Below are 72,089 nucleotides of genomic sequence, written 5' to 3'. Positions count from 1 at the left end.
AGAGGTTGGGTCATCTGAAGATCTTAGGATGGCTGAATACCACACCATCATTTCTAATGAAGAGATGTTCTGGAGACAAAGATCCAGAGCCTTGTTCCTGAAGGAAGGCAATAAAAACACTCGGTTCTTTCACTTAACTGCTCTTAAGCATAGGGAAGCTAATAGAATATCTAGATTATCCTACAATAAAGGCATCCTAATAGATGATAGTGATATTAGGAAGGAAGGTCTTGAGCATTTCAGCACCCTGCTGGGAGATGTGGATAACCTGGATTTCAGCAATCAAAACACCCTTTTACAAGATATTGCTTCTATCCTAATTGAAGCTGATAACAACCTTTTATCATGTATTCCCTCTAATCTAGAAATCAAAAAGGTGGTGTTCTCCTTTCAGGGTGATAAATCCCCTGGACCGAACAGTTTCCCAAGGTTTTTCTTCCAAAATTTTTGGCACATAGTGGAGGCTGACATCTGCAATGGTGTTAAAGAATTCTTTGGCTCTAGAAAATTCCTTAAGGAACTGAATGCCACCTTCATTGTCCTTATCCCAAAGATCTCTGAAGCTGATTCTCTCAACAAGTTTAGACTTATTAGCTTGTGTAACTCTATTTACAAGATTTTATCCAAGGTTCTGACTTCCAAGTTATTGGAAATTCTTCCAAGGATTATCTCTATCCAGTAGAATGGCTTTGTCCTTGGAAGACAGATTTTGGATTCCATTATTTCTGTTTATGAAAATATCCACCCCCTGAAAGTGGCAAATAACTAGGGCTTCTTCCTAAAGTTAGACATGGCTAAAGCTTTTGATAGAGTGAATTGGCAGTTTCTCCTTATGATCATGAAAGCATTTGGTTTTGGTAACAAAGTTATTCACCTCTGTTCTCAACTCATGAAAACTTCCTCCTCTGCTGTTATAGTCAATGGTTCCCCATCCAGTTTCTTCAAAAGCTCTAGAGGTCTTAGACAGGGGGACCCCATATCCCCTATCCTGTTCACTATTCTAGTTGAATGCCTAGGCAGATTTATTCTTAAAAATGTGGAAGATGGCAATGTTAGGGGTCTGAAACCTTCTTCTTCCAATGTTGTTTGTTCTCATGAACAATTCATTGACGACTCTATTACCATGGGGGAAGCCACCATTTCGGAAGCTTAAAATATGAAGAATATTCTGAATACTTATGAATCTGCCTCTGGCCAAAAATCAACTAGGATAAAAGTTCTCTGTTCTTCATCAATACCCGGTCCAAAGGAAACTAAGGATTGGAAGAATTCTGGCTGCAATATTTTTGAGCTTCCCTCTACTTATTTGGGGCTTCCTCTATGTCTCAAGCCCGAGGATTCCTTTTGGAATAAGCTGATAGATGGACTTAACTTGAAACTTATTGGTTGGAAAGGGGTTGTCCTTAGTGAAGTGGGCAAAATTACTCTACTCAAAGCCACCCTCCAAAATCTTCCTGTTTATGCTCTCAGCTTGTTCAAAATCCCCACAAAGTTTGTGAAAGCCATTGAAAGAATCCAAAAAAATTTCCTTTGGTCAGGGGTGGAAGTCAAAAATAGAATACCCCTTATTGCCTAGAATAAAATTTGTTCCCCTGAGGCCTCAGGTGGGTTGGGCTTAAAGAACATTGTTTCTATGAATAAAGCTTTATTAGCCAAACAAATATGGAGATTGAAAGGGGAGGAAAGAGAATGGAACTCAATCTAGAAAAACAAATATCTCTATATGCAACCTTCAAAGGAAGAATTCCTTGATAATTCTTTCATTGTTGAAGGATCGGCTATATGGAATGTTGTTCAATCTACTAAAAGTTGGGCTACTGCTGGCAGAACTTGGAACCTTGGGGATGGGAGGAGAATAAGATTTTGGGAATATAGATGGATTCTGGATAAACCTCTAGAGGAAATTCCAATCCTTAAAGAATGGAAAGACTGGTTCAAAAGCAGGTTTTGTGAGTTGGTCAGAAGAGATTACTGGAGAAATGGGAACTCGATTGATTTTAGTCAGCAGTGTCTGGGGCTCAAGTTCCTTTAGATTGCTCTCTCTGCTAAAATCCTTAGAGACAACAAAGATGATAGATTGATATGGAGGGAAACCCTGGATGGAAAATATTATGTTTCCTCAGTTGTGGCTATTCATAATGATCCGGTGGAAGAAATTCCCATCTAGGATAAAGTCTAGAACAAGAAGTTAGTTCCAAAGGTTAATATCTTCTTTCGAATTTTCATCCAAAATAAGGTTTTAACCCTGGACAACCTTCATAAAAGAGGTTTTATTTTTCCTAATAGGTGTTCTCTTTGTTGCAGGGAAGAAGAGATAGCTTGCCATATTATCAATCAATGCACTTTTAGTCAGCATATCTAGAAAATCATCTTAAGCAGGTGGAACCTGAGCTAGGTTTTCCTGAACTCCCTTGGGGATTCCTGGCAGCAATGGTAATGCCCTAATTCTAATCCTAAAATTGTGGAAACTTGGAGACTTACTCTACCGATTGTTATCTAGAATATCTGGAAAGAGAGTAACAATAGGATTTTTAGGGATAAAAGAGCTATTCTTGAAGTGGTGGCAAATAAAATTTTTACGAGTATTTTTGAATGCCTCTATGGCACTGATCATGGACCTGCTGCTAAAGATGACTTCAAAGATAGGTGGAACCTCTCTACCACTACTACTAGCAAGGAGACAGGAAGAGAAGGTCTCATTTGGTGCTTTCCTCCTTAGGGGTGGATTAAGGCTAACTTTGATGGGGCATCTAAAGGGAATCTGGGTAAAGCTGGATATGGGGCATTGTTAGGAATTTTGCTAGAAGTTGTTTAAAGGCGGTGGCTAGTCCTCTGGGGAATCAAACTAGCCATTTTGCCAAAGCCTCAACTGTCCTGAACACCTTAATTATAGCCAAAAATCTTAATTATGATAAATTATGGCTCAAGGGAGATTCACTTAATATTATTAAGTGTTTAAAGGGGGAGTCGGAGCCTTCTTCGTCAATTGAAAATATCATCATGAAAGCTAGAGAGATCATTGCAAGTTTTAAAGAAATTATTATTCAACATGCCTTCAGAGAGAAAAATAGTGTAGCAAATTGTTTAGTGAATATAGGGGTTAACTCTGACTCCCAATGGATCTGGCATGAGGATGATCTCAATTTAAACATTAAAGAGTTCCTTAGAAAGGACCATTATATGGGGAGAGAAGGACAGCATAATCATGATAGGTAAAAAGAATAATTTATGAATTGATGGAAAGTTCATCATTACTTGGTAAAGTGGTAGATCTCCAACAATCTTTAATAATTTACCGCATGCTTTGTGGGTAACTTGGTTCAAAATCTTGAGCAACATTGGGAAAGAAGGACTTAGTTTGTAGAGAAATAGAGCAGATAGCCTGAATCCGAAGATGGGAGGAGACCTAAGGCAGGAGGAACTAGACAATACATCAACTTGGAAAGTGATGTCAAAAGTCTGGGCAAAACTAGAAAAGGGTTCTCTCACCAACTTCATGGAGAAGCTTGTGGACTATGACAAAGATAGGGTAAACCTTGCCATTTCCAAGATTTCTAAAAACTGGTCCAATGGCTCCTTTAAAATCTATGGAGTTAAGTTTAAGCTGGACACTAGGCTCATATCTACTACGACTGGCATGCCCCAAACTAGGCTTAATTTCTTTTGAGACCTTAAAGTCTCCAACAACGTGATCAATCTGTTCCCATGGAAAGAGAAAGAGAGGGTTAAAATCGACAAAGCCACTGGGGGCTACTACGAAGCTGCAAATATCAAGAAACTGTGGGGCTGGGTTTTGAATGCAATTATGGAATACATCATGGTTGAAGGCCATTTCTCCAGGGCCCACACCTACCACTTTGATCTCTTAAACCATTTCAGACATGACAATAAGGTATCCCTGCCCTACTACCTTTTTAGGTCCCTCTCAAGGTCCCTCAATAAACATAGGAATAACCCTTCCAGCCTAATTCTCCATTGCGGGCTTTTGCTGCTCATCTATGAGCATTGCAAAACCCTCACCCTTCTAGAAAATACGAGGATTTCTGCCTCTCCAGGTAAGAGAAAGATGGAAGGAGGAGACTCCAACAAGGAGAAGGTGTCCTCTAGCAAAAAAAGGAAAAGTGCCCCTGGGTTGGAAATAGAGGAAATTGAAAAGGAAAGAAATAAAATAGAGATGAATGACTCCAACGGTGAAGACAACTGGAATGATGAGGAGCTGGGTAATGAGGAAGAAAGTGGTGATAATGAGCCTGGTCATGAAAGCCCTATCCTCAGTGATTACCCTGGTAAGGACAATAGCCATCCAATGGAGGAAGTGGATTTCAAGGATAATGAGGAAACTAATGTGAATTCTGAGAGGGAAATGAACAAAGATTCTGAGAAGGACCTGACTAAGGATGGGGTTAGTGAGGATAAGGAAAGTGCGGGTAAAGGGTTAATCCTGGATAACCTCAAGAAACTCTCTAAGGTGAGAATGGATTATGATAGATGGACCTATGAGCTCCTAAAGATCCTGGAAAAAAAGGGGAAAAATATGGATGAGAAGAGGGAGGATGAAAACAAAGAGCAGATAAACTGGAAGCAGAATATGGAGGATAAGGTTAAATCACTGGAAAATGGGAGGGAGGGGATAAAAAATCTAATGGGTGTTATCCTGACTATCCTTTCTGTTGTCACTAAAAACTTGGAGGATATCGCTAAGGTCTTTGATCATACCTACTCTCCAAAACCAGTTGTGGAACTTGACTTGGATGAAGAGACTATCTAGATTGGTAATGGTGATGCTACTCTGGTGGGTGGCACTACGAAGAGGACCAAGGCTAGTGTCAACAAAGTTGTGGCTACTTCTGCAAAGGATCTCCCTAATCTTAGGGATAACATCAAAGAGCTATGTGAAATTAGCAACACCCTGGCAAATGCCCTAGAAAAAATCAACTAGTATCTCTTCTGGATTCTGGATGGCCTGCTGGCTTTGTGGGGCTTTTTCTGGTTTTCTTTAGTTTTCTTCTAGCTTTTCATTAGATTATTCCTTTTTGTATCTCATTGCTTTTGATGTTTAAGCTCTACTTGTAAAGGGTTTCAGAGCCCCTTCAAAACCTGCTTTTACCTTAATCAAAAACACCACTTATGCATAAAATCAAAGATCTTCAATAAAGCTCTGTCGGTGAAACCCTCACCAGATCAACAAACCAAGCTTACCAACATATAGGATAACATTTGATCACCAAATCAAAACCAACTAATTGAACATGAATCGGAGTAGAATGAATAGAAGATCTAAGATAATTTCATAGGCCAAAACATACTAGAGCATACAAGATCATCTTGATCTAATCCAACAAGAAACCAAATAGCCTACAGGGACCAGAAAGATACTCATAAAGAGTAAAAAATAGCCAGTATTGACATCAATGGAAAAAAATCAATACAACAGAATCAATTCCTCCAAATGATCAATAATCTCCCCCTTTGGCATTAAGGGCAACACTAGATATGAAAAACATCCAAGTGCCAAGAAATGTCAAACCAATCTCCCACAAAAGAATATAGCAATGAAGTTCTTATCCATACTCTCCTTGTAGATGATATCACAATTAATTTTTATAAGTTTCTCCCCCTAATGTATATATCCCTTAAGTTTTTCACATCAATGTCTCTCCCCTTTTAAATCAATGTCAAAGATCTAGCATAAATATCAAAGCAAAAAAAAAACATTGAATGACAAGGCTAACTACTCCCCCTAAGTAGTAGCATCACCACATAAATATGGAATGAATAATAACTCTAATAATGCATACTTGACTAATGTCAAATAGTATCAATCAGTTTCTAATGGAGGGCTAAAAAACCCTAATCTATCTCTAAGGTACTCAAATGATTCTTTAGGCAAACGTTTAGTGAAAATATCTGCAATCTGCTCTTTAGTGTTCACATAAACCAATATAACTTCATATTCTTTCACCTTTTCCTTCAAAAAGTTATACTTGATAGATATGTGCTTTGACTTAGAGTGAAATATTGAATTATTTGATATGTCTATAGCAGTAGAGTTATCACAGTGAATAACTACTAGTCCACTGAAATGTACTTTTATGTCCTTCAACATTTGCTTCATCCATAGAGCTTGTGTATAGAGTAGCAACAAGAACATACTCAGCTTTAGTAGTAGAAAAAGAAGTACATGACCATTTCTTTCTGATCCATGAAATAATCTTCTTTCAAAGAAAGAAAGCTCTAGTGGAAGTAATTTTTCAGTTAACAACATGGCCTGCCCAATCTACATCTATATATGCACATAAAGTAAAGTCATCATCCTTAGGGTACCACAAACCATTTTCAAATGTACATTGCAAGAATCTAAAAATTATTTTCACTACACTCTCATGATTTTCTCTAGGATCACTTTTATATCTTGATGCAATGCAAACAACATTCATTATATCAAGCCTAGTCTAATTTAAATATAGAAGACCTTCAATCATAGACTTGTATCTTGTAGGATTTACCAGTGCAGATTCATCTTTCCTTATCAATTTCTCATTGTTAACCATAGGAGTATTATCCTATTTAGAGTCTTCCATACCAAATTTCCTCAACAACTCCCTAGCATACTTAGTTTGATAGATGAAAGCACCTTTATCAGTCTGAGTAATCTGCAAGCCTAAGAAAAAAATTCATTTCTCCAATCATAGACATTTAAAATCCATTCTCCATATTTTTAGAAAATTCCATGCACATCTTATCATCACCTCCAAAAATGATGTCATTAACAAAGGCCTTAATAATCAATATATCATTATCAGTTACTTTATAATATAGATTAATGTCAGCATTACCTTTAGTGAAACCAAGATTCAAAAGATATTTATCTAACCTTGCATAGAAAGCTCTAGGTGCCTGTTTCAATCCATATTAGGCTTTCTTTAACTTGAAAACCATGTTTTTATCATCTAAAAGTGAAAAATCATTAGGTTTCTTAATATAAACTTCCTCATCAAGATCCCCATTTAGAAATGCATACTTAACATCCATCTAATAAACATTGTAGTTTTTATGTGCAACATAGGCAAGAAATAATCTTACAGCTTCATTCCTTGCTACAAGTGCAAAAGTTTCACCATAATTAATTCCTTCCTTTTGAGAATATCCTTTACAGACCAATCTATCTTTATTGCTCACAACTTTTCCATCTTCATTTAATTTATTCCTAAAAACCCATTTAGTTCCAATAACATTCTTTTGTTTAGGTTGGGGAACTAAAGTTCATGTGTTATTCTTCTCTATTTGATCTCATTCTTCTTCCATAGCTTTCATCCAACATTCATATTTGCATGCTTCAAGTACTAATACTGGTTCAACTTGAGAAATTAAACATACCTCATTAGCTAGCAATCTTCTTCTTGTCATCACTCCATTATTCTTATCCCCAATGATCTGATGCTCCGAATGATTCAACCTTGCATACCCAGGAGTCTTTTGATTCTCTGTTCCTCTTTCATGTTCTTCAGTTATTGTTGAATTTTTTGATACTGTCGGAGTAACTAGTTCAACATTTTGTTCTGGTAAAGGTGTTACAAGTTCAGTTATGATCATTTCCACTATTGGTTCTTGCTCATAAACTTTGATTTGACTTTTTTTCAGCTCATCCACTTTGACATTAGCACTCTCCACAATTCTCTCTAATCTCTTCTTATAACATCTATATGCTTTGCTTCCATTACAATAACCAATAAATATTCCTTCATCACATCTAGGATCAAATTTTCCAATGAAAACATATCTCCTAATATAATATTTACTACCAAAGATTCTGAAATACTTAACTATAGGTATATTGCCAAACGATAATTCATAAGGTGTCTTACTTGTTTCTCCTTTGATATGTACTTTGTTGAATGTATAGTCTTTTGTGATCACTACTTCTCTCTAGTAGATATGAGGTAGATTAGCTTCCATCATGATGGTTCTGGCAGCATGAAGATAGTTCTATTCTTTCTTTCCACAAATCCATTTTACTAAGGTGTCCGAGGAGAAAAAAATTATCTCCTTATGGCATGCTTCTTACAAAAGTTATTAGATTCACCAGATGTGAATTCTCCACCATGATCTAACCTTAAACACTTAATATTCAATCTTGTCTTAGTTTCAACTTTAGATTAAAGATTTTAAACTTTTCAAAAGCCTCAAATTTCTCCTTTAAAAAAGTAACCCATATCATTCTAGAATAATCATCAATGATTAACATAAAATATCTCACCTTGAAAAAATTTAATTCTAGCAGGGCCACATAAATCAATATGAATAAGATCAAGAACATCATTAGATTTGTCTTGTATACTCTTAAAAGAGCTTCTAACATGTTTTCCCATTTGACATTGTTTACATACCAGATTATAGGGCTTCACAATCTCAGGTATATCTCTAACTGCCTTAGTTGAACTGATCTTTACCATGCAATCAAATTTCATATTACATAGTCTTTTATTCCATAGCCAACTCTAATCAATTTTTGCAATCAAACATGTCTTCTTATTGGAATTTAAATGAAATATATTACTTTTTGTTTGAGTACCCGTTGCAATCTCCAATCTAGATTTATTAATGATTTTTCGTTTTCCATTCTTGAATTGTAATTGAAATCCCTTATCCACCAATTGTCCTACACTTAAAAGATTATGCCTTAAACCTTCAACATAATAAACATTATCAGTATTGTGCTTACCATCTAATGATATAGTTCCTTTTCCTTTGATCATACATGCTTTGTCATCTCAAAATATAAGCAGTCTGCCATCAAATTATTTTAAAGATAGAAACTTCCTTTTATCTCCAGTCATATGATGTGAACATCCACTGTCAATTACCCATTCATCCTTATCTTAAATTTTAGCAGCAAGAGCTTTCTCTTCAGGTACATTCTCTTTTAGTGTCATAACATCTTCCTTGATAGCCAAAAACAACCATTCCTTTCCATTGTCGAAACCACTGGCAGAGTCATCTGTTGGTTCATCATTAGAATCACTCACACCAACCTCATCCAAAATGTAGCATGATTTATCTTTTTTTTTCCTATACTTCTACTTATTTTTTTATCTAGGGTTAGGCTTAAAAGATCTTCTAGCACTCTCTCCAAATCTTGAATTCCTTTCAAGACATCTAGATGCAAACTGACTTACTCTCTCCAAATCTTGAATTCGTTTCAAGACATCTAGATGCAAACTGACCTATCTTATTATATGCAAAACAATTAAAGGGTGATTTTCATTCATACTTACTTTCTATCGGTCCTTTAGGCACTCTTCTAGAAAATAGGGCTTCAAGTTTCTCAATTTATTTATCTTCTCTCTTCATATCATCCAATTCCTTTTCATACAAATGTTTCCAATCTTTCTTGTTGGATGATGATGTAGATGCATGAAAAGAAGGTTCATATTTCACAATTCCAGAAGGTCCAAATTCTTCAAGCTCAAAAGCAGATAAATTCCCAACCAAGGTATCTCTATTCACAAAATTATTAACCATTGTTCTCAATTTATTAATTGCAGTAGCCTTCATCTTATAAGCTGGTGGCAAAGCTCTTAGAACTTTAGAAACTATTTCATCTTCACTCAGAGATCCACCACAACATTGAGTTCCCATAACAATTTCATTTACCCTTTCCATGAATGAAGTAATCCTTTCACCTTCTTCCTTGTTCAATTTTTCATATCTCACTCAGTAACCATCAAGTTTAGGAATCTTAATAGTGGGGTCACCTTCATTAAGAGTCTGTAACTTGTCCCATATAGCCTTTGTTGTTTATTTCTTAGTTAATCCCATTATTTGCTGATCAGAAAGTGCACACAAGAGGTCTTCTCTAGGTCTACAATAATTCTCAATCTCTTTATCCAATTTTTCTGGAGGAGGATTTCTAGATGCCAGATAAAAAGGAGTAACACCATTCTCTGTGATTTCCCAAATTTCCTTACCGAGACATCTCAAATGATTCTCCATTTGAATCTTCCATACTCTGTAATTTTTTCCATCAAGCCTAGGAATTTCTCTTTGAAAGATAGCAGTAGATGAATTAGATGAACTTAAACTATTAGTTGCCATAATTTCTTCCTCAAGTGGTTAAGCTTTTATAGATGGGACCAGAGCTCTGATACCAATTGTTAGACAATTCAAATAATTAGAAGACAACTTAGAGGGGGGGATGAATCAGTTGTAATTAGATTACTGGAACCTTACGAATTTAAAACTTTAATATAGGAATGCATAAACCATGTATTGAAATAGAAGATATACCAATTAAGAACAAGCAATAATTAGAGAATAAATAATATCCACATGACACCGAGTTTTGTATTTGGAAAACCTGGTAAAGAGAAAAACCATGGTGAGAAGCCTACCCATAGTCAGATAATACTTTTGTAGTAAGTATGTGATTACAAATTGAGGGGCATGCACTTGCAGCAAGGACAACAGTGTAGAGCACACTTCTCATTACAAAAGGTGTCTCACTGACTACATAAAAATCCATACTACAATCCAAAATGAAGAATGAATGGGAATGATAGCATCTCCTATGCCTTAGTACAATTTTGGTTAATCTTATTACCGAAGGACTTAATACTCTTAAATAAACCTAGCTCGATCACAAATGATCGACTAAATCCTCTACATGAATTATTATTACATTATTCGCTTGCATACCATTCCCATATCCTTACATATGATCTACAATGAGATCTTAAATCATATATATACAAACCCTCGACCACAAACAATAAGGTTGGCCAACAAATGATAAAGAAATTACATAATTATAACATATTGTAGACACCCAAAAATGGTCAACGCTTGCAAGGTCATATTTTAACATTTGCGCATTGCCTCATTTTAGGTTTTTGCATCGCATTAACATTTCTCCTATGATTCGCACTTGGTCTTTATCATTTGCGAACATCGAGTCATTCTTCTACATTCTTCATTCATCTCGCATTCAAATTTGGTCTTGTCGACAACACTATCCAGTCATGATTTTGGATCGATCTTATCCTATTGTGTCAATATGTGTGCTAATTTGTCATCATTTTGGACATCGTCAATCCTGATCAAGGTTTTGTCCTCTTATAAAAACTTATCATCAATCTTATCATTTTGGACATCGTCAATCCTAATTAGGGTTTTGTCCTCTTTTCAATCTTGTCATCATGCGATTGATTTGTCATCGATCGTAGTCATTGTTCAAATCTTGTCATTTTGCGATTGATTTGTCATCGATCGTGGTCGTTTTCAATCTTGTCATTTTGCAATCTATTTTGTCATCGATTCTTGTCCTTTTGTCAATCTTGTCATTTTGCGACCGATTTGTCATCGATCGTTGTCTGTCTTAATTATGTCAATTTGGATCAATTTGTCATTGTTCCTCGTCAATTGGCACATTTCTCAATCAAATTGTTTATCGCATTGGTCATTTATCAATTTAAAATCATGATCGACATTAATTATCTTCAATCAGGACCTAATTGTCATCCTCGCATTGCTAATTCACCTTCTAGGGTTTCATGATTTAATCATTTAACCTTGTGTGTCATTTCTTCCTTTAGGATTAATAAATTACTTATTTATCCTAAGTTTTCTCATTACAATTAAATATTCATTTAATTGGCTAATTATTCCTCTTTGTGAGTGAATTAATTAATAAATGAAAAATTATTGATTAATTCACTAATTTCTAATTTCCTAATTTCTTAATTCTTAATTTCAATTTCCACCTATTTCTTTCCTAAATTTATGGCAATGACATAGAATTTGTCATAGAATTTGTCATAAATTGTCATAAATTCTTGACATAGAAATTTTTCATAGAATTTGTCATAAAATGTCATAAATTCTTGACATAGAAATTTGTCATGAATTGTCATAATCCTTGTATAGCAATTTGTCATAGATATGTCATAATTTTGCTATTATTGATTTGAATTTCTATTTGAATCACTATCATGCTAATTTGTTCATTTCTCCAATTTCTCTATAAATTGGATGAATTTCTTCAATCAAAGGCCAGATCCCTAATCAAACTATCGAACTTATGCTTCTAGTACTCTTGACCAATAACCAACATCAATCTTGCTTTCAATTGTATGTGCACTTGTAGGTGAGATCCACAAATCCATTGAAGAGGAAAGAAGGACAATGGAGCCGCATGGAAGGAGAATTCAATTCTGCATTTGGTTTGCATAATGTTTCATTTTGAATGCTTTGTTTTCATATCTCTATTGAGTGTGCTTAGGATTAGGTTCATTTCCAATGAGTGCTCTCATGATTGAGTTATCATGTCTAGTGTTTTGATCTACTTGTTTTGATGATTTCCTATTTCCGATGCTACATTAATTGGTGAACCCGACGTGAATACTAACCTTCTAACTCCTTTACTGTGTTTTGGAGTGCTTCTAAGTTGATTTTGCAGGTCAAAAAAACCAAAAACAGGGCCGTGCAGGGTATTCTGGACACTTCCGCGCTTGTGTCAGACATCTTGCGCTTGTGTCATGCATCTTGCGCTTGTGTAGGTGACATTCCACGCTTGTGTCATACATCTTGCACCTGTGTCATGCATCTTGCGCTTGTGTAAAGTCCAGAACAGAGGTGAAAAATGCAGTTTTTACTTGAAATTTTTCGTGTTTTTGCTTTCTGTTTTCTGTGCTTTGGATTTTGGTACTAATTATTGGTGCAGGATCTTGGCATACACATGACAAAGACTACAAATCAAACTACTAACGTGTGTTATGCAGAATCGATGGTCAAAGACAACAAATCAAACCTCTAACTTGGGTTTTGCAGGTTGCCTTAGAGAAACAACCAAATTGTGTGTTTGAGATTTTTAAATAGGCACTTAGTGATTTATAAATAGGTGGGAATTGAACATTTGCTTGCTTTGATTGTTAAGTATGGCATTGGAGTAGGAGAGTATGCTCTCATCCTTCATAGGGTGATCAGAAATCCAGATCTTCGATACCATGCTTGTGTTGTTGATTGTGTGTCTCCTTTAGAGGGCCTGCCTTCCTGACCACTTTGCTTTTGCAAGCAAGTGATAATCGTGAGAAGGGAATGACCCAAAGTGAGTATAGCTAGAATTCCTTGGCATTCTAACTCACTATAAAAAAATACCTGATGGGCGAAAGCTTTGAAGGAAGCGTTACGTGGGAATTGTAGTTACTTGGGAAGTGATGACCCTTGGACTCTTTCTCATATCAACATCTAAGTAGGGCCTCTTGGTCTAAATCGTGCTTGCATGACTACATTTGTTTGGTATCTTGATGGGCTTAATGTCTCAATCATGCTTGCATGACATCAAGGAGTAACGCTTAATAGAAATCCTTACTAAACACCTTGTTTTTAGAGGCCAAAACCCTTCTAGTTTCTTGAGAAGGACAAATTCGGATACTTGGAAGAGATACTAAGTTCACCATGGAGAGATTCCATGGGGACTGATGCTTGGCTGCCCTGAGAAGTGAGTGCCGTGGAGGGGAGCCCATGGGGTCAAGCATCTATGTATTCTCCTTGAATCTCATAATGAGTCTACCTCTCAAGTACCTAATGTCTTTGCCTACCGTAAGAAATGTGGGAATGAGCATGATTGTCTTGAGTCTAAGTTGCAATATCTTGTATTCTTTGCTTGTCAAAAGTTGAATTGCATCCCATTTCAAAAAGAAAAACAAATTGATCCAACATAAGGTTAAACATAAGAGACATTCATCCAACAAAAGTTCAACAAAATTCAAAACATATCTTCAAACATGGTTGTCAAATATTGTTCAAAATCTTGTCTCAACATTCATGTCACTTACATTTAGGTTCATCCTAGGTTTGCATTTTGTAAGATCATTGTCAAGGTTAAGTTTCATCTAAGTCATACTCCTTTGCATATCAATAAGGGTCATTTACTTGCATATGTCCTCTTGCATTAAGGTCATACCATTGTCATACATTGCATACCCTAAGTCTCTTCATTAAGCTTAAGTCATTATCATATCATATTAAGATCATTTGCATATTAATTGTCCTTTTGCATATAGTGTCAAACCTAGGTCTTGTCATACTTGAGTAATCCAAATCTTTGATAAACCCTAAGTCATTGTTAGGAGGTCTAGACCTTATCAAATCTTTTGTCCTTTTGTCATCAATATCATTTCGTCAAACCTAGCTTAGTATCCAAGCATATAGGGGAGACATTGTCATCTTGTCCTTTGTCAATTAAGTCCTTTTGTCCTTTGAGGTCTAGACATCATTCTAATTTCCCAAGGGTCCCTCTCTTAGATTTGCATTCATAAGTTTGTCAAAATCTTCAAAAACAACCAAAAACATAGATTGCATGCTCATCTATTTAGTTTGCATTTAGTTGCATATCATACATTATCCTTGAAAAATTCCAAAAATATTGCATTTGCATAGTGACATGTCTATTGAAACAAGGTTCCAAGTACCAATGATGCAACAAAGTTTGACATATCAACCGACAATGTAATCACAATTCTATCCAACCCAACAACAAGGCAATATCGATCAAACTTTTTATGATGAAACAAGTCTCCAAATACAAAAGTTAGAGGAGAAGCTAGCTCAAGAAAATGAGATTTTGGAACAAAGAGTGAAAAACATTCAGAAAAATAGATCACAAATGTCCAAAATGCTTCGAAAATTTCCAGGTCAAAATCCAAAGATTGAGCCAATTGATGTAAGATCTCTTCTTGAACAATCAGACATACCAGCTCTTCTCTCCCAAATAGAGATGATGAAACAATTTCAAGAAAGGAGACAACATCAATTTCAACATTATGTGCCTCCACAACAAGAACAAGAAGGTGTTTACTATCAATCAGACTTTCAACCATCACAACCAATGGTCCAACATATGCAACCAACACAATCAATGGTACAATTTCAACAATATGTCCAACCAATTATACAATGTCCAGTCCAACCAATGGTGGAATATCAACAAGTTCAAGTTCAACCAACATATCAATGTCAACAACTCCAACCAAACATTCAAAAACTAAACTTGCAACATGCACCAAGCTGAATTTTGAACATGTCAAACCAAAATGATCAACATCTAGTTCAATATCAAAACATGATATTAAACCAAGACCAAATTCTTTCCAAACAAGTTCAAATCCTAGATACAACTATGTCAAAACCTCGAAAGAAAGGTGGCTTTATTGCAATGCTCTTAAGGAAACAACCAAGTGAGTTCTTTGAAGAAGATCAAGATAATACAATTATGTCTAGCAATGCCTCATCCCCCGATAAACAAATTGACTCTCTAGTGGCATCTATCCCTACACCTCTAGAAGTTTCACAGGAATCTTCTATATTATCCTCATTAAACAATACACCCAAGGATGTAATTATCCAAGGACTATCCATAATTGATTGCCACGATAATCCAATTCATGATGCACATCCTTGTCATGTTTCAGAAATACAAGACCCAATGCCACCATGCACTTTATTGCCATTACCTATTTTAGAGGACCCCATTCGAAGTCCCTCTTCCTCATGTTCAAGCATTGATTCCTTGCCAGAATCCATCACAAATGTTCAAAGTGCATTTCCTTCATGCCAAAACATTGATTCCTTGTCAAAATCCCCCATGCATATCCAAAGTCCAACCCCATGTCAAGAGGATAATTTAGAGCATGAAGAAATGAGTCCTAAAGAAAATCAAGATCAAGATCCTGAAAACTTATCATCCCATCCAATTGTTGACCAGGATTTCATCTTCCTAGAAACTCACGATGATTCCCCTATTCTTGTCCATCCTATCCAAAGTCCTATTGACACTCCATTCCTTGAGCAAGATCAAGATATCCCAGTTCATCCAATCCCAAACGATCCCATTCCATTTCATGAACACAATGTCCTTTCAAATCCCATTGACATTCCACTTCCTGAGAAAGATCAAGATATCCTTTCCATCCTTTCTAATGATCCCATTAAAAGTCAAGAGCAAAGCACCTTTAAAGAGGATTCCAATGATCTTCCTCCTTGTCAAGATCAAATTATTCCTTTAATTCCTCCACAAGATCCTTGTCTTAATGCTCCATATACACTCCAAGATTGTATTTCTTTTGATGATCCCATTATTTCTCCCATTCCATCTCTTGAAGAGCTTGTCATTGAACCATGTCCACTACACAATCCTAGTCCCCCTCATGATCCTAATCCCCCTCATGATTCTAACGTGTTAGTGCAAGATGTTCATGAACCCTTGACATGCATAATGGGTTCTTCCACTTTGGTGCAATCTGATCCACTTCAAGATCTAATTATTTCTCTCATATCACATCCACCTCATAATGGACTCGCGTCTTCTTCCCAAAGAAAAGAGTATCCTACAAGTCAAGATATTCATAAAGGCAAAGGAGTAGATATTCATGAGAAAGAATCTCTCCATATCAAAGAAGATCTTAAGGGTCATGTCTACACAACTCACTCTCAAGGCGTTGGTATCCCTTCAAAGTCAAAATCCAAATGTCCACCTTCCCCATCATCGCTTCCATCCATTCTAGGTCCCTATATCCCTCCATCTCCTATGCAACATCAGCAAAGGTACACATCTTGGAGAACCTTCCATCCATCCCACATGCCTCCATATCATTCCCATCCACACCAACATTCATTTCCTCTTCCAAGAAATTTGAATGCCAAGTATAAGCATCATAAGTCTAGAAATCCACATGTATTCAAGGATCAACATGTCCAATCTAATCGACATGTCAAAACAAAGAGCAATATGATCTATAAAGAAAAGGAAATATCCAAAAGGCCACAAAGGCCCACTGAGCAAAATAAAGCAAAGTCAAAATATATATGGGTTCCTAAATCCCTTGTGCAAGCAATGCACTCCAAGGAACCACAAAAGCATGAAAAATCAAAAACCATGTGGATCCCTAAGCAGCTCCTTGAAGCACAAAAGCCTAAAGAAACATCCAACTTGGCATCCAAAGTTGTTGTTCCTCCATCCAAACCTTCCAAGTCTATTTCTCCATCACCTCCTTCATCCATTTTGGGCCCTTATATCCCAAAATCCATAGCCTTTCCTTCGTCAAAATCTCAATATCCAAAATCCATCTTTCCTCCATCAATCCACCACCCATCAAGGTGTGTGCCAATGTCGATCTTGCCAACATTTCCATTTAGTGAAGCCCAATTCTTCCAATACCCTATCCATTATCCAATGCATATTTTCCATCCTTCCATCCAATCCTTTGCATAAATCCTTGCCTTAGTGTCATGTCATTTTCCATGTCCTTATCCGACCAACGTCTTTGAGCATACTTTTAAAGGTCATGGTCCATCTTTTTCAAGGCTACTATCCAAACCAAAAAAGATGCTTGAGTCCTTCTTCCATCCCCTATCATATGTCCATCTTCTATTGAAAAAGTCAAAATACAAAAAAAAAGTCAAAAAAAAAGACAAAAGTAAAATGAAAAAAGTGAAAAAAATAAAGAAAAATAATTCGTCCACTGGTGAAAACCTGGCAAACAGGCACCTTGGGCAAGTACCATGATGAAAACCTGGTAAACAGGCGTCATGCGTAATCTATGAACTTCTTGCACACCACACTTGGGGGCAGGTTTCCTCCTTCATATCCTATTGCCCTTCATTATCTTATCGAACCCCTATCATTACCCTTCATATCCTATTGTCCCTCATGTCCAATTTCCCTTTCCACCTTTGATCTTGACAAGGCTGAGGATCATCATGAGCATCATGCATCTTGTTTGTAGCTTTTAGTCCATCATAGCTTTTGGTCTTTATCCATTTTCTTATTACAACCTTTCATCCATATTCCCTATCTTATTGCAACTTTCTGCCACTCCCGACCTTCAGTCCAGGTCCCTTATCCATTCTTGGTCTTGCTTATCCTATCCATATCTTATCACTATCCATACACTCTTTCTATTCCTTGATCTTGTTCTGACATAAGGACGTAAAATTTAAACATGGTTTCAAAAACCTCTTGACATGTCCCTCATGCCATGTCACTACTATACATTGTCATATCCAGTCTCTTATCCCATCATGCAATAGCTCTTGGAAATTGCATCTGCGTTGTCTCCATAATAAAAGGCCTTTGTCTTCCCTCTATCCACCATCATTTCAGCAAGCCTATTTATTCACCTGTCATATTCCTTGCCTTGCTAGACACTGGGGGCAAAATCATGAAAATAATCATAAAAATTGAAAAATGTCCTAAAAAAAAAATTCCAAAAAAATCAAAAAATGTCCTGAAAAAAAGTCTAAAAATTGAAAAATGTCCTGAAATAAAACCAAAAAAATTGAAAAATGTCCTGAAATAATCCAAAAAAAAATCTTAAAAATTGAAAATGTCCTGAAAAAAGTCTTAAAAATCAAATAATGTCCTGAAAAAATTCATAAAAATCAAATAATGTCCTGAAAAAAGTCATAAAAATTGAAAAATGTCCTGAAATAATCCAAAAAAATCAAATAAAGTCCTGAAAAAAAAACGAACACAAAAAAAATTGTAAAACTCCAAAAACAAAACACGCATTCTGCAATAAAGTATCCCCTTTATGCATCGACAGATCACTAAGCATTCATCCAACGACTCACAATCAAACACTGTGCTTTAATGAAATCATGCTTTAACAGATGAACTTTTTCAATCAAAATCAAACATTCAAACTGATCCAAACTGTCATATCAATCGCATATCGGCATCAAAATCATTTGTCCTTGTCACTACTATCATGGGTCTTATACAGGGTGTGGTATACTCGAAACCAGACTGTTTCCTGTCTTAGACGGGGTACCGCATGTCCTGAAACCAGACAGCATGATCGTCCGATCAGCACTTTCAACTTTTGACAATGAAGATCAAGATGTTTGTCTGATTTGCTTGACTTTGTGTGTCTTATCTTTTTATTGGTTTATCTTTGGCTTTGATCATGTTCCTATGTTGCTCGATGATGTCACTGAGTGATTTAGAGTGACCAGGATGGCTCATGGTCTCTTTCTTTTTTGATTGTGATTGTCGTTTGTCTGATGCTGTGTCTGTCTTTTGCAAAAAGGGTTGCATTTCAGCTCTGACCTTCAATGCCATGACGCTATGCATCCATTTTGCTAAATAAAAATAAAGGTTCTCACCTACAAAGTGCATTACTGAAAGCAAATTTTTCTTCATCTCTAATTTCCCTCTATCTCATTTCTTCTTACTAACACTTCTTCCATTCAGTTGGATAGTCAGTTTGATCTAGTGCTCTGATATCCAAACACATATGCTGCATCCTGCATTCATTGGTTAGTACATTTGCATTCCATCACGCATTACATCAAGCATTTTATCCATTTCATATTATAAATACACCAAAAATACATAAAAATACATCCATACATGTTCATACACAATGCATAAGTCATCCATACATGAAAAATAACATCAGTCATAACATATTGCATCTCATCATATCGATGCATGTCATATCACATATCATAATAATATCGGAGTACAAAATTGGACTGTCTGTCCTAAGTATGGCCCGCAGGCTGACTACATAATATCAAGCTACATAATGTCCACTGTCTGTCATAAAGGAGTACGTGCCTCTGTCACTGGGTGCTCCCTCTGTCCTCCTCATCCCTGCCATGTCTTGCAGATGATGTCCCTCCTAGTCCTGGCTGTGGTGGTCTCGTCGGTCCACTCACTCCCATGCTGCTCACTGACCTCTAAGAGCATGACCTGCTCTTTATCCTTGATCGTGCCCGATATGAAGGTGCTCTCTATTCCGATGGAACTGCACCCTCATATAGTGTCCTCCAATAAAGTCTCTCCTCTCCGGTCTCTACCAGCATCTGTGCCATCTCCCGTGCACTGGCATCCCTAATCGACCCAATGAACTCAGTGACTCTTTGTCCCTCTCGCTGTGCCTGAGCTATGGCTATATCTCGAGCCTCTGTGAGTTTGGCTATCTCCTCTCTGAACTACTCATGCTATCTCTCCAATGTCGCAATATGGTCCTGCTGACTCGCTATGGTAGCTCTGCACATGTCCATCTCCTCTGTCCTAGCTGTCTCCGGCTCTATAGGAATATCCTGCAATGTCTCCTGATCAGCTGAGTCTGGCTCATCATCATCATCCTCCCCACCATCATCTCCCTCCTCATCCTCCTCATCACCCTCGTCATCTCCCTCATCCTCCTCATCACCTCCGTCAGCTCCATCCTCATCCTTGTCACCCTCGTCATCCTCCTCATCCTCATCATCTCCCTCCTCTCCTGTGAGTGGGAAGTCCTCCTGTCTCCTCGGTACTGGAATGTTCAGATCAGTCAAAGACACTGGTCATCATCATGTAAACCATGTCTCATATTCTTATGTCGTCCCAACATCTACCACATCTGACATCCAATCCCACTATCTCTGCTGTAACTGTACAAAGTTACTATATGCTATGTGTGGCTGAATCATACTACCCCACTGACTCGTCTCTCTATGAGATCGGGCAAAGCATGCAGTCCTCCAAGGTACATCCTGTGTCTCTCCAAACTGTCATCTGACCCTCTCTGGCAGGTACATCTCAATCACTCTCTGGTGATTCACTAGTCACCCAATCAAGTACCTCTCCTGTCTGCAATATGGTAACTCATCATGATCATCTGACCATCTGGGGCAATCTCGATATGGCCTCCATATGAACTCCCTCAGTCTGTCTAGCTCATGTCGCTACTATAATATGTATCCAAAAGGACCCTGTCTCAGTGCTCCACCATAGCTATACACATATGGTCGGTGTGCTATAACCTGTCTATCTGTAATCAGTCGACATATGGCAATATGCTCAAATGCCCATACCTGAAGCAATGTGACTCCACAGCTCAGAGTCTGAACTCCCTGATATGCTATCTGATGCAACTGAAAATAGAGCATCGCCAGTACACATGGTCCCCATGCATACACTGTCCCCTCTGTCGCCATCCACTCTAGCACTCTTCCCCATCCAATAGGGAATCCATGCCCTCGTCTGTCCCCGGCTAGAAGACATGCTATCGCAACTGCTATCACCACATATCATCGTTCATACTCGGAAGCCATGCTCTCCCAACCGATCTCCCTCTCAACAATGTCCAGATCATTTGCGTCACACTCAAATAGCCTGCACAATGCATCTCTACCTATCATTGGTTCATACTCTACCATCTCCCCATGTATCGGAATGCGGAGGATGCACCATACGTCCTCTAGAGTCATTGTCGCCTCGCCAGTCGCCAAATGGAATGAGGAAGTCTCTGAATGCCATCGCTCTGGTAATGCGGAAAGCAATCCTGTGTTTGCCCTAATCTCGGGCATGTATGTGATATAATATATCCCCAGTCCTGCTAATGTGTCTCTCTATGTGCTCCTGAGTCTATGTCGTAGCATGAAACAGTCAAGTCGATTCTCCCGCGTGATCAATGGATATTGTCGACTCTGCATCACAATCGGGGCATCTTTTTGTCAGTTTTAGGGTTTGCTCCTACAAGTTGCATTTCCTTATTTTCATGTCCAAATCAGGGTGTTTTTCATCTACATTGACTTATCCCACCCTTGTTCCCCCTTTTTAGGTCATTTACATGCAGTATTGAGTTAAAATTGAGTCATTCATGCACTCTTGCGCCTGTGTCTTCTAACCTGCGCCTGTGTCAGGTGACCTATGCTTGTGTCTTCCTACACAAGCGCAGAACTCCCTACACAAGCACAGAACTAGATGACACAAGCGCAGGAGTCCATTTTTGTATCCCCTGTGGGCCCCGCAATGTCCCGCAAACGTGTTAAATTCATGAAATTGAAAACATGGGTTTTAGAGATACATACCACTGCTCCTGCATCCTCCGATCATTTGAATGTGCGTACATGTTCTCCAAGGTGATCCGCCATTGGAATGTTTTCCATCTGTCTCCACGTGTCCTTGTCCAGAGAAACAAATCCTCCTTTTAGCTAGTGCAAATGAGCAATTTTCACCCTCTTGGTCTCATTTATAGCTCTTTGTCATTGCATAGATGGACGTGCATCCTCTCCATCTTATGTTGGTCACGGTCTTGTGCACCTTAAATTGCTTGTCCTTCACGCATCCGATCTCCGATTGTCAGTCCGTTCGATCCTATCATTTTTATCAATCGATTGGCCTCTTTTCCACATGTTTCCGGCTAATTCCTCCAGGGGGCATGCATATGTCATTATCATTTTATGGGGCATTTTCATTATTGTTCTTTGAAACAATGCTTAAAATCGCATTGTCTCAAAGAGGGGCAAAATGTAGACACCCAAAAATGGTCAACGCTTGCAAGGTCATATTTTAACATTTGCGTATTGCCTCATTTTAGGTTTTTGTGTCGCATTAACATTTCTCCTATGATTCACACTTGGTCTTTATCATTTGCGAACATCGAGTCATTCTTCTACATTCTTCATTCATCTCGCATTCGAATTTGGTCTTGTCGACAACACTATCCAGTCATGATTTTGGATCGATCTTATCCTATTGTGTCAATATGCGTGCTAATTTGTCATCATTTTGGACATCGTCAATCCTGATCAGGGTTTTGTCCTCTTATAAAAACTTATCATCAATCTTATCATTTTGGACATCGTCAATCCTAATTAGGGTTTTGTCCTCTTTTCAATCTTGTCATCATGCGATCGATTTGTCATCGATCATAGTCATTGTTCAAATCTTGTCATTTTGCGATCGATTTGTCATCGATCGTGGTCATTTTCAATATTGTCGTTTTGCAATCTATTTTGTCATCGATTCTTGTCCTTTTGTCAATCTTGTCATTTTGCGACCGATTTGTCATCGATCGTTGTTTGTCTTAATTATGTCAATTTGGATCAATTTGTCATTGTTCCTCGTCAATTGGTGCATTTCTCAATCAAATTGTTTATCGCATTGGTCATTTATCAATTTAAAATCATGATTGACATTAATTATCTTCAATCAGGACCTAATTGTCATCCTCACATTGCTAATTCACCTTCTAGGGTTTCATGATTTAATCATTTAACCTTGTGCGTCATTTCTTCCTTTAGGATTAATAAATTACTTATTTATCCTAAGTTTTCTCATTACAATTAAATATTCATTTAATTGGCTAATTATTCCTCTTTGTGAGTGAATTAATTAATAAATGAAAAATTATTGATTAATTCACTAATTTCTAATTTCCTAATTTCTTAATTCTTAATTTCAATTTCCACCTATTTCTTTCCTAAATTTATGGCAATGACATAGAAATTTGTCATAGAATTTGTCATAAATTGTCATAAATTCTTGACATAGAAATTTGTCATAGAATTTGTCATAAAATGTCATAAATTCTTGACATATAAATTTGTCATGAATTGTCATAATCCTTGCATAGCAATTTGTCATATATATGTCATAATTTTGCTATTATTGATTTGAATTTCTATTCGAATCACTATCATGCTAATTTGTTCATTTCTCGAATTTCTCTATAAATTGGAAGAATTTCTTCAATCAAAGGCCGGATCCCTAATCAAACTATCGAACTTATGCTTCTAGTACTCTTGACCAATAACCAACATCAATCTTGCTTTCAATTGTATGTGCACTTGTAGGTGAGATCCACAAATCCATTGAAGAGAAAAGAAGGACAATGGAGCCGCATGGAAGGAGCATTCAATTCTACATTTGGTTTGCATAATCTTTCATTTTGAATGCTTTGTTTTCATATCTCTATTAAGTGTGCTTAGGATTAGGTTCATTTGCAATGAGTGCTCTCATGATTGAGTTATCATGTCTAGTGTTTTGATCTACTTGTTTTGATGATTTCCTATTTCCGATGCTACACATATGTTGGCTTGAGACCAAACAAATAATATCCAACCCATAAGACATCCCGAAAACACATCAAGAATATCAAACAACATGTCACATTAAGCTAGTTTATTACCTAGATAATACAAAATGGTTCCGATACCAATTCAATGATCCCAATCATCTAAGTCTTGAACAAGATCAACATCAACATCTTGAATCTCTACTAGAAGATGTACCAAAACCCCTTATGCATAACATCAAAGATCTTCAATAAATCTTTGTAGGTGAAACCCTCACTGGATCAACAAACCAAGCTTACCAGCATACAAGATAGCATCTAATCACCAAATCAAAACCAACTGAGTAAACATGAATTTGAGTAGCATGAATAGTAGATCTAAGCCAATTCCATATGCTAAAACATACTGAAGCATACCAGATCATCATGATCTGATATAACCAAAAGCCAAATAACCTACCAAGACCAGAAGGGTGCCGGTAAAGCAGCTAAAATACCTAGTGTTGACATCAATAATAAAACATCAATGCAATACATAATCAATTCCTCTAAATGGCTAACATCAATTAACACTAGATTATTGGAACCTTAAGCATTTAAAACTTTATTACCTGAACACAAAATATCAATACCAGAATACATAAACCAAATACTGGAATAGCAGATATACCAATTCAACACAAGCAACAATTATAGAATAGTTACCATCCACATGACACCAAGATTTGTACATAGAACACCTGGTAAAGAGAAAAAACATGGCAAGAAGACTACCCACAGTCAAATAATACTTTTTTAGTAAGTATGTGTTTACAAATTGAGGAGCGTGCACTTGCAAGAAGGCCAACAGCTTATAGCATACTACTCATTACAAAAGCAATCTTACTAACTAAATAATAAATCTAGACTATAATCTAGAACGAAGAATGAACTGCAATAATATCTCTTATGCATGAGTACAATTTCAGTTAATCTCAATATTGGAGGTCTAAAATCTCTTACATAAACCCAACTTGATCACCTATGATCAACCAAATCCTTAGCATGAATCATTATTACATTATTCCCTTGCATCCCATGATCTACAAAGAGATCATATATATATATATATATACAAACCCTAGACCTTAAACAATTAGGTCGGCCACCTAGTAAATAAAACATATTACATAATTATAAAAAATGTTGTCTTGAGGCCAAAAACATATAATCCAACCCATAAATCATCCCAGAAACACATTGAGGAGTTCCAACAACTTGTTACATTAAGTCAGTCCATAACCTAGATAGTACCAAACCCAATTTAGGTCCACACATGCTAAATCAATGATTCCAATTAGTTAAGGCTCGAACATGATCACCATCCAAATCCTGAATCCCTTCTAGAAGCCACACCAACACCACTTAAGTATAATTTCAAAATATCTTCAACAAAGCTCTATCGGTGAACACTCACGAGATCAATAAGCCATGCTTACCAACATATAAGATAGCATCCAATCACCAAATCAATACCAACTAACTAAACATATATCTAAATAGCATGAAAACAATATCTAAGCCAATTCCATAAAACAAATTGTACCGAAGTATACTAGATCAACATGATCTTACTAACTTGGAACCAATCATCCTACCAGGACCTATCGGATATCAAGAAATAGCCAAAGTAGCTAGTGTTGACATAAATGACAAAACATCATAGTCGATTCCATCAAATTGTCAATAAGCAATGCATACATTATTTCAAGAATTCAAATAACATGTTTAAGATAAAACATGAGCAAAAATAAATATATATATCAATGAGTGTCATAACATGTACATAACTATACATCAAAAAAGTGTCCCATAATACAACATAGTCATCTCCTATCCTTAGGACTAGTAGCTAGAGGGTGGTGACTTTTTGTCTGCTCTTGATTTGGTCATGGGGGTGGACCCATGGGTGTATCATGATGAGGAACATGAGTGACTCCTTGTTGACATCCTACACTCCCTATCCATCATGATCCTGTGATACGTGGTTGCCTCTGTGTGAGCTGCTACTAGATCATGCTCTATCCACTATAGACTCTCTAACAAAGTGCTTTCCCTCTCTTGGGAGACCTCTAACTCCACCTAATAGGGGGTGAAGAGGTTCTCATGCCATGCAACACTCCTCTGAGGTCTATTTACTATCTGTGAGTAGCTAGGAATATGTGAGATAGTGATGATGTCTGTCACTGCATTTTGGATAAGGGAGCACCACTCCTGAATGCCAATTGCAGGGATAGAAAGAGGTTTTCATCAGTAACATTCCATATCATCAAATATAAAAAATTAAAATGCATAAATTGAACAATCATATAACACCTTACCTGGATCTCCCTCCCACCAATAGGGGTTATGAAAAGAGACCTCCTATGACTGGGAACCACTAGGCGCTTCGTGCTTGTAATGTCTTTGTACAAAGGGCATGAGACAATGGGGACTATAATCAAAACCCCTTATAGGGTTCTTCTCTCTTCAAGAAGGAATGCTTGGTGGATCTAGGGCTATGGTGTCATTTCTGAAGTGATGTGGAACTATGTTTGACTCATCCTTCTCATCCTCCTCATCATGGCCATCATCATAATCCTCCTCCTCCTCTCCATCCTCCTCTCCATCCCCCTCATCATCACCTTCTTGAACTCCCTCTCCTGCATTAGGATCATCTTAATCACCATAGCCTCCTTCTCTCCTACATCATCCTCTTGATCATATGTTTCCTCCTCACCAAGGTCCTCGGATGTATCAGGGTCATCATTGCCACCTACATGTCTCCATGGTCCAGGGTTCCTTCTAGGGAAGTCTATGGGAAATATATCTCTAGTGTATATCCTACCCCACCATGTGTTGTACCACTAGTGTGCACCCACATCATCTCTATAGTCAATGGAGACATCTTGATCCTACCCATTTAAATCTATGATATCAATCTCATCACTGGTAGGCCTTAGAATGGCTCCTGGCCTAAGGGTTACATGTGAGTGCTAGATTTAGATAGGCACACCTATAGGGACACATTTCTCAAATGCAAATTATCATCAAACTTGGTCAAAGTAGAATGGGACTACAATGTAGCTATATCCTCCTTGCAGAAGACGGTTTCTTTGCATACATAACAATTGCCTATGTATACTTTCCCACATGTACATCCTGAGGTAGAGACTCCATTTGATCATATCTGTTATAAATATTTCAAAACTCACCCTCCAATGAAGCAAGTCTCTTAACCACCACTTATCTATAAGAGGATATGCAAACACCCTAGGCTTCTCTAGAACCAAATCAATAGGAACCACAACTATTGTAGTGCATGTGATATACTCAAGTATCCAAATTTGTAGTAGTGTGCAAGTCATCAGGTTGTATCCCTCTCCAAAAACATACTCTCCTAGGTCATGGTAGAGGTGGGCTAACATAATCTACCCCTAGGAGAATACACTCCTATGTCTCCATATCTCTCATAGCATAAGTGAGACCTTTGTGCATGTGTGTGCCATGTCTATTAGGGCATACGACTAACGCAAAGGTAGTTATCATCAATCATCTCACTAATGGTACCTCAATAGTAGGGTGCAAAAGCCAACTGACCATAATATGGCCTTTCATCTCACTGAGCATCTCTCTCCTAATACTATATATATGCTCCCTCATGTAGTCGCTAGCAGTGAGATCAAATTGATACCTCACTATCTCTCCTCTGATAGGAAGATAAAGTATGCAGTACACATCCTCTAGAGTGACCATCATCTCTCCCATAGGTAGGAGAAAGGTGGAAGTATCTACATCCCATATCTCCATCAAATCCATCATTAAAGGGTGGAACTTGATGGTGGGCATGGTCATCACATACCATAGACCTACTCTATGTAGAAGCTCTTTATCCTCTAGCATAAGCCTCAGGATCTGACTTCGAAGGCTCCAAAAGGTATGGCCGACAATGTGCTCTCACATGTAGGGAAGAATCTGCAAAATGAAACAATCCAATCATTAGTAATTGATCATTTATCATCATCATATAATTGAAAACATCATTACATTTATTTTAAACATTAAACATTTGATCCCATGTAACCCTTGGTCACCCCAAACAGGGATTAAGGTGTCATGGGAGGACTAGGGAGCCCTTATGCGACTAGAGCACCTTGGGAGGACTAGGGTAGCGAAAAGGGACCAGGGTACCTAGGGAGTACCAAGGTGTCCCTAAGGGACCAGGGTTCCCAGGAAGGACTATGGCACCCTAGGGGACAATGGTGCCGGGAGAGGGGGCATGTGCATGATCATTGATGCTAAAATCATCAACACAAAAGTCAAAGTCAACTATGAAAAGTTAACAAAGAGTCAATCGAAGGTCAACTCACCTCATCGAACGGTCTGTCGATCAGGATGGCCTAGTAGAGGATCTCCATCCATGTGGGAAGCTTAGTTCAATGTAAAGGCATGATGGTTGACGTGTCAGCTCCTCTGCAATGAATAGTTCAAAAAGTTTAAAAGTGACAAATGAAAGTGTTGATTTCATACTAATGAGGTATGCACTTTTTCATTTTTATAATTTTAAGTCAAAAACCCTAATTTCACTCTTTTCACTTAATCTATCATAAGTTAAGCTAGGGAGCTTTAATTTGACCAACTTCGGTGGCATTAGGATCATCAATTCTTTCTCTTGCTCCACATTTGTTCCATAAAATGCTTTGATGTACAATCAAGCCTTGTTGTGAACATATTTCATCAAAATCTTTATCACAATTCATTGTGGTAAACATGATACCCTATTTCACCTTACTAAAAAGAAAGACAAAATAGAGGGGTGTTGGCATTGTGTTGTTATTGATGTCAATGGGTATGGAATGTCTACTGATATGAGAAATGATTTGCAACACTATCAAGAAGGAATACATGGTAGGATGAGATGTCCTTAACATCTCGGTGTGTTGTAGGACACCAGTAAGGTAAGACAGAGGTTATCGGTACATAATTTAGTGTCTAACTTGTGTGGATGAGGTGATAAGGTTACCTATGCAGTGTATCACTAGTAAGGAAATGATGTCAACCAGTAAGTAGTAAGTTGACATAGAATTGTTGGATAAACCAAGTGAGTGGTTGTCAACCAATAAAATGATGACCAGTGCACAAGCAAGATGGGCAAGGTGCTTGAGCGGGTGTTTATGATGGAGAGGCAGAATGCTATCATAATCACATCAACATAGGGCTCCCATCCGATGAAGATGTAGTCACCATATGAAGAAATGATTGATAGTGAATGTGCCCATATTAGATCATATGTGCTTGTTTGAAGATGTGTTGCACAAACAAGGAGCCACATGAGTGGATTGTAAGATGCAAATAACATAGGTGTCACTCCACTAGTAAGGGGAACTTTATCTTCTAGTATGCATAGTATGCATCATAAGTTACATTGAGATGCTAGTACAGATGATGGGTGATGAGTTTGTCATTTTGACAAACCGGTTAAGGCATGGCTAGAGCTAATCAGGGAGAAGGCAAGGATGAACTGATACAGTTAGAAGAGAATGGGCCCACTTACGAAGGAGTTAGTTGAAGTTTGATGACATGGTGTTATCAAGAGGATTTTAATGGTGTGAATGTTCATTGGTAACATGGACAAGGTGCATATGCAAATGACTCCCCATATGATGATATTGTACATAAGGCATGTTAGAAAGTGTGTTGACTGATTGAGTATTCCACCAAAGGAGAAGCTGAGTGCAAAGTGGATGAAAGACTAGCTTGAGGGTTAGTAAATTAGTAGAGAAGAGGAACCAGTAAAGTGTTTGGTTGGTGACCCTATCTAAACCGACATGATGATCCAAGTTGGCAGATGGCCGACATGGGTGCCACATGGAGTCAAGACGGTGAACCTACATGCAACAATAGAAGGAATGTACACTGACGGGGTAGCTGCTGAGTTGGTCGACATTGATGACAATTCCCAAAAGTCATGGGAATTGTTGCAGAGTTGTTGTAGGAGTTTGTGGCTTGAGGTATGGAGGACAACTACGAGACAACTAAGAGTGATTTAGGAGATTGAGGCAAATGAAGGAAACAATTGGTCAGATCTTGGTGTTTGACTAAGAGACCTGTCGATAGGGTAAAAAGCAGATTGTGATGCTACAAAGAACAAATCAGTCAAGTCCATAAAGAATAACTAAGAAGAGACTAAGAGAGAGGGAGAAGTAGGTTGAAGTGTTCAACTGATAGCATAAAATAAATGGTAGTGTCCATACCAGAAGAGAAAAAGTGAAGGAAGTTGCATAGAAGGCATACATAGAACCGACAGAGTGTAGTACCTGTGAAGAGCAGAGAAGTGAGGAAGAGATCCCACAGAGAAGAAGGAGAGGATAGGTGTACCAGTAGTGTTTACCAATAGGAAGGCTACAATTGAGAGTAGCAAAGGAGTGATTTGGTGTAGCAGAGAAGGTATCTCACCGATAGAGTAAGGTATATGATATGGTTGCAAGATTCACTTGTAACAAGACAACTACTTTTATAATTGATGTTATTCATTGTGAACACTGAGTTGTAACTTATTGTAGGGGTTAGTACTCTTTGGATTGGTGCCCTAAAATCAAGGGTTGGTGCCCTAAACATTGTAATTGTTTTCATTGTGAGGTTGGATTGGAGCAGTAGACTCTAGTAGCATTGCTCATATATATTGGTGTTAGGTGATGTCCCTTGTGAAATTGCTATTGTGTAGGTCCCCCCACTAACTGGTAAGTCAACATAGAGTTAGATCTATTAACCGGTATGCTCACATAGGATAGGTAGAGAGAAAAGTTTGAGAACCACTAATTCACACCCCTCTTAGTGGTGCACTATCTCTAACAATTGGTATCAGAGAAAAGGTTCCTAGTTAGGTGAGCTTTCTCCAACTTGGGTAGATTCTGGCCTAAGAACACAATGGTTTGTCTAGTGTGAATCCCTTCTCCTATATTTGATGGTTCAAAATTTTTTGTTTGGATTTGTAGAATGGAAGTCTTCCTATCCTCTTTAGGGTTTGATGTATGGATGTCATTAGTTTATGGTCTCCCTATAAATGTTAGTCTTCCTACCGGATCTGTAGAATAAAGAAGAAACCAGTGCAATGAAGAATTCATGAAGGATATATTTAGTGGACTCATGAGTGATGTCTCCTCGCAGGTGGACAAATGCAAATCAGCAAAGAGCTTATGGGAAATATTGGAGAGGCTCTATGGAAATAAGCCCACCACTACAAAACCAGCATGTGAAGGAAAAGTGATAAATACATCTCATGTTTGTGAGGATGATGAAGATAGATCTGCTAGAAGTAGCAATAGTGATGAAGAAGGAACCAACCTCTTCATGGCTCAAGAATCTAAAGAAGAGGAGCACACATCTGAAAGTGATGGGGCAAATAGTTCCCACCGTCAAGATGTGTTTGGCAGTGTTGAGGAAGGGGAAGAAGAGGATGAAGTAGAAGTTGATCTTGAAGGAGAGCTTATAAATGCACTTGAAGAGCTCAATAGAGTTAGAAGGGAATACAATCTATTCAAGCATGCTGCTATAGAAGAGTAGAACCAGTTGACCAAGTGCCTTGAAGAAACTGAGAAATGATTCTCAAAGTTGAAGTCTCAGGCAGAGAACACCAAGGAGTGTTAGTGTGAAGTTATAGCCTCTCAGCTATAGATAAAAGATAAAGAACATCAGATGTTTCTCAGAGAAATGAAGGTCCTCCAAAATGACCTTGAGAATTGTATGGATGAGCTCAAGGTGAAAATCAAGGTTGATGTAAACATTGATGCCTTGGAAAAGATGATAAAGAAGAAAATGCATGCCAAGGACACTAGAGGAATAGGAAGGGGTTCTAGTGAATGCTCTAGCAGCAAAAACATCTCCCATAATGACATTCTATTTATCTCCTCAAATGGATAACACAAAGGCCAAACCTTCCCAATTAGAAATTCTCCTCAAAAGAAGGTTGACCTGACCACAACTAGTAAGGACTTGTAGACAAGAGTGAAGACCAGTGCTACAAGAAGGAAGAATCATGCAGATCCCAAAAGTAAGGGGAAGATGGGAGAAGACAGCCTCATCAGAAGTAGGAAGATGAGGAAGCAAAAAAGAAAACACTCCACTAGCAAAGGACAAAGAAATTCTACCACCCACAGCGAAAAGAAAGTGTGGGAGAAGAAGAGACCAGATGGAAGAGCTGCACAAAATGGACAACCATGGATCCATTCTCAAAGAAGAAGAAATGAAGATACAAAATTGGTAAGATCTTCCCATGCATGGCAAAATAAATTTGTAAGTCATATGCCATCCTTTACCAGTTACTGCTTTGCATGTAATTCTTATGGCCATAGGGAAGGGGATATATAGAAAGAGATATAGAAAAGATAATGTAGGATCTCATAGAAATTACGCATATGAGCAGAATGTATCCAGGAGAAGGTACGTGCTTGTCCCCTCTCCTGGTATACAAATGTTGTTTGTCATAACTGCAATGTTTTTAGCCATAGAGAACTTGAGTGTAGGAAAAGGAACTTGCAGTCACCTAGAGGCCAGTACAATGGCTATGCTCTATAGAAAGGTGAATACAAAGAATATGGAAGTCAAAGAATTGCATGGAACCAAAGGAGAAATGTCCCTATAAGAGGAAGAGGCCCACCAGTTTTGGTTGCTAGTTACAGCAACAAGACCTCAACAATATGGTCAACCTAGTATGTCAAGAGATTCCCCAAACATGAAGTTGGGATGGATGTTGTGTGCTACTATAGAACTACTTTTGGCTGTGATGGAATAATAGGAAATGGAAGGACCCATCAACAAAAGAAGTAAATACCTTCTCCCAAGCTTGAAAAAATGGGATGATGAATGAGACCGAGCAGGTATAAAGGAAGAAGACCATGGAATGGCACTGTGCATTCAATGCACATGTGATATCTCCTAAGGCCTAAAGGAGATGCATGTGTTGGTATTTTGATAATGTTTAGTTGTGATTGTCATTGATGGACACACACTTATTTTATGTATGAGTTATTCTCAACCAGTAGTTGTTCCAACCAGTATTGTATGTCATTATATGTATAGTCTTTGTTTGTTGAAGACTATCGATGTTTTTCAGAAGATGCTTATTGGTCAAAGAATGTCCAAATATCTCAAGCAGCATGAAGACATCAAGCGGTATGAGGACCCCTAGTGGTAGTTAATTTCTGATTGGAACACTATGTTCCAATTTACTAGTCTTTGTTTATTAGTAATCAGTATAACTGTGTTAAACCAATATAATTGTAAAGTGTGATGAGTTATCATTCACTAACACTTCGGTGGTGTTTCTGTGTTGCGTTACCAAATGTGTCTAGATGCACTATACATAGGAAATTATAGTCTAATCTTATTGGACCAACATACAATCAGGTTCCTATATGAGGACATCATGTCTAGGGTTTTAATTTGTTGATATGTGTGAGCGTTGGAGAGAAGATTAGGTCTGTGCAAGAAAAGGTATCTCATGATAGAAATTGAGTGTGCAAAATAAAGAAGATTGAAGTAATGATGGTATGCATTAACAAGGAGCTATCAAGGATCTAATCAAGCATTTTGTGCTACTGTCTAGATCATTCACTTATTGATAACTAATATCTTCAACAAGTCTGAAACCCGTATCTATAAATCCTCTACCAAGGTGGTTCATAGTTGTGGATCTGAAATCCTCTAATAGAGTAGTATTTAATAGGACTTATCTCCTTACAAAGATCTAGATTCCTAATAGGATTCATTCTGGTGAAGAATATTGTAAGGCCTTAACCGGTTTGTTTACTATTCTACAGATAGTAGACTTATGAGTTTTACTCACCGTGGTTTTTCCCATTTGAGTTTCCACATCAAAACATCTAGTGTTATTGTGATTTTGCTTCTATGGGTGAATACTTAATTTGAAATTTAGCTTTTTTATGTTGTAACCAGTTTATTGTTTAAACTACTACACCGGTCTATAGTTAAACTACTTGAGAATTTGGTTAAGTTTTTGGATAAACTAATTCACCCCCCACTCTTAGTATTCATCAATTAGTATCAGGGCCTACCTTTTTATAAGTCTAACCACTTGGAAGGAGATATGGGGGAATACAACATGAGGGAACTCACTCACCATTTGGCTAAATCTGAGAGAGCATATGATGAACTCAAGATCAAGTTTAAAGCCTCTCTAGCCAAGAGAAGAGAGCTTGCTGAGCAGTTGACGGAATTCACTAAAAATAGCTCATCTGATGAAGTAGACATGGATGCCCTAGTTGGAGAAGTGGAGAAACTAAAGGAATCCAACACTAACCTTAGGAGGGAGTTAGAAGGACTGACTATCAGGATGAGTCGGGAGCTAGAAAAAAGAAGAAAAGCTAAAGAATTGGTAAAGGACAAGGAGCATGAGATCTCTAAGTTGAAACAAGAAATAGACACCATTACCACCTATCTGTAGGAGGATAAAGAAGAGAAAGAAGAAATACAAGATGAACTGAATGTAGCTATTTCTCAGAGTGAAACCATGATGGAGACCAATGATGCTCTTTCCAAGGAACATGTTGAGACAAAGGAGATACTTGCTAAGTTCAACCGGAGTGCTGCTATGTTGGAACAAAAGATGGAATTGGTGATGCCATCAAAAGATACCAATAGACTTGGTTTATTTGGATATGAGGAAGGTGAAACCTCTGGAACCAAGAGTGATGCACCAAAGGAGAAATCAACACCTAAGAACAACAACAAGAGTAAAGGTAAGAAAAAGTTTAAACCTATTTGCTTTAACTGTGTTAAGGAAGGACATACTGCTAATGTATGTAGGAGAAAGGCTTACAATACCTTTCCTTACATACAAAACAATGTGGCCAGAACTGGTAGATTTAATGGTCACTATTATGCATGCAACAATTTTGGACATAGAGCTTTTAAGTGTAGGTCGGTTATGAACAACTCTAGAAGTTATGCACCAAGATCTAAAGGATTTGTTCCGAAACCTCCTATGAACCGAAACCAAAACCGGTATAAAACCTATGACCACAGGTCAAATGGTTGTGGAATGGAAAATAGTTGGAGAGTAACCTATTTGATCTTTCGTGGTAGTGGTCACACTATTACAACATGTAGGAGGAAGAATGGAAAGGTGAACAATGGACCATGGAGAGCACCTAGTATGGTATGCTATCATTGCAACAAACTGGGACATAGTGCTAGAGCATGTAGACTGGGAAAGAATCCATCGAGAGACATACCATTTGACCTAGAAGGAAAGGTTGATGTTGAAACCGTTCAGGCAGATATGGAGAAAACATGGAAAAAGAAATCGAAAGAGAAGCCACATGATGAGCCAGTTTCCTCACCTAGTGTGGAGACCCCTAAACCAAACTGAGCGGTAACATTGTTTTGAACCCTCAGAGTATATCAATAAAGTGCCTTTATCGGTATTTGTTACCTGTCAACCGATAGAAGAAATGAAGTGGTAAAAGGTAAAATTATGGTTTGAGCCCTAATGGTGATGCATTTATTATGGTAGGTGGGAGTATGTTTAAAAGTGACTTTTGTCATCATTTTTACTTACCTATTTTTAGAGAAGAATTTTTTTTTCTAGCTTGAGTAGTGCAACCAAAGTGATTCATCTTGCATTCAAAAGAATTCAGAAAGGAATCTTGCACAAGATTTTGTAGCTATTTCAAGATATCAGTGTGGAAGATAGATTGGTAAATTAATCTCTTGAAGAAGTGTGTTGTGCCCAACATCGACAAACCCTAGTTCAGAGTGTGAAGGTATTTCTCAATGAAATAGTCTTGTCATTTGAAATTATCTAGATATGGCTTCTACATCTAAAATCTCTTCTAGTTCCACCGAACCTAAGGAATCATCTAAATTTCTTAAGAAGAAGGTGAAATATAATGCCCTATCTCAAATTCCTATCGGAGCCATTATTGAAGGAGATGTTTCAGGATACATTGATTACAAATTAGAAGACCTTGGGTCTCTAGCTATTCACTCCCAGTTAAGTCTATTCTATGGAGATGATAAGATGATTAAACCTTAGTATAGTGTGATCGAGAAGAAGAAACTTCATTATGTAGTATATTTTCTCAAGGGGTTTATAGAAGACCAAGTCAGGATTATTCTAAGTAGGGTTCATGGTGACAAGATGTACCTTGAGAGAACCCATGATATTACATTGGAGGTATTCCATGCCATGACCAATTTCTACAATTTTGGAGAGATCCCTATTCTTTGCAAGATCACCAAGACCAAAGTGACAGAGCTCACCAGTTCTGTGAGTGACCAATAGGAAATGACTATTAATACCATAAAAGATGACTTGGTGAAATATACATGCATGATAATCGAGTATAGAGTATTCTATGCTAGCAAAATGAATTTTGTTCCTATAGCTGCGATGTATGTCACTTATAGGATGATCAAGGAGAATGTAGAATGTGACTTATGTACCTACATGCAAAAACAACTCATGGAGAACCTCAAGTCAATAAAAGCGGACAAAACACTGAGTTTTAAGTTCAGTCAACTACTTGTTGGTTTATTTGTTCTATTTTCAAGGATACTTTCAAGGAGTTGGTGATGTTCAATGGTCAAGTGACCTATTGGTTTCTAGACAAATAAAGTAGGGTCTACAAGTAGTGGGATCTATGTATCCAGAAACTCTGAACAAGTATTTTGATGAGTTCAGACTAAAGATGAACTAGAGAATGAGAATATCTAGTGATCTAGTTAAAAAATATGAAGATGGTATCTATTTCACAATCAAAATAGATCATTACATAATGGAAGTGGTTGAACCTAGAGATGATGAAGTTGAACCTATGGGATATGAAGTGGTAAATGATATACTTATAGGGTATGCCTCTACCCTACTTGCTTCACCACTAGATCCCAAGAAGAAGAGGATCGATACTTACTTCAAGAGGATAAGACCTATTGAGATACCAAAGCAGAAAATGAGTAAAGTAGTGCCATCGACATCAACATAGGTTACATCTCCAGCCAAAAAGAAACTGGAGGCTATTCTGCCAAAGGTATTCGAAAGGAAAAGAAAACCCAAGAATAACTCACCGGATTCAAAAGGCACTAAACCGAAGATAGAAATGAAGAAGACAAGGCAACAAGCAAGAAGATGAAGTCAATCGGTAATGTAGCAGCAACCTTTGCACTGGTAAATAGAGATATTTCCTCTTACAAGCCTATGACGCATTGTCAAAGGACCATAAAGAATATTAGAAGAAAAGTTCTTGATGATTTAAAAGAATATTTTGATGATTTCAATGATAGTAAAAAGGAGGATGTTGAACAAGAAATTATTAAATATTTATGTAATAATGACTGGTCACCTACCGATATTAAATCAGTTACTTCTAAATCTTTGTATGATTCTTTGGACAATAAATGGCGCATTGCCATTGAAAAGGAACAAGAAATCAAGGAGAAAATTTTCACTCAATATTTTCAAGATGCCTTAAAATTAGAATTATTTGAGATTATTGATAAGTACAAAGGCATCTTCTTCATGTGAAGAAGAAGACTTCAGCTACTCGAAGGTAAAATCTCTAAAGTGGAAAAAGACACCCATCTACAGGTTAATGCAACTGTCAAAATGCAAAAAGTATCTGAAGCTAGTCAACAAGCTGTGCAAGCCCCTGACCTATCCACAACCAACCCAGATGAAATATTTGACAGTCTAGATGAAAGAATAGTAGAACAAAATGACCCCATTGATGTTGATGCACTAGATATTGAGGATACCACTCCAGATAAGGAGAAAGTTGAAAAGGAGAAAGCAGAGAAAGAAATACAAGAGAAAGAGCAAGTAGAGGAAGAAATACAAGAGAAGGAGAATAAGAAGGAAGAAGAGAAGAAGAAGAAGAAGAAGGAAGAAGAGAAGAAGAAGGAGAAAGTAGAGAAGAAAAAGGAAGAGGAGAAAAAGAGAGAAGAAGAGCAGAAGAAAGAAGAAGAGAAGAGGAGAGTGGAAGAGGAGAAAGAGAAGGCTGCCAAGATAGCCCAAGAAAAAGAAGAAGAGGAGAGGAAAAGACAAGAGGAGATCAAGACAAAGGAAGGAGGACAAACTCCTAAGGAAAATGGAGATCAAGCCAAGCAAGTTGATCTCATCAGTCCCACCGATCTGACTTTTTCCTATCTAACATAATTGGTTGATGAGACTGAGCTATTGTGGAGCATTCAACTAGCTCAAGAGAGATTGGAAGAATTGAGGAAAAAGAAAGAACAAGATGTTATTTAGTTTGTTGTTGAAACTCTTTCCAATCTAATCACTAGTACTAACCTCACTAGTACTGATTCCTCACTGGCCAAGTTAAAACTTCTTTGCACAGTAGTGGATGATCAAGTAAAATGTTTAGAAGATGTTTCCCAAGCCACTACAAAGAAAAACCATGAAAAGACACTCAAAGTTGCCTTAGTAAAGCAAATGGATGAAGACAAAGAAAAATTTCTTAAGCAAAAGGATGATATAAGTTTATCTATGGGTGAAGGTAACCTACTCTTGAGCAAAATCAGCCAACCTCACCTATTTTGTGAAGATGTTCTGAAATGGAAGAGTCAACTCCAATCGGAGTTATAGAAGTATATCAGCAACTTCAAATTATCATATGATCTATTCACAATATATGGATAGACTGTTCATACTCACTAGCATCAGATTGCAAATCTTGAGTCAAAGATCTGCAATCAGACTCGAGATATGCAGGAGCTCTAGTTGCTTCTATTACCTAAACTACAAGTTCTTCAAAAGTGATTCCTAAACTTGGAGGCTATTACTATCACATAGGAGATGAGCATAATTGATGCCATGGAGGAGTTAGCTCTGGATGAAGACCGAGAGTGAAATTGCTGTCTCATTTCTTGATTCATGGTCTTCAGACATGAAGAGTTTTATGCAAAAGTTTAAATCTCTTTTTGAGAAGTTTTACTCTTTATTGTAATGAACATATACTCCATTTTTATGTTATGCAACAGGGAATATTTTACATTACTTTGTCATTGCTGGCAAAGGGGAGTAGTATAAAATTTTATGGGGAGTAGTATTGAAAATTTCATGCATGAAGGAAGTAGTGTATATGCTTAGGGGGAGTAATTTTGATTATGACATTTTTTTAAGCACATAGATGTCAAAATTTTCCTAAGGGCTGCCATCATTTAATGTCCCCACTTTGAAATAAAATTTAATAATAAATGATAATAATAAAATTAAAATATTTAAAATTAAATTAAAATATAAAATAATATAATTAAATATGATTAATGAAAAGTCAAAAGACATGAAATGAAAAGTTGTGACTCCCTCAACAACTAGATATAAAAGGGAGAAGAGAACCTCATTTGAGAGGGGGAATAATTTAAAAATGAGAAGTGCAGAACTGATCTAATTAATAAGTGTAGATCTGATTATGAGAGGTTGTGTCCCTTTCAAAGGGCAGAAATAATGAAGATATGCACTCTTTCAAAGGGTGCTAATGGTGAAAGGGCATGTCTCTTGCCAAAGGGTATACATGATGAAGAGGTGTGACCTCTCCCTCACATTGAGAGATCTAAAGGAAAGGAATCAAAGCATCCAATAACATCACCATGGATTGATAAGATCAGAACTGTTATTAAGTTACAAGCAGTAACATCTTTGTTCTTGGTGGAATGCATGGGGATGAGCTGAGTTGTTCATTCACATTTTGGCATAAATTGGTATCATTGCCCAGTTGGGTGGTTCTACATGTATAGAGTCAGTAAACCATATCGCATGAATATGTGGACTAGTGTCAGGGATGATAGTATATACATAGCATAGTGACAAACAACTATTACACAAACCATGACAGTACAGTTGCCATTACAAAATCAGTCATAGACACAAATTGCATACTCATATCAATGAATGACACCTTTAGGACTACTAGTATCATTGACTCTATCAGTCATAACATATCCTCAATTGTCAAAATTCAGAAAGTTGATCAAGATAAGTTCCATTATTTGAATTAATCTCAGAATTTTATAGTAGAATATATCAAATTCTAATAAAATTATATTTATTAATATATTACTATTCTAATTTGAGGTTAGAATGGATGTCTCAGGTTTAAATTAAGGGAAATCCCAAATGGGGACATTACACATCAATGCCAAAAGGGGATATTCTTGGTATTTTGATGATGTTTAGTTGTGATTGTCATTGATGGACACACACTTGTTTTATATGTGAGTTATTCTCAACCGGTAGTTGTTCCAACTAGTATTGTATGTCATTATATGTATAGTCTTTGTTTGTTGAAGACTGTTGGTGTTTTGCAGAAGATGCTTACCAGTCAAAGTATGACCAAAGATCTCAAGTGGTATGAAGACATCAAGCAGTACGAGGACCCCTAATGGTAGTTAATTTCTAATCAAAATACTATGTTCCAATTTACCAGTCTTTGTTTATCGGTAATTGGTATAACTATGTTAAACTGGTATAGTTTTAAAGTGTGATGAGTTATCATCTACAGACACTTTGGTGGTGTTTCTGTGTCGCGTTACCAAATGTGTCTAGATGCACTATACCTAGGAAATTGTAGTCTAATCTTATTGGACCGACATGAAATCAGGTTCTTATATGAGGACATCATGTCTAGGGTGTTAAGTTGTTGATATGTGTGAGCATTGGAGATAAGATTAGGTCTTTGCAAGAAAAAGTATCTCACGACAGAGATTGAGTGTGCAAAATAAAGAAGACTGAAGTAATGTTGGGATGCATTAAAAAGGAGTTGTCAAGGATGTAATCAAGCATTTTGTGCTACTGTCTAGGTCTTTCACTTGTTGATAACTAATCTCTTCAACAAGTCTAAAACCCTTGTCTGGGTAGGCTGAGCCAAGCCTATTGTAAATCCTCTAACAAGGTGGTTCATAGTTGTGGATCTGAAATCCTCTAACAGGGTAGTCTTCAATAGGACTTATCTCCTAACAGAGATCTGGATTCCTAATAGGATTCGTTTTGGTGAAGAACATTGTAAGGCCTTAAGTAGTTTGACGTTAACCGGTCTGTTTACTATTCTGCAGATAGTGGACTTGTGAGTTTTACTCACCGTGGTTTTTCCCATTTGGGTTTCCATGTCAAAACATGTTGTGTTATGGTGATTTTTCTTCTGTGGGTGAATTCTTTATTTGCAGTTTGGTTTGTTTGTGTTGTAACCAATTTATTGTTTAAATTGCTACACCAGTTTGTAGTTAAATTTCTTGAGAATTTGGTTAAGTTTTTGGATATACTAATTCACCCCTCCTCTTAGTATTCATCAACATGATCTTAGGGGGTGTAGCACACTGAACTTATCATTCACCCCATTAGTAAAGATGGTAACATGGAAGAACATGTTGTTGTCAGTGTGAAGAGATTAGATGTTAGGATAAGTGCGTGTTTAAGCTACCTTGACTACTCACCTACAGATCAGTGTTGGATCATTACTACATGTATCAATAAATGGGGGTTAAAATTTGGTATTAGATGTTAACCGGTATGTGCAGGTTGTTACCAGCATTGGCACTATCAAGTACTTGCAGGTTGTGTAAGACAATAAAGTTGGAAATCATTGCAAGAGCCCCAATAGAAAGAAATGTGAAGTTATGTCATAGGTGGTATTAGAAAATACCTGAATGACATATGTTGGCCTGGTTGTTGTTCATGTAGACATGCACATCTATGGGCTAACCTGTTTAATTTGACGCATGATGATGTCATTGTATGGCATTGTGTGGCTTCAGGATCATGTCATAGCCTATGGTGGATACAATGGATTTGAAGGACCATCAGATAATCACAAAAGAATAGCTAAACCAGTATATGGAGGAGATTGGAGTCCTAGTATTGTACCTGACTGGAGATAAGAACCTAAGATGTATGACTCAAGGGGGGTTCAAGTGCTCATAATGTAGAGCTGGAATTCTTGAACTTGAAAGGTGAGTAATATTCACTGACACATCAACAATTGGTATGTCTTTCTGCAAATTGAGTGTTTTATCAAATAGTATCAGATTTGCATGCTCAATTGGTGTTAGTTCATGGTTAAAATCCCCATTTCAAGTGTTGTGACTTGATAAGATGTAACAATTGGTAACAAGATAACAAGTGGTATCAAAGGAGGAGTTGCATCCAATAAAGATAAAGTGGGAGAAAGAATTATGTTAGTGCCTGGCAAATCCAAGGAGGAATGGTACCCTGATAGTGCCCTTTGTCATTGTTGTCAAAGAGGGAGAAGGATTCAATAGTATACAACATACTACATGTGTTAAGAATTTGAGGATTAGAGAAAGGGGGAGAAAGACTATGTAGTATGTCGAATACTACATGAGTTGACATCAATGCCAAAGGGGGAGATTGTTGGCATTGTGGTGTCATTGATGCCAACCAACATGGAATGTCTATCAGTATGAGAGATTATGTGAAAAACTATCAAGAAGGAGTATAGGGTAGGATGAGATGTCCTTGATATCTTGGTGTGTTGTAGAACACTGCTAAGGTAAGACAAAGGTTACCGATACACTAGTTCATGTCTAACTTGTGTGGATGAGGTGAGAAGGTTACCTATACAGTGTATCACTAGTAAGGAAATGATGTCAACCGATAATTGGTAGGTTGACATATAATTGTTAGATCAACCAAGTGAGTGGCTATCAATTTGTAAGATGATGACCAATACACAAGAAGGATGGGAAAGGTGCTTTAGTGAGTGTTTATGATGAAGAGGTGGAATGCTATCATAATCACATTAACACAAGAGGAGAAGGATGAACAAGTCATTAGTGTGTTATAAGATTGTATAATGGGAGGACTCCCACCTGATGAAGATGTAGTCACCATATGAATAAATGACTGACAGTGAATGTGCCCACACTGGATCACATGTGCCTATTTAAAGATGTTCTACACAAACAGGGAGTGACATGAGTGGATTGCAAGATGCAAATAACATAGGTGTCACTCCATCGGTAAGTGGAATTCATCTTCTAGTATGCATAGTATGCATTATAAGTTATGTTGAGATGTTAGTACAGATGATGGGTGATGAGTTTGTCATTTTGGCAAACTAGTTGAGACATGGTTAGAGCTGATTAGGAAGAAGGCAAGGTTGAACTGATACAATCCAAAGATAATGGGTTGATTGAAGATAGAGTTAGTTGAAGGTTGATGACATTGTGTAATCAAGAGGGTTTTATCAGTATGAATGTTTACTGATAACATGGACAAGGTGCAAATGTAGATGACTCCCCATCTTATGATGTTGTACATAAGGTAGGCTACCAAGTGTGCTAACTGATTGAGTAGTCCATCGAAAGAGAAGTTGAGTGCAAAGTGGATGACAAACTGGCTTGAGGGTTAGTAAACCAACATGGAAGAGGAACTGGTAAAGTGTTTGGTCGGTGACCCTATCTGAACTAACATGATGATCCAAGATGGCACATAGTCGACATGGATACCACATAGAGTCAAGGCCGTGAACCTACATGTAGCAATAGAAGAAATGTACACTGACGGGGTAGTTGCTGAGTTGGTAGACAATGATGACAATTCCCAAAAGTAACGGGATAGGTTACAAAGTTGTTGCAGGGGTTTGCGGCTCAAGGTCTAGCAGACAATTATGAGCTAGCTAAGAGTGATTGAGGACATCAAGATGGATGAGGGAAACAACTAGTCTGATCTTGGTGTTTGACCAAGAGACCTATTGATAAGGTAAAAAATAGATTACCAGAGATGGAAGGCTTGTTCAAGAAGGAACATTAATGGTGGAGTTGTAGATTTGGCCGTCTGGAAGATTAGATATTGTAGGATTTGATTGGATTTGTTTTCTCTCAAGGATAATGAGGAAACCCTAACTGCCTAACTTTTGAATTGTCTTTTGGTGGGAAACTCAGGGTATAAATATGAAAGCAAAAGACATTGTTAAAGGTCACCAAAGAGAAGATATTATGATGTTGTGAAGACAAAATAAGTGAAATGCATAAAGCATAATTGAGAAGAGACTGAGAGAGAGGGAGAACCAGGTTGAACTATTCAACCGGTAGTAGAGAAGAACTAGTACTTTACATACCAACAAAGAAAAAGTGAAGGAAGCTGCATAGAAGGCAGACATAGAATTGGTGGAGTGTAGTACTTGTCAAGAGAAGATAAGTGAGGAGGAGATTCAACAAAGAAGAAGGAGAGGAGAGGTGTACTAGCAGTGTTTACTGGTAGCAAGGCTGCAATTGAGAGAAGTAGAGGAGTGAGTTAGTGTATCAAAGAAGGTATCTCACTAACAGAGTAAGCTATATGATATGGTTGCAAGATTCACTTGTAACAAGACAAATACTTCTGTAATTGATGTTATTCATTGTGAAACTAATTTGTAGCTCAGTGCAGGGGTTGGTACTCCTTTGGTTGGTGCCCAAAAATCAGGGGTTGGCACTCCTTGGGTTAGTACCCTAAATCCAGGGGTTGGTGCTCCTTGGGTTGGTGCCCTAAACATTGTAATTTTTTTCATTATGAGGTTGGATTGGAGAAATGCACTCTAGTCGCATTGCTCATCGAGGTTTCTTCCCATCTTGGGTTTTCCTCATATATATTGGTGTTATGTGATGTCCCTTATGTGATTTCTCTTGTGTAGGTCCCCCCACTAACCAATAAGTTTGCATAGAGTTAGATCTATTAACTAGTATGCTCACATAGGACAGCTAGAGAGAAAAGTTTGAGAACCACTGATTCACCCCCCTCTTGGTGGTGCATAACAAGGGGGGCATGTAACTACCAACAAATTTCATCACCTTTATTAGTAAGCATTAGGTGATTTTGTGATCTAACATGTGGTTTTTTAGGGTTTGGTTTCTAACTGTGTACTACAGATACCATTGGGGCTTCATCTGACAACTTATGGATATATCCTTTTTCAAATAATGTTTACTTTTCTATACTTTATCTTGCATATGCACATAGTGTCATATGACCACTAAAGTGGGGGATAAATATAGCATCATAAATTGCACACCCTTACTAGGCTAGTACAATTCCATGCTTGGTTTAGCACCCACCTTAGTGTATTTTGCATCTTCAATTTCTAATTCCCTTTAAGCATTTAATTAGTTAATTTAATTAAATATAAAGTCATATATTATCACTTCACACATTATAAAGTTGGGCCCTTTACCCTAAATGTCCCCTTTTTCATTTTATTCCTCCAATAAATAATTAAGCTATAAACCCTAATTATATCCTATTTGGACCTTTAAGGTCCAATTTCATATATCAAAATATCTCAAAAGCAGATGTGACTTTGGGATTCTCTCTAATGTCATTATATCGAACAAACCTAAAAATTTGTTGAAAAGTTGGTCAGACTAGCTGCAATTTGTACCTGGTCCTCAATATTTTTCCTAAAATTTTAGGAGCAGAATTCTATGATATTATAATTATTAAACCCAATAAATTTGCAAGAAATTCAAATCCTGGTCAGCCTAAAGATGAAATTAAGATCTAGGGTTTCATACATAAGAACTCTCTTTCTTCATTTGAATGCCTATGAGCTAGTGATCACAAGGATCCTTCTATGTAGTGAAAGAGAAGATCTTTTGAAGTCTTCAAAACTATTCAACAAAAAATTTTAAGCATTCTTTCATTAATTGGGGGCTTTTGAAGATGTAGGAAAGCGAGAGGAGATCACTGATTGAAGATTGGCTTGTACCTCTCCCTTAGGGTTAGGTATGACTTCATGATGTTTCTATGTCTTTGTATGAGATTTATTACATCAATTTGATTTACATTCATGCTTTAGATAACTTTCCTTCATTTATTAAGAGCATTTACTTTGTCAATTACAAGCATTTAGGGTTTATTGTTTAGGGGTTTTCTCTAGATTGTTTGCATTCATCTTAGAATCTTGCATACTATTCTAATATATAAATTGACTATTTGTTGAGGTTGAAATCACCAAAATAGGGGTTTGACTAAGGAAAAACCCCATATAGCCACCCAAAACCCTATTTTCAGCTGTAGGTGCAGGTTCGGGATCCAAGCATCATTGCAAATTTGAAGACTAACAAAGCACACAAACATAGTTTTGAGGACCAAACTTGAGTAGAAACTACTATGATAGGATCATGGCACCTTGGTCCTTCCCAAGATAGGGGTATGGTGCCCTGCTCCTCCCATATTTTGGCTAAACAACAACTCATAGTCTTTAGATCTCAGCATGTTAGTTACAACTTCTAGTCTACAGAATTAGGACAAGGGCATAGCACCCCTGTCTGAGATATTTTGACTCAGATTTATGGCATAGGGAACCTCTTAATTTATCTCTTATTCTATACTTTTCAGCAACATATCAGTTATTTTCATTCCCATATTTTCAGATTAGTGTTGTTTGTGTATACTTGCATTCTAGGTTAATCATTCAAATTTGAACTTTGCATTGCCTCTTCCCCTGATTGAAAACAAAGGAATAGAAACCCTATCCTTCACTTTCTCTTCCTCATAACAAGTAGTCAAAGTGCATTACCTCCCTAGGCTCTTTCATATTTCATGAGTGTGTACACAAGAGTGGGATTAGAGTTTGTTTACTTAGTCTCATTTTTCCCCCTACATAGTATGTAATGTGTATATAACATCAACCAAAAAAATAATTATTTGAAAGGTAAAAAGGATATTTACCATGTTAGCACTCATTCTGACTAATATTGAAATCTTTTTACACCAAACTACTTGAACAAAAACACATAAACCAGTGCAAAAACTTGTTCTAGACAATGCACTGCTTATTCTAGACAAAAAATAAATAGAGTGGTTCATCCAAGTGAACCATGACATTTGTCTCATTAAAATAGAAACTTATAATCTCCTCAAACATATCTACTACAAATATTAATTTGTTCCATGCTATGTTTCTTCAAAGGAATCAATAAAATTACTTCAAAACCAAGTGAGACCTCTGAAAACATAGTGATACATCATTTCATATCTTCTCATCACCATAGTGTGAACCTATAGATAATTATGTACCATAATATCAAGAGAAAAAACATTCGGACCCCTATCCACAATCAATTGATCCTATCTAAAATATGGATGACCAATAACAACTAGGGCAATATGAGAATGACAAAGGCTTGACATCAATGACAACAATAACATCCATATGTGTAACAATCTCCCCCTTTGTCATTGATGGAAAAAATATATATTCTCTCTCTCTCTCTCCCTCTAACACCATTTCTCCATTTCTCCCCATTTGAAAGCAATGACAAAGGGTAAACACCTTTAAAAAGAAAAAACATACAAAACCAAAATTGCAACTTTATTCAATAGAACAACTTAGGAAAACAAAATAACAAAGAAGAAATGTCAATCAAACATTTATAGGCCAAATGTGCCTGAATTGATTCTCCAAACCAATAACTAATGATTTCCAAGTATGAATATTAGCAGATAGAGTCATGCCCTAAGTTTCATAGTAAACACACAAATTTATTAAAACATCAAAGATATTAAAATTAAACACACTTTGTTCAACTTTTTTTTGCATCACCTAGCACTATGAAAAATAGGGATATTGCAATTCCATAGCATCTTTAAGTCCACAAAATAACTTTACATAGTCTTCACTTTGCTTCTACCTTGTGACCAATCAACAATTGATATGTAGTGCCCCTCCCTGATTTATCTTTCCTATACGTGCATTGATAGAGTATATTAACATATCCTACACTATTTTATGATGCTTTTGAAAGATGTTTATGGATTTATCTATGACTACGATGCTTCATAGTTGATTATACATATATCCTGTTGACAGTTGATAGTATGGTTCTTATGGATGATGATATTCATAGATGATTATGATGATGGACTTATATTTTCTAATATATATGCACTTATTTTATATGCGAAATTCATATTTTCTTATGGTGATTTGGTGATATTGTACTATGTGCTAACTTCACTTCTGATTACATTTGATATGATGATTATGTTAGTGTTGTTGGAATTTTTGATGATGATGTTGTGATTGTCATTGATGGACACACACTTGCTTTGAGATCACTTTTTGTATGTATGAGTTATGCTCAACCGGTATTTGTTCCAACCGGTATTATGTATTATAGTCTTTAGACTATTGGTGTTTTGCAAAAAGTTTTTACCGATCTCAAGCGATATGAAGTCACAAAGTGGTATGAAGACCTCAAGCAGTTTGAGGATCCCAAAGTGGTATGAAGGAACAAAGAGGTTGTTAACACTTTTTCCAGTCTTCATTTTGGCAAACTGGTAATTAGCAAAATGTATGAACTGGTAATCGGTAATGAACCAGTATTACTCTGTGATGAGTTACTAACCAGTATTTTTGTGATGAGTTATCATCCACCAACACTTTGGCGGTGATTTTGTGCCATGTTACCAAATGTGTCTAGATGCACTGAACCTAGGAACTTGCAATTTAATCCTATTGGACCGACATGAAACCAGATTCCTTTATAAGGACATCATGTCTAGGGTTTTAGGTTGTTGATAGGGTTTTATAAGTGTAGGTTTTTGTATGTGCGATTACAAAAGAGAAGATTAGGTCTATGTGAAGGTAAAAAGTGTGGAGATATTGAAAACTAAAGTAATGCTAAATGTGCATTAACAATGAGCTATCAAGGATCTAACCAAGCAGACTATTCTATTTTCTAGATCACTCACTTGTTGATTACTCACATCTTCGACAAGTCCGAAACCCTTAACTGGGTAGGCCCAGAAAAGCCTTAGTAAATCCTCTAACAAGGTGGTTCACAATTGTGGATTTGAAATCCTCTCACAAGGTATTCTTTAATAGGACTTATCTCCTAATAGAGATCTAGATTCCTAATAGGATCTGTTCTGATGAAGAACATTATATGACCTTAACTGATCTAACCTTAACCGATCTGGTTACTATTCTACAAATAGTTACTTGTGAGTTTCAACTCACTGTGGTTTTTCCACTTTGGGTTTCCATGTCAAAACTTCTTGTGTTATGGTGATTGTGCTCTTGTGGGTGAATGCTTTATTTTCTGTTTGGTTTGCATTTGTCTTAACTAGTTTGTTAGTAAATATATTACACCAGTTGACTGCTAAACTATTTAAGTGCTTGAGTTTAGTATTTTTTGGTATACTAATTCACCCCCCCCCCCCCCCCTCTTATTATTCATCAATTGGTATTAGAGCCAACCTTTCTATAAGTTTAACCACTTGGAAGGAGATATGGGGGAATACACTATGAGGGAACTTACTCATCATCTCACTTAGACTGAGAAAGCCTTTGATGAACTCAAAGTCAAATATAAGGCCTCTTTGGCAAAAAGAAGAGAGCATGATGAGAAAATCATGGAGCTTACTCAAAACAATTCTTCTAATGAAGCAGACATGGAAGCCCTAGTTGAAGAAGTTGAAAAATTGAATGATTCGAATGCCAACCTGAGAAGGGAACTAGAAGGACTAACTATCAGAATGTGTGAAGAGCTTGAGAACCGAAGGAATGCTGAAGATCTAGTAAAAGACAAAGATCATGATATCTCCAGGCTGAAGCAAGAAATCAGTGCCCTTACCATTCATCTCCAAGAGAGTAAAGTGGAAAAAGAAGAAATGCAAGGTGAAGTAAACATGGCTATTTCTGGGAATGCAACCTTGAAGGAATCCAATGCTGCTATTTCCATGGAACTCACTGATTCAAAGGAAATACTTGCCAAATTCAATAAGAGTACTATTGAGCTAGAACAAAAGCTTGAATCAGCAAAACTGGTAAAGAATACCACCGGACTTGGTTTTTTCAGTTATGAGGAAGGTGAGACCTCTAGAACAAAAGATGGAGCATCAAAGAAGCAACCGGCATCAAAGAATAAAGGTAAGCAAAAGTTTTAACCTATTTGCTTTAATTCTCAAGGAAGGACATACTGCTAATGTGTGTAGAAATAAGGCCTACAATAATTTTCCTTATTTCCTAAATGATAAGCCTAGATCCAATAGATTTAATGGAAACTGTTATGCATGCAACAAGTTCGGGCATAGAGCATTTGAATGCAGGTCTATTGTACACAACACTGGAAGATATCCTCAAAGGAGTCAAGGAGTTTTTCCTAAATCTTCTGTGAACCAAAATCCAAACCGGTATAATACTTATGACCATTAGTCAGGTGGTGGTGGCTATCAAACTGCAACTGGTTGGAGAGCAACCTATATGATCTATCATGGTAGTGGTCACATTACTGCAACATGCAGAAGGAAGATTGGAAATGTGAATAATGGACCATAGAGAGCACCTGGAATGATATGCTATCATTGCAACAAATCAGGTCACATAGCCAGAATCTGTAGGATGAGAAAGAACATATCAGATGATATACCAGTCACTCCAAAAGGAAAGATTGATGTTGAAATTGTTCAAGTAGGTATGAATAAAACATGGAAAAAGAAACCCAAAGTAGTGTCACAAGATGAACCGGTTTCCGCACCTAGTGTGGAAGTCTCTAAATTGGCAAACTAAGCTTCAGAAAAGCTTAGGGGGAACAAATAAGTGAAATGTTTCAAACCCCCAGTCTATATCGGTAAAAGACCTTAACCGGTATGTGTTACCAAGTGCAGAGTGATTATAGGAAATTCATTTTGTGATTTAGAGAGATTTCAAAACTTTGAAGTAGAATCCAGAGATAGTATCAGTCAGTCAAGTGAAAAACACAAAGCAGTAATCCAGCAACCGAAGTGGTGTGAAGCGAAGATGAATTTGCAAACCCTAAATTTCAAAATTCTGAAGCTATTTATCAAAATTCTTGTCTCTTAGTTTATCATGGCTTTTGCATCACACTCTAGTTCTAGTGCACCTATTGATTTAGCAGATTTTATCCAATGGAAGATGAAATACAATGCCCTATCCCAGATACCCGCTAGAGTTATAGTGGAAGGTGATATTTTAGGGTACATTGATTATAAATTGGAAGACCTGGGATATCTAGTGATCCATTCCCAACTAGGTTTGTTCTACAACAATGACAAAAAGATCAAACTAGAATACAACATCCTAGAAAGGAAGAAACTTCACAATGCGGTGTATTTTCTTGAAGAATTCATGGAATATCACATCTACATCATCCTAAGCAGAGTACACAGTGACAAGATGTATCTCGACAAGACACATGACATTATGCCTAAAGCTATTCATGCCATCACTGGTTTCTGAAACACTGGTGAGGTACCTGCCCTAACAAAAATCATCAAGACTGAAATGACTAAGCTCACTAGTTTTGTGAGCGACCAATAGGGAATGATCGTCAACACCATCAAGGATGATCTGGTCAAATATGTTTGCATGGTGATTGGATATCGGACGTTCTATGTTAGCAAAATTAACTCTGTCTCTGTTGCTATGGTAAATGTTGCCTATAGAATGATCATGGAAGATGCCTCATTTGATCTATGCACCTATATGCAAAGGCAACTTCTAGTAAACCTGAAGTCTATCAAACAGGACAATGCCTTAAGATTTAAATTTGGACAACTATTGGTAGGTTTGTTTTTCTACTTTCAAGGCTATTTTTTGGGAGTTAGTGATATTCGATGGTCTGCTGACCAACCGGTTACCAAACAAATTAGAGAAAGTCTTCAAGTGGTGGTAACCGGTTATCCTAAAGTCTTGAACAAATATTTTGATGAATTCAAGAAGAAGATGAGCAACAAGATGAGGATATCTGGCGATATTGTCAAGAAGTATGAAGATGACATTTGCTTTACCATCAGAGTAGATGAGTGCATAATGGAGGCGATGGAGCCCAGAAAGGAAAAAGTTGAACTAATGGGATATGAAGTGATGTATGACATGTTAGTTAGGTATGCCTCTACACTACTTGCCTCACCTCTTGATCCTATGAAGAAGAGAATAGACAGATACCTGGAAAGGATAAAAATGGTTGAAGAACCTTCAGTGAAGAAGGGAAAGGTAGTGCCATCAGTATCAACACCGATTACCTCAGTAAGTCCTAAAGTGACCAAGCGGTCACCTGCCAAGAAGAAACTGGAAGTTGCACCTGCCAAGGTTTTTGAAAGAAAGTGGAAGACTAAGAGCAACTCACCAGATTCTAAGGATACAAAACCTGAAGTGTAGCCTAAAAAGACTAGGAAAACAAGGAAAAAGGGAAAGATAACCAGCAATGAACTTGCCTCATTAGCACCGGTAAATATTGATATATCTTCTTACAAACCATTGACACATTGTCAAAGGACTATCAAGAATATTAGGAGAAAAGTGCTAAGTGATTTAATATATCATTTTAATGATTTTAGTGATAATGAAAATGAGGAAGTTGATCAGGAAGTTATTCAATACCTATGTATTAATGACTAGTCGCCATCAAAAATTAGATCTATGACACCAAATTCTTTATACAATTCTTTAGATAACAAATGCTGCATTGCCATAGAAAAGGAACATGAAATAAGAGAGGAAATCTTTGCACAGTATTTTCCTGATGTGTCAAATTTTGAGCTCTATGAGATCATGGATAAGTAAAAAGACCTCTTCTTCATGAGAAGAAGAAGACTCTTGTTACTGGAAGGCAAAGTCTTTGAAGTGGTGAAAGATACACACTCACATGCCAAAGCCACTCTGAGATTGCACCAAGTGTCTAAAGACAACAAGAAGGCTGAACAAGAACCAAAAACTAGAAAACCGGATGAGGTATATTAAAGTGAAGGAGAACCAATTACTGAATAGATGGACACTATTGACGTTGATACTTTGGATGGTGAAAATGTCACTCTAGATGCAACAAAGGAAAAGGTTGATAAAGAGAGAGTGGACAAGGAAAAATAGGATAAAGAAAAGGTAGAGAAGCAGAAACAAGACAAAGAAAAGGCTGACAAAGAGCAAGTGGAGAAAGAGAAAAAGAAAAAAGAAGAAGAGAAAAGGAAATAGGAAGAAGAGAAGACAAAAGAAGAAGAGAAAAGGAAATAGGAAGAGGAGAAGAGAAGAGAAGAAGAGAAAGGGAAACAAGAAGAGGAGAAGAGGAAACAGGAAGAGGAGAAAAAGAAAAAGGAAGAGGAGAAGAGAAAAGAAGAAGAGAAATTGAAACAGGAAGAGGAGAAGAGGAAATAGGAAGAGGAGAAGAAGAAAAAGGAAGAGGAGAAGAGGAAACAGGAAGAGGAGAAGAAGAAAGAAGAAGAGAAGAGAAAAGAAGAAGATAGAAAGAAGGAAGAAAAGGAGAAAGAAAGAAGCAGAGGAGCAAAAGAAGGCAGAAGAGGAAAAGCAAAGAGCCAAAGAGAAGAAGGAAGCGGCAAAGAGCACACAAGTGGAGACCCCAAAGGCAACCGGTGGTCATGCCAAACCGGATGACATCACCAGTCCTACTGACCTCCAATCTGCAAATGAATCAGAGCTACTCCAAAGCATTAAGCTTGCACAAGAGAAACTGGAAGCACTAAGGAGGAGAAAAGAGTAGGATGTCATTCACACTGTGATTGACACCCTTACTAGTTTGATTCCCAGTACCAACCTCCCTAGTACCGATTCCTCTTTGGCCCAACTAAAACTCCTATGTACAGTTGTGGAGGACTAGGTACAATTCCTGGAAGAGGTTGCTAAAGTTAATGCACAAAAGAAACATCAAAAGGCATTAAACACTGCATTAGTGAAGAAACTGAATGAGCTCCGGTCTGAATTTTTGAAAAGGCAGAAGGACATAAGAGATGCTATGGATGAGGGCAAGCTACTGTTAAGCAAAATCAGCCAACCCCATCTATTTTGTGATGATGTGCTTGCACAAAAGGATAAACTGTAGTCCGATTTGCAAGCATACATAAGCATCTTTAAGATGCCCTATGATTCTTTTACTACATATGGGCAAACCATTCACTGGTTTCACCTCTAGTCTGCCAAAATAGATTTGGAGATTAGCAATCAGACCTGATATTTGCATGAACTTCAACTAGTTCTACTACCCAAACTAAAAAATAATTCAAAAGTGCTATCTCAATCTGGATGCCTTAACGGTCACTCAAGAGATGAATACCTTAGATGTCGTGGAAGAATAGGTATCCCAGATGCAAACGGAAAGTGAGGTTGCTACCTCATTAATTGAGTCATGGTCATTATTGTCATAAACATTTATTATTTTAATGATAATGAGAGACAGGGGTTATTCTGTAGTACTTTGTCATTGTTGGCAAAGGGGGAGTAGTATTCAAAATTTTAATGAATTTTATGTATACTTTCATGTTTATCTCTTTAAGGGAGTAGTATACATTGTATTTTCTACAAAAGGGATAGTGTATATGCTTAGGGGGAGTAATTTTGATTATGGCATATTTTTGTTGTAAAACACTTAGATGTCAAAATTTTCCTAAGTGTTGCCGTCAATGCCAAAGGGGGAGATTGTTGGCATTTTTTATGATGATGTTGTGATTGTCATTGATGGACACACACTTGCTTTGAGATCACTTTTTGTATGTATGAGTTATGCTCAACTGGTATTTGTTCCAACCGGTATTATGTATTATAGTCTTTAGACTATCAGTGTTTTGCAAAAGTGTTTACCGAAAGACCCAAGTGGTATGAAGTCACAAAGTGATATGAAGACCTCAAGCGGTTTGAGGATCCCAAAGCGGTATGAAGGAACAAAGTGGTTGTTAACACTTTTTCCAGTCTTCATTTTGACAAATCGGTAATTAGCAAAAATGTATGAACTGGTAATCAGTAATGAATTGGTATTACTCTATGATGAGTTACCAACTGATATTTTTGTGATGAGTTATCATCCACCGACACTTTGGCGGTGATTTTGTGCCATGTTACCAAATGTGTCTAGATGCACTGAACCTAGGAACTTGCAATGTAATCCTATTGGACTGACATGAAATCAAATTCCTTTATAAGGACATCATGTCTAGTGTTTTAGGTTGTTGATAGGGTTTTAGAAGTGCATGAGGTTTCTGTATGTGTGATTACAAAAGAGAAGATTAGGTCTGTGTGAAGGTACAGAGTGTGGAGATACTGAAGACTAAAGTAATGCTCAATGTGCATCAACAATGAGCTATCAAGGATCTAACCAAGCAGACTATCCTATTTGCTAGAACACTCACTTGATGATTACTCACATCTTCGACAAGTCTAAAACCCTTAACTAGGTAGGCCCAAAAAAGCCTTTGTAAATCCTCTAACAAGGTGGTTCACAATTGTGGATCAGAAATCCTCTCACAAGGTAGTCTTTAATAGGACTTATCTCCTAATAGAGATCTATATTCCTAACAGGATCAGTTCTGATGAAGAACATTATATGACCTTAACCGGTCTGGTTACTATTCTGTAGATAGTTACTTGTGAGTTTTAGCTCACCATGGTTTTTCCCATTTGAGTTTCCACGTGAAAACTTCTTGTGTTATGGTGATTGTGCTCTTGTGGGTGAATGCTTTATTTGCTATTTGGTTTGCATTTGTCTTAATCGGTTTGTTAGTAAATCTATTACACCAGTTGACTACTAAACTATTTAAGTGTTTGAGTTCAGTATTTTTTGGTATACTAATTCACCCCCCCCCCCGCTCTTAGTATTCATCAAGTGCTTTCTTTTCATGATTGTCTTTTAGTGTGGTTGTGTTAAGGATGATGTCATACCACTCATTCATGAGCAGGATATGATGTTTTGACTCCCTTTCACTTGTCTGACTATTTTATGATATATATGTTGTTGTACATGTATTGGTGGTGACAAGTTTATAGGTACTAGACATTGACTGCACTTTACTTCATAGGTCTGAGTGTGTCTTCATCCCAATGACAAGTTGATCAGAGGTAACATGAGATCCTATTTTACACTCTAGGTTTAATTGGTATCTTGTCATTCTTAGTTTCATGGTTAGAGTTGTCGTGTGGTGTCATGTGGTATCTTATGTCACCCTGTGTTGGGTTATTTTAAGGATTTGTGGTTTTTGCTTGATTAAACCATTAATTAATTATTTGCTTTAAATAAGTTTATTAATATTAAATTAATTTATTGGATTGTAATAATATTTTATTATTTATGTGTGATTATTTTATTAAGGATTTATATTTAATTAATGATTTAATATTTATTTGAGCATTTACATTATTTTATTTTATTATTTTATTGGTGGTCCTTTCTACTTAATTATTGTGATTTAATATTTAATCAAGCCTTTTGATTTAATTACTTATTATTGTTTAATTTTTATTGAGCTTTGTGGTTTAATATTTGACTAGGTAATTAAATTATTTTCCATTTGGTTTATTTCATTATTTGGGCCATTCTTATTATTTAAATACCTTTCAACCCCTTTTTTGGTTATTTAAATATTATTTATACTACCTACCCTATTTTATTATTGGTTGATAGTTTTGGGTAAGTTAATTGATATTATTTTATATTTTCTTACCTCAAATTTGGGTTGACTTGGTATGAAATATTATATTTCTAATTATTTTTTATTGGTTGACATGTTTCATAGATTTAAAATGAAATCCTATTTATTGAGTTTTTTGAGTGTATTTGGGGATTGACTTTCTTGAGAATTGTTTTTTTTTACATTTTCTGAAGAATTCTCAAGTTGAATTTTAGACTTGGATTTTTCCTTGGCTTGGTTGGTTGTGAATTGGATTTCTCTTCTTTAGATTTTTTGGTCCATAAATTCTACATTCCAGGTTGGTTAAAATTCTCCTTTTACTGTATTTTCTTTTGAAAACAAAGTTTGCATTGTGATTGTGAAAATATTTTCTATCCGCAAAAATTTAGGTCATACAATTTATTATATAAATTTATAAATATAAATATAGTCGTATGAAACCTTGGGGAATTGGTATTTTATATATACATGGTATGGATTTATTTATGTTTGTTGTGAATGGCTTGGTTGTTTTTCTTGTGTAATGTCATGACTTTCCCATGCATTGAATGTTTCCTAAAAGTCTCTAAAACTATCATTCTTGTAAAGCTTGTCAAAATGATATGATCGTTTTCTCTTTTTCCATTTGTTGGGTAGCCTTATTTCCCTTCTTTGTGTATTGATGATGTTCCTGAGAGTTGTCTTGCTGAAAGTAGCTTCTGTTATTAAACCCTAAATGCTTGGAATGATTGGAATTGGTTATTGTATATATTTTTTTACATTTTCTTGTTTCTTCAATATGTTATGCACCTCTTTTGGTTGGTTACTCACATCATATTGTATACCCAATGCATCTTTTAGCATTATCATCATTTTATATTTTCAATTTTTTCAGTTTCCTTGTGTCTAAGTTCAATGTGTGTGCTACAAGACTTATTGAATGTGCTACTGGAGTTATTGGATGTGCTACAAGAGGTTATATATGCACTTCAAGAGTTTTTGGATGCGCTACAAGAGATCTTTTATGCACTGTAGGAGGTTTGAGATGTGCTACAAGAGTTACTAGATGCACTACAAGAGGTTTTGGATGTGTTATAGGAGGTTTTAAATGTGTTATAGGAGTTTCTAGATGTGCTACAAGAGATCTTAAATGAACTAGAAAAGATCTTGTATGGGCTACAGGAGATTTTGTATGCACTACAATAGATGATATATGCGCTAAACCTAGGTACAAATGTGTTGTTATGTTGTTATATCATTTCTGGGCTAATTTTGGCTTCCTATGTTAATTGTTTTATTTTATATCTTGTACCAGATGTTGTATTTTGGTATTCCTGAGTTTTCTAGTATTAGTAGTGTTCAAAGTGGATATTATATCATTTTAAAGGTATAGAAAGATGGTTTTTCCTTCTTGTGGAGGAATGTGTTTCTTATGACTCAGCAAATGGGAACTATTCCTTGCTCTTGATTATTTATGAGGCTCTTCCTTGCCTCATGTAATTTGATATTATGGCTTTGTGGCTAATGATTGGATTTTCATGTCTATATGTAACCTTCTATGAATGATATTTGTGGAATAGATTTGTATGAGAATCCTTGTTGTATGTGTAATTACCCTAAGATCTAGGAGCATGATTACAAAGAGTGGGCTTCTATTAATTTGTCAAGGTCATGAGGAATGGACTGTTAGGATTCCTTATGTTAAAGGAGACAAGGTCTAGACCATTTGGATAGCTCTTTCAGATTTTATTGTAATAATCAAGTGATAACATAATAAATTAAGCTTAGGTAGGTTGGGTAGTATTAATTCACCTTAATAAGATAATAAATGTATTGTTGGTGCCCCATCTCATGGCCTGGAGTATTTGTATAAACTCAAGATGAGGTATGGGAAGATCTAGTAAACAGATAAACTAATCTCCCTTGATTTTGTCAAAGGTTGAGACAATTCCACATGGGTATCATGGATGCCAAGAACATCAAGCTTCAACTCCCCTTACCTAGGATATCCTTTATTTTTTTGGTGATAGCATGAGATGACACTCTTCCCTACATGTAGATCTTAGTTCCTTATGCCTTGTTGTTGCGGTGCCTCTGGATATTTTATGCTTTTTAGTTATCCTTGTGATGTGATCAGAGCATTTTTCAAATGGTTGCTTCCTTGTGGAGGTTTTGGTTATATCCTTTGGTTGTTAGTGTTGGCTAGTTGGAGGAATTGACTATGTGTTTCATCGATATTTTGTCATTGATGCCAACACTAGCTATTTGGATACTTTACTGGCACCCTTCTAGTCCTAGTAGGTTGAGTGTTTTTTACTTGTTTTGGATCTGACATGAACCAGTAATATTTGGTATGATTTGGTTATAGAATTTTCTTACTCATGATACTCATGTTCATATCTAGAAAGATTGGTTTTGGTTTTGTGATCAGATGCTATCCTACTTAGAAGCTTGGCTTCTAGTTCTGGTGAGGGTTTCACCGATAGAGCTTTTGATGGAGATCTTTGATGAATTACATAAGTGGTGTTGATGTAGCTTCTAGTGGAGTTTCAGGATGTTGTTGGCGATCATTTTCGAGACTTGGTGGATGGAGATCATTACTATTACCTGTGGACCTATACTGGGTCCCTGTTAATCTGGGTTATGGATCAACTTTAATGTAACGTGTGGATTTGACATCTCGATCTATTTCTGGGATGACTTATGTGTTGGATATTATTTGTTTGGTCTAAGGCTGACATTTTTTGTAATTGTGTAATTGGTTTATTATCTAGAGGCCGACCTAATTGTTTATGGTCGAGGGTATGTATATATAGATCTAAGATCTCATTGTAGATCATCATGGCATGGGATATAAATATGTAATGTGTGAATAATGTAATATCATTCAAGTAGAGGATTTGGTCGATCATTGGAGATTGAATCCGGTTTATGTAAGAGGATTTAGTCCTTCGGTATTGAGCTTAACCGGAACTGTACTCGGGCATAGGAGATGCTATCTTTTGTAGTTCAACACTTCTTTGAATTGTAGTCTGGATTTCTATGTAGTCAGTGAGACTCCTTTTGTGATGAGCAATGCACTCTAGGCTCTTGGCCTTCCTACAAGTGTAGGTCCCTCAATTTTAATTCACATACTTACTGCAGAAGATTATCTGACTGTGGGTAGGCTTCCCATCGTGGTTTTTCCTTTTACCAGGTTTCCACATATAAATCTTGGTGTATATGTGGATGGTATTTATTATGTGATTACTATTTATTCTTAATTGGTTGAACTATTATTCTAATATTTGGTTTAAGTATTCTGGTATTAATGTTTTGAGTTTCTGTATTAAAGTTTTAATTGCTAATGGTTTCGATAATCTATGACAATTGATTCACCCCCCCCTCTCATTTGTCTTCTAATTATTTGAACTATCTAACAATTGGTATGAGAGCATAGGTCCTCTTTGCAGAAATCTTAACTGCTTAAGGAGGATCCTATGGAATCTAACAGTTAAAGTTCATCTAGTTCATCTAGAGCTATCTTTTGGAGGGATATTCTGAGGATTGATGGAACAAATTACACAGTATGGAAGATTCAGATGGAGACTCATCTAAGATTTCTTGGCAAGGAAATTTGGGAGATCATGTAGAATGGTGTCACATGTCATAATCGAGCATCTAGCAATCATCCTTAGGTAAACCTAGATAAGAAGCTTGAGAATGATTTTAGAGCAAGAGAAGCCCTCTTGTGTGCATTTTTTAATCAGCAAATAATGGGATTAACTGACAAATTATCTGGAAAGGCTATATGGGATAAATTGGAGACTCTTAATGAAGATGAGCCTACAGTGAAGATTGCTAAACTTGATGGTTACCAGGGGAGATATCCAAACTTATACATGTAAGAAGATGAAAGAAATAATGCATTCATGGAAAGGGTAAATGAGATTGTTATGGGAATTCAATATTGTGGTGGAACTCTGAGTGAAGATGAAATTATTTCTAAAGTTCTAAGAGCCCTACTACTAGCTTACAAAATGAAGCCTACTGCTATTAATGAGTTGAGTACAATGGTTAATACATCTATCAATGAAGATACCTTGGTTTACAAACTATCTTCTATTGAGCTTGAAGAATTTGGACCTTTTGGAGCTGTGAAAATTGAACCTGTTTTTCATCCATCTACATCTACAACTAGTAAGAAAGATTGGCAAACTTTATATGTACAAGAATTGGAAGATATGAATAGAGAATATGAAGATTTTGAGCAACTTGAAGCACTATTTTTTAGAAGAGTACCTAAAGGACTAGAAGGAAGTAAGTATGAAGGAAAAGTACCTTTTAGATGTTTTGCATGTAATAATATTTGTCATTTTGCATCTAGATGTCCTGAAAGGAATTCAAGATTTGAAGAAAAAGCTAGAATATATTTTAAGCCTAACCCTGGATATCAGAACAAGTATAAGTACAACAAAAAAAAAAGACAAATCATGCTACATAGCGGATGAGGAAGGCATTACTGATTCTGATGATGAATCGATAGAAGAATCTGCTAGTGGTTCCAACAATGGGAAGGAAGGAGTGTTCCTGGCTATTAGGGAAGATGTTTTGGCAATGAAAGAGAATGTACTTGAAGAGAAGGAACTTGCTACTAAAATTGAAGACAAGGTTGAATAGGTAATTGACAATGGTTGTTCACATAATATGACTGGAGACAAAGGGAAGTTTCTATCTTTGCAAGAATTTGATGGCAGGCTAGTTCGATTTGGAGATAACAAAGCATGTATGATCAAAGGAAAAGGAACTATATCATTGGATGGTAAGAAAAATACTAACAATGTTTATTATGTTGAAGGTTTGAAGCATAATCTTTTGAGTGTAGGACAATTAGTGGATAAGGGATTTCAATTACAGTTTAAGTATGGAAAATGCAAAATCATTAACAGATCTAGTTTTGAGATAGCAACTGGTACACAAACAAAAGCTAATATATTTCATTTGAATTCTGATGAGAAGACATGTTTTATTACACAAATTGATGAGAGTTGGCTATGGCATAAAAGGTTGTGTCATGTGAATTTTGATTGCATTGTAAAGATTAGTTCAACTAAAGTAGCTAGAGATATACCTAAGATTATGAAGCCCTATAATCTAGTATGTAAAGAATGTCAAATAGGTGAACAAGCCAAAACCTCTTTTAGGAGTATACAAGATAAATCTAATGATGTTCTTGATCTTACTCATATTGATTTGTGTGGGTCTACAAGAGTTAAAAGTTTTCAAGGTGGTATATATTTCATGCTAATCATTGATGATTATGCTAGAATGGTGTGGGTTACTTTTCTAAAGGAAAAATATAAGGCATTTGAAAAGTTTAAAATATTTAAAGCTAAAGTGGAAACTGAGACCGGATTGAAGATTAAATGTTTGAGGTCAGATCATGGTGGAGAATTCACATCCGGTGAGTTTAATAACTTTTGTGAGAATCATGGTATAAGAAGAAAATTTTCCTCCCTCCAAACAACTCAGTAGAATGGAGTTGTGGAAAGTAAAAATAGAACTATCTTGGAGGTTGCTAAAACAATGATTATAGAATATATTCTACCTCATATCTACTGGAGAGAAGCAGTGAACACATCGGTTTATACATTCAACTGAGTGCATATCAAATAAGAAAATGATAAGACACCTTATGAATTATGGTTTGGCAATACACCTACAATTAAGTGTTTCAGAATCTTTGGTAGTAAATGTTATATCAGGAGAGATGATATCATTGGCAAATTTGATCCTAGCTGTGATGAAGGCATATTTCTTGGTTATTCTAATGAAAGAAACACATATAGATGCTATAAAAAGAGATTACAAAGAATTATGAAGAGCACTAATGTCAAAGTGGATGAGCAAAATATAGGTCAAATCAGAGTTTATGAGAAGAAACTAGTAGTGGAAATGATTATATATGAACCAGTAGCACCTTTACCAAAATAGAGTGTTGAACTAGTTAATCTAGTAGTATCCAAAAATTCTACAGTAACTGAAGAATAGAGAAGAGGAACAGAGAGTCAAAGGACTCCTAGGTATGTGAGACTGAATCATTCAGAAGATCAAATAATTGGGGATAAGATAAATGGAGTAATGATAAAAAGAAGATTGACAACTAATGAGGTATGTTTAATTTCACAAGTTGAACTGGTATTAGTAATTGTGGCATGTAAAGATGAATATTGGTTGAAAGCGATGGAAGAAGAATTAAATCAAATTAAGAAAAATAATACAGGGATTTTGGTTCCCAATCCTAAAAATAAAAATGTTATTGGAACTAAATGGGTTTTTAGGAATAAATTGAATGAGAATGGTCAAGTTACAAGGAATAAGGCTAGATTATTTTGTAATGGATATTCTCAAAAGGAAGGAATTGATTATGGATAGACTTTTGCACCTGTAGCTAGGATTGAAGCTGTAAGATTATTTCTTGCTTATGTTCCTTATAAAAACTACAAGGTTTATCAGATGGATGTTAAATGTGTATTTTTTAATGAGGATCTTGATCAGGAAGTTTATATTTAGCACCCTGATGGTTTTTCACTACCGAATGATACAAACATGGTTTGGAGGTTAAGGAAAGCTTTATATGGACTAAAACAAGCACCTAGAGCTTGGTATGCAAGGTTGGATAAATATCTTTTGAAGCTTGATTTTACTAAGGGTAATGCTCAAAATAATTTATATTATAAAATCATTGATGATGATATAGTGATTATTGAATTATTTGTTGATGAGATTATTTTTGGAGGTGAAGATAAGTTATGCATAAAATTTTCTAAGAATATGGAGAAAGAATTTGAGATGTATATGATTAGAGAAATGAAATTTTTCATAGGATTGTAGATTACTTAGACTGACAAAGGTATTTTCATCTGTCAAAATAAGTATGCTAAGGAATTGTTGAAGAAATTTGGTATGAGATATTCTCAACCAGTAAGTACTCTTATGGTTGCATGTGAGAAATTGACAAGAAAAGATGTTTCTACACCGGTAAATCCTACAAGATACAAATCCATGATTGGATGTATGCTTTATTTGACTCAGACTAGGCCTAACATAATGAATGTTGTTTATATTGTTTCAAGGATTTAGAGTGATCCTAGAGAGAATCATGAGAGTGTGGTGAAAAGGATTTTTGGATATAAAAGTGGATTGTGATGCACCGGTAGTTATTCACTATGATAACTCTGTAGTTATTAGTATATCAAATAATCTGATATTTAATTCTAAGACAAAGTACATATCTATCAAGTAAAACTTTTTGAAGGAAAATTTGGAAGAAAATGAAGTTAGATTGGTAATTGTGAACACGAAAGAGAAGATTGCAAATATTTTCACTAAACCTTTGCCTAAAGAATTATTTGAGTACTTGAGAAACAGATTGGGATTTTCTACCCCTTTGGTAGAGACTTGATTAATGTGGTTTGACATTAGACAGTTATGCATTATCAAAGATACTATTCATTTTGGCACTCATATGGGGATGCTACTACTTAGGGGGAGTAGTCAGCTTTGTGTTTCAATGGCTTATGTTTTGCTTTGATATTCTTGTCAGATTTCTAGCATTGATGTCAAAGGGGGAGAGATATTGATGTGAAAAAGAAAAAGTAAAGGGGAGAGATATATCTATAATTCAGAGCTTTACAGAGATATCATTTAGAGGGGGAGTTTGGTCTTTATTTCATAACTATATATGGGATATTGTTGGTTGTCTTGGATTGGGTGAGACTCATTTGGCATTCCTTGGTACTTAGATGTTTTTAACATCTAGTCTTGCCATCAATACCAAAGGGGTAGATTTTTGGCCACTTGGAGGAATTGATTATGTGTTGCATTGATGTTTTGTCATTGATGCCAACACTAGTTGTTTTGATCCTTTACTGGCACCCTTCTGGTCCTGATAAGTTGAGTGGTTTTTGGTTATTTTGGATCCAATATGATTCAATAGGCTCTGATATGATTTGGTTATGGAATTTCCTTATTCATGATACTCATGTTCATATCTAGTAAGATTGTTTTTGGTCTGCTGATCATGTGCTATCCTATTTAGAAGCTTGGCTTCTTGTTTTGGTGAGGGTTTCACCAATAGAGCTTTTGATGAAGATGTTTGATGAATTCCATAAGTGGTGTTGGTGTATCTTTTGGTAGAGTTTCAAGATGTTGTTGGTGATCATGTTCAAGAATTGGTGGAGGGAGATCATTGTTTTAGCATGTGGACCTATATTGGGTCCTGGTTGAGCTAGGTTATGGATCGTCTTTAATGTAACATGTCAATTGGACCTCTCAATGTGTTTATAGGACTGTTTATGTGTTGGATATTATTGTTTTGGTCTAAGGCCGACTTGTTTTCTAATTCTATAATTGGTTTATTATTTGGTGGCCGACCTGATTGTTTATGGTCGAGGGTTTGTACATAGAGATCTAAGATCTCATTGTAGATCATCATGGTATTAGATATGGATATATAATGTGTAAATAATGTAATATCATTCAGGTAGAGGATTTGGTCGATCATTGGAGATTTAATTGGGTTTATGTAAGAGGATTTAGTCCTCCGATATTGAGCTTAACCAGAATTGTACTTAGGCATAGGAGATGCTACCTTTTGCAATTCAAAACTTCTCCGGATTGTAGTTTGGATTTCTATGTAGTCAGTGAGACTCCTTTTGTGATGAGTAGTACGCTCTAGGTTGATGGCCTTCCTGCAAGTGCAGGCCCCTCAATTATAATTCACATACTTACTTCAGAAGTATTATCAGATTATGGGTAGGCTTCCCATTGTGGTTTTTCCCTTTATTGGGTTTCCACATATAAATCTTGGACTCATGTGGATGGTGTTTATTCTATGATTACTATTTATGCTTAGTTGGTTTAACTACTATTCTGGTATTTGGTTTAAGCATTTTGGTATTAATGTTTCAGGTTCTAGTATTAAAGTTTTAATTGCCAATGGTTCTGGTAATTTGTGACAATTGATTCACCCCCCCACTCTTAGTTGTCTTCTAGTTATTTCAACTGTCTAATAGTTAGGTGTCATCCTAGATCTAAAGTGTATGTGGGATCTTGTGTCATTCTCTCTAATATGTAGGGTGGTTCCTTATGGTTCCACATGGTCGGGTGGTTGGATGTTTTCTTCCATTGAGATGTTCTTCATTGGATGTGTTGGGATATCTGTTATTGTTTTCATTAATGTCATGTTTGTTGTATGTTATCCAACATGTATGCATGTGATAAGATCCATAAAGTTCAATTTCTTATCATTCTTGTATAGTTTTGAGGCTAGGTATTTCATGTTATCGAAAGCTATTTTTGAGTCTTGTCTTATCCAGATATGATTATTGCACATGTTTAAAGATATGTGTTGTGATGGATATTTTTCCAATTTGTAGTTGAAAGTCAACATCACATAAAGCCACCCAGATTGTTATAGCCTGTGGTTATGTCTGGTCTCATCCATTTCGGCTAAGCTGACTTGAGAACAAAATGATTGTGATATATACCATCGAGGATATCATATGCTAAAGGATATGGTTGTAGAAAAACAACTATTCTATTGTACTATACGTGAAGGAGTTATGGTCATCTCTTATGTGCAAGTTCAATAGAGAAAATTTCTTTCACAACTTATGAACTTCAAGAGAACTATATTCTATGCATAGGTTAGACACGGGGCCTTCACTAGATAGGAAATATTATATCACGTGAATTCATATTGGGGGTTTTAATATCCCAAAAATGAGGGTGCATTATATTTCCTATTGGTGAAAATAGGGGTTTTTTAAATTCCACCTATGAAAAAATATAATATTGGGTGAAACTAAGGAGCTTTTAATTCGAGATGTGTATTGGGAGGGGGTGACAAAAAAGGAGTTTAGGGAAATATGTTTTTAATATAGGGGGATTCTTTAGTATGCCATGAATGCACATGCTATAACCCAAGTTCACTAAGTGAAGCCGTGTAAGAGGTCTAAAGTGAAGCTATAATAAAATATTAAAATTAGAGTGATATGGAATTGTGCATAATGTGATGTGGAGTTTGAACCAGTGTGCCCCCAATAAAGTATGCACATGGTAATTGTTTTAAAATGGATCATGAGACAACATGGAGTTGAACCATTCTGGGCCTTATAAGTATTTGTATAATAGTGCAAATAAAACATAAATCAATGTGGAGTTTGAATTGATGTAGCCTCGATAAAGTATGTGCATGGTTAATAGTGTAAGGGAGGTCATGAAATATAAGGCCATGCCAATTTGGAATCAATGTTGCCTCCATAGAGAGCATGTGACTAATGATGCAAACAATGCATAAGATTATGATGGTACCAATGATGCAAAAGGTAATTTGGAGATGGAGTTACTTTCCACAAAGTATGATCATAACTACTTTGACCATTTTTGGTGTAGTTATATGCCCATGTCAAACTAAGTGCATGATGGCATTGTTCATTCAATTTGAGAAGAGAGAAGTAGAGTGTAATGCAACATATATTTATTGATGAATACAACTACACACACATATGTGTCTGTGTATGTGTATGTATATATGTATAAATATAAATATTTACATATATAAACATATATATAGACACACACATATACACACACACACACATATATATATACATATATATGCATATATAAATACATACATATATATGTACACACTTGTATATACATATAGATGTATATATGTATGTGCATACATATATATACACACATGTACACACACATACACAAATATATATATTGTTAGCAAGAGACGTTGCATAGGTCATCCATTATAGTCATTGGTGGCAACCTAAGTCACTGATCCCATAAACAATATACGATTTTTGTTTACCGGAAGTCAAACTGAAGATTTGGTTGAGTTCAGAAAGCTAGAACAAAGTATTTGGAAGAGCTCGTTGTTTTGGTTACAATTTTACTTTTGTTGAATATTTTGCATTCTAGATCTAAAGGAAGGTAGTTGGATGTCTATAACATCTTATTCTAGAATGTTGGCCTCTAATGATGATAATTGTGTGAGTTAGAAGATCCGATGGGTTGAATAGTGAAGTATGACTAACTTGAGTAGTTGATCATTGTGTGGATTTGATGGAGTAGTTTTGGTGATTATTTTTGTATGATCGAGGATATTTAGCCGATATTTGTGAAGTGTGTGGACAATTATTTTTAATTTGAATTAGTATTTGAGATTGGATTTTGTTGATAGGGTGTACTCATTTGGTAAATATTCTATATTCATGAGTCGACTAGTGATGGATAAGATTTTAGTTTCAGATATATAAGATCGATGTAATAAATCATTTTGAGTATAAATTTTTTTTGTATGATTGATTGTATGCAGTTTCATGTGTGCTGGATTGAGATCTATGCTCCATATTATTGCTAGGATAGTAAAAAAGATCATAAAAAGATAAGTGTGTAAAGTGTAATTGTTGAGCTCAATTAGAACTATTATCAAGAATTTATAAATGCTACATTTTAGTTCATATACTTCAGTAATCTATTGTAATAGATTTCTAGCTAGTGATCCTTCTTTTGTTGAGAAGTGAGCTCTAAGCAGTGTGCCTAAATATATGTGCATTCCCCTTTGTAATATTTCTATACTTCTATAGAGCATATTTATATTGTGGTTTCATACACATCATGGTTTTTCCCTTAACTGGGTTTCCACGTACAAAAATCTTGGTGTTATGGTGTTGTGGTTATTTTCTTTCTGTTATTTCATCTTTCTATTTTTCATATGCATTAAGTGGTTGAATGAACAATTAAATGAAGTTAAAGATTGCAGAACATTGATTCACCCCCCTCTCAATGTTCCTTGATTCCAACAATTGGTATCAGAGCCTAGTTCCTCAAAAGAAGTCTAACATCTTGAGGAGGATCAATGAAGGTGATTCAATGGATTCTAGTGGTCTTCAACATCATCATCTAGATGCACTTGAAGATCTTGATAAGTCCAAGATTGAAGTCTGGGATTTGCAAGTGAACCTTAAGGATGCTAAGAATTTCATTCAGTCATTAAAAGATCAATTAAATAATTTTAAGGAGAAGAGAAAGGAACTCTATGATCAGCTAAAGAAGAAGGAAAGAAAAAGCATGGAATATGGTCAACTGAGTCAAGCCTTGAAGGAGAAGACAAAAGAATGTGAAAAGAATGCAAGAGAAAATGAAGCCCTAAAGGATGAGATGAAATCTATAGTGATGAGATTGACCAAGAAGATTGAGAAAAGGAAGAAGAATGAAGAGAAAATTTCTTAGTCCTTGAAATATAGATTTTATGAATGGCGTAGACCTAATTATGAGAATGATCAACTAAAGATTGAACTGCAACAATCCATAAACAATGAGGAAGAGGTTGAAAGGAAGGTTATCATTCTTAGGGATGAACTTGCTACTGCAAATGAGTACAAGGAGAAATTCAAAATACAAATGCCACTTTCATGGGATTGAAATTGAACAATTATTGTTGTGTTAACCTTTTCCTTTATAAAAGTGTAACACAGGTTTGTACTTTTACCCAATAGTTACATTCCTTTAGAAGTAAAGGACTATTAGATAAATTTAAAGAGATTGTTTCCAAAGAATTTCCAGAAGGACTGCCACCTATGAGGAGCGTAAGTCATCATATCGATTTGATCCCAGGGGTAAGGTTACCCAATAAAGATACATATAGATTGACACCAATAGAGAATGAATAAGTTAACAAGCAAGTGCAATAACTATTAAAAATAGGAGTAATCCATGAGTCATATCCCATGTATAGTTCCAACTATAATAGCACCAAATAAGGATAGTGAGTGGAGGATGTGTATAGCTCAAGTGTGATAAAAAAAATAACTATCACGCATAGGTTTCCTTTTCCTAGAATAGATGATTTAATGGACTTTTGGGGAAGGATAAATATTTTACCAAAAATGATTTAAAAAAGTGGATACATACTAGATTAGGATAAGAGAGGGCGATGAGTGGAAGATAATATTTGAGACCAAATAATGGTTATATGAATATTTGTAATGGAATTTTGGTTAACAAATGCACTGAGTACCTTTATGTGATTGATGAATGAAGTGTTGAAACTATATTTAGTAAAATTTGTGATTGTTTATCTGGATAATATCCTGATTTTTAGCAATAGGAAAGAAGAAAATTTAGTGTGTATAAGGAAGCCCCTACAAAGACTCAAAGAGGAGAAGCTACTAATAAATTTAAAGAAGTGTAGTTTTATGAAGGAGAAATTGGTTTATTTGGGATATGTTATTTAATGACAAGGTTTGAAAATGGATCTAGAAAAGGTATGTGCCATAATAGATTGACCTACACTTTGGAATGTGCATGATATTAGAAGTTTTCATGATTTTGCAATCTTTTATAGAAGATTTATTTAAAATTTAAGGAGGTTATGTGCACCTATAACTAAACGCATAAGGGAAGAAAAAAAGGAATTTAAGTGGACAAATATAGTAGATAAAAGTTTTGAGATGTTGAAGAAGGTCACCAAGGAACTAATATTTGCATTACAATATTTTTCAAAAGTGTTCAAAGTAGATTGTGATGCAAGTGGGGTAGCCATAGGAGCAGTTATTAGTCAAGAGGGAAGACCTATTACATATTTTAGTGAAAAGATCAATGATACCAAGAAGAAGTATTCCATTATAACCAAGAATTTTATGCCATTTTGTGAGCATGAAAGAAGTGTTGGCACTATTTACTTCCTACAAAGTGCATTCCTTACATGGATCATCATGATCTGCAATATATTAATAGTCAAACAAAGGTTAATTAGTGACATATGAAGTGGTTTGAGTTCCTACAAGGGTATACTTTTATTCTCAAGAATCAAAGTGGAAGTTCCTACTACAAGTGTGGTTGTCATTCCACCAAAACATTGTTCTGTTAATGCCTGATACAACCACTAGACGTATAGAATCCATAAGAGGTAGTTAATCCATGTAACAAATGCAAGCATGGCATAGCACAAGGAGACAAAGGATACACACCTTGGAACAATCCCCCAATGCAAGAGAGGGGTTCGAACCTGTGACCAAGCTCTAATACCACTTGTTACAAGTACGGTTGTCTTTGCACTGAATGACCGCCCTATTAATTCTCGATAAAATAATTAGACATATAGAATCCACAAGAGGTGGTTAACCCATGTCACAAACCCCACTGTCGCACAACACAAGGAGACCAAGGGTTCACACCTTGCAATAGTTTGAACAAGGTAGTAAATGGATTGAGTAGAAGAGTAGCACTCTTAACTGAAATGAGGATTGAAGTAGTTAGATTTTATGTTTATAAAGAGTTATCCAACTTAGATGATTCAGGATTTAAGGATGTATGGACAAATTTTATGATAGAGTCTACTAGCATGGACAAGACATCTTGGATTAATTACATGATACAAGATGGAATGTTATTCAAGTAAAAATAGTTATGTATACGATAAGGGTCAATGGAACAAAATTTCATAAGTGAAAAGAATTGTGTAAGTTTAGTTCTAGACATTTTGGAGTTGATAAAACCGTGGCACAATTTAGTGAAATATATTATTGGCCAAAGATGAAGGAGGAAATAAAAAAAATTGTACAAAGATTTCAAGTTTTCCAATATGCCAAAGGGAAGAGTAAGAACATACAATTGTATCAGTCATTACCTATTTCTAAGAGACCACGGGATGATGTAAACATCGACTTTGTCCTTGGATTATCAAGAACTCAACAAGCTAAGGATCTTATCTTTGTGCATGTTGATGTATTCTCAAAAATTGGCTCATTTTGTAGCTTCAATAAGACCAATGATTCTACACAAATTACAAATTTGTTCTTTATAGAGTTTGTGAGATTGTGTGGATTACGAAAAAGTATAGTTTTAGAATATGACACTAAATTTGTGGGTCTTTTTTGGAGGACACTTTGGAAGTAATTAAGTATTTATTTGAAGTTTATCTCATCAAATCATCCCTAAACATATGGGAAAACCAAAGTTGTTAATAGGAGCTTAGGAAATTTGCTAAGGTGTTTAGTTGGGGACAAGCCTAAGCAATGACATTTGATATTGCCACAAGTTGAATTTGCATACAATGATTCAATGAACAAGAGTACAAGAAAAATCCATTCCAAATTATTTATGGGCACAAACCTAAGGCTTTTAAAGAATTTTCAAAGGAGAAGAATTTTCTACACACAAGAAAGATTTTCATCAAAAAGTAAGATAAAAACTCAATTGGAGAATCCATCAATATAAAGAGAAGACAAATTTAAAAATGAGAGAAAATAAGTTTAAGTGCAAGACATTATGTTGGAACATCTAAAAAAGGAAGGATTTCCCAATTATAACTACAACAAGCTCAAGTGGAAAAAGATTAGAGCATCTAAGATCATCAAGAAGTTTTCACCCAATGATTATGACTTGGAGCTACATACAGGTATGGACATCTGTCTAATTTTTATTGTTTGTTATTTATACACTTACTATGAAGGAGATACACCATAACATCAATAAATGGAGGAGATCATGTCACCAAAGAAATTGATGGAATAATTATCAGAGTGATAACTTGAGGAGGTTGAAAGAATTTTGGATTCAAGAGTGGTTAGGAAGACTTTGGGCAAAGAATATAGTGAATATTTGATAAAATGGAAGAATAGACCGATAGAGGATACTACATGGTTAAGCCCAATAGACATAAAGTCATTTTTATCAATTATCAAGAACAAGGTTGCTGATCAGCATAAACCAAATGATCATCCTGTAGTAACCAGGAAATAGCTATGAAAAAGCACTCTCCTACATCAACTAATTTTGACATGGAACATCAA

Source organism: Cryptomeria japonica, chromosome 1 (assembly GCF_030272615.1).
Source record: "Cryptomeria japonica chromosome 1, Sugi_1.0, whole genome shotgun sequence".
Classification (NCBI taxonomy): Eukaryota; Viridiplantae; Streptophyta; class Pinopsida; order Cupressales; family Cupressaceae; genus Cryptomeria; species Cryptomeria japonica.
The sequence above is the reverse complement of the archived record's forward strand: the minus strand, read 5'-3'. Positions refer to the sequence as shown.